This window comes from Lucilia sericata, unplaced genomic scaffold, assembly GCF_015586225.1.
Source record: "Lucilia sericata isolate MDLA Ls3-8-SP2 unplaced genomic scaffold, ASM1558622v1 Contig000380F_arrow, whole genome shotgun sequence".
Lineage (NCBI taxonomy): Eukaryota > Metazoa > Arthropoda > Insecta > Diptera > Calliphoridae > Lucilia > Lucilia sericata.
Genome location: NW_023994399.1, coordinates 167,541 through 239,629, shown reverse-complemented (window position 1 = coordinate 239,629; position 72,089 = coordinate 167,541). Strand labels below are relative to the sequence as shown.

Below are 72,089 nucleotides of genomic sequence, written 5' to 3'. Positions count from 1 at the left end.
GATTTTGTGAAATATGTTTCTATTCTGATGGCGTTTTAGAAATTTGCAAGATATTTTTACTTTTGTTTCTAGAAATCGTAGAAAAATGCCCTAAAAATCGAATGTTCAGTAATGTTCAAGATTTTGTGAAATATGTCTCTATTCAGTTGACTTTTAGAAATTTGCAAGATATTTCTACTTTTGTGAAATTTTTACTATTCAGTTGACGTTATAGAAATTTGCAAGATATTTCAACTTTTATAGTGATTTAGATAAATATTTGTATATTTTTAATTCGTAACTGAATGGTAAGATAAGATATATCTCTATTCAGACATTTCTACTTTTGTTTCTAAAAATCAACTGTTCAGAACATTGCAAGATTTTGTGAAATATTTCACTATTTGGTTGACTTTCTAGAAAATATAGTTAACAAACTTAAAAGATTTTGTGAAATATTTCACTATCCAGTTGAATTTTCATAAATTTCGCAAGATATTTCTACTTTTGTGAAATATTTTACTATTCAGTTGAGTTTTTAGAAATTGTTATAGAATTTTTGAGAAATCTTTGTTTTTTTTTTTTTTCATGAATGATAGATTTTGTGGTGAAATATTCCAGTATTTGGGTGACTTCTAGAAAAAATCGTATAGGAATGTCCTAAAATTGACTGCTCAGTAATTTTCAAAATTTTGTGAAATATTTCAATATTCTCTCTTTCTTTGTATTTTTAAAATTTGTACTGAATGTAAGACTGTTTCTAAAATATCAACTATTTAGTAAATTGGAAGATTTTGTGAAATGTTTCACTATTTGGGTGACTATGTAAAACAATCTTTGGCAAAATTCGAAGATTTTGTGAAATATGTCTCTATTCAGTTGACTTTTAGAAATTTGCAAGACATTTCTACTTTTGTGAAATATTTTACTATTCAGTTGACTTGTTGAAATTTGCAAGATATTTCAACTTTTTATAGAGATTTTGAGATATCTTTGCATTTTTTTAAATTTTGTATCTGAATGTAAGACAGTTTGTAGAATATCAATTATTAATTAAATTGCAAGATTTTGTGAAATATTTCCATATTTGGGTGACCTTCTATAATAAATCGCTGACAAAATTCGAAGATTTTGTGAAATATGTTTCTCTACTCATTTGAGTTTTTAGAAATTTGAAAGATATTTCTACTTTTTATAGAGATTTTGTGAAATCTTTGCATTTTTTTTAATTTGTATCTGAATGTAAGACTATTTCTAGAAAATCAGCTCTTCAGTAAGTTGTAAGATTTTGTGAAATATTTCACTATTTGGGTGACTTTATAGAAAAAATAGTTTACAAACATAGAAGATTTTATGAAATATATCTCTATTCAGTTGGCTTTTTATAAATTTGCAATATATTTATACATTTGTTTCTAAAAAATCAACTGTTTAGAACATTGCAAGATTTTGTGAAATATTTCACTATCCAGTTGACTTTTCATAAATTTCCCAAGATATTTCTACTTTTGTGAAATATTTTACTATTCAGTTGAGTTTTTAGAAATTGTTATAGAAATTTTGAGAAATCTTTGTTTTTTTTTAATTTTCATGAATGATAGATTTTGTGGTGAAATATTCCAGTATTTGGGTGACTTCTAGAAAAAATCGTATAGAAATGTCCTAAAATTGACTGCTCAGTAATGTTCTTGATTTTGTGAAATATTTCACTATTCTCTCTTTCTTTGTATTTTTAAAATTTGTAACTAAATGTAAGACTGTTTCTAAAATATCAACTATTCAGTAAATTGCAAGATTTTGTGAAATATTTCTCTATTTGGGTAACTTTGTAAAACAAAAACAAAAATTCGAAGATTATGTGAAATATGTATCTATTCAGTTGACTTTAAAAATTCGCAAGATATTTCTACTTTTGTGAAATATTTTACTATTCAGTTGACTCTTTGAAATTTGCAAGATATTTCAACTTTTTGAAGAGATTTTGAGAAATCTTTGAATTTTTTTAAATTTTGTATCTGAATGTAAGACAGTTTGAAGAATATCAATTATTCAGTAAATTGCAAAAGATTTTGTGAAATATTTCCATATTTGGGTGACTTTCAAAAATAAATCGCTGACAAAATTCGAAGATTTTGTGAAATATTTCTCTATTTGGGTAACTTTGTAAAACAAATCGTTGGCAAATTTCGAAGATTATGTGAAATATGGTCTATTCAGTTGACTTTTAGAAATTCGCAAGATATTTCTACTTTTGTGAAATATTTTACTATTCTGATGACGTTTTAGAAATTTGCAAGATATTTTTACTTTTGTTTCTAGAAATTCAACTGTTTCACTATTTGTGTGACTTTCTAGAAAAAATCGTAGAAAAATGTCCTAAAAATCGACCGTAAAAGATTTTGTTAAATATTTCACCATCCAGTTGACTTTTCATAAATTTCGCAAGATATTTCTACTTTTGTGAAATATTTTACTATTCAGTTGAGTTTTTAGAAATTTTGAGAAATCTTTGTTTTTTTAATTTTCATGTGAAATATTCCAGTATTTGGGTGACTTCTAGAAAAAATCGTATAGAAATGTCCTAATATTGACTGCTCAGTAATGTTCAAGATTTTGTGAAATATTTCACTATTATCTCTTTCTTTGTATTTTTAAAATTAGTAACTGAATGTAAGACTGTTTCTAAAATATCAACTATTCAGTAAATTGCAAGATTTTGTGAAATATTTCACTATTTGGGTGACTATGTAAAACAATCTTTGGCAAAATTCGAAGATTTTGTGAAATATGTCTCTATTCAGTTGACTTTTAGAAATTTGCAAGATATTTCAACTTTTTAAAGAGATTTTGAGAAATCTTTGCATTTTTTTACATTTTGTATCTGAATGTAAGACAGTTTGTAGAATATCAATTATTCAGTAAATTGCAAAAGATTTTGTGAAATATATTTATATTTGGGTGACCTTCTAAATAAATCGCTGACAAAATTCGAAGATTTTGTGAAATATGTTTCTATTCTGATGACGTTTTAGAAATTTGTAAGATATTTTTACTTTCGTTTCTAGAAATTCAACTGTGACTTTCTAGAAAAAAATCGTAGCAAAATATCCTAAAAATCGAATGTTCAGTAATGTTCAAGATTTTGTGAAATATTTCACTATTCAGTTGACCTTTTAGAAATTATCAAGATATTTCAACTTTTTGTAGATATTTTGAGAAATCTTTGTATTTTTAAAATTTGTTTCTAAAATATCAACTATTCAGTTGCAAGATTTTGTGAACTATTTCACTATTTGGGTAACTTTGTAAAACAAATCGTTGATAGATTTAGATAAATCTTTGTATTTTTTTAATTTGTAACTGAATGTTAAGATAAGATATATCTCTATTCAGTTGGCTTTTTAAAAATTTGCAATATATTTCTACTTTTGTTTCTAAAAATCAACTGTTCAGAACATTGCAAGATTTTTGAAATATTTCACTATTTGGTTGACTTTCTAGAAAATATTGTTAACAGACTTAAAAGATTTTGTGAAATATTTCACTATCCAGTTGACTTTTTGAAATTTCGCAAGATATTTCTACTTTTGTGAAATATTTTACTATACAGTTGAGTTTTTAGAAATTGTTATAGAAATTTTGAGAAATCTTTGTTTTTTTTTAATTTTCATGAATGGTAGATTTTGTGAAATATTCCAGTATTTGGGTGACTTCTAGAAAAAATCGTATAGGAATGTCCTAAAATTGACTGCTCAGTAATGTTCAAAATTTTGTGAAATATTTCAATATTCTCTCTTTCTTTATATTTTTAAAATTTGTAACTGAATGTAAGACTGTTTCTAAAATATCAACTATTCAGTAAATTGCAAGATTTTGTGAAATATTTCACTATTTGGGTGACTATATAAAACAATCTTTGGCAAAATTCGAAGATTTTGTGAAATATGTCTCTATTCAGTTGACTTTTAGAAATTCGCAAGATATTTCTACTTTTGTGAAATATTTCACTATTCAGTTGACATTTAGAAATTCGAAAGATATTTCTATCGTTAACAAACTTAAAAGATTTTGTTAAATATTTCACTATCCAGTTGACTTTTCATAAATTTCGCAAGATATTTCTACTTTTGTGAAACATTTTACTATTCAGTTGAGTTTTTAGAAATTGTTATTGAAATTTTGAGAAATCTTTGTTTTTTTTTTTTTAATTTTCATGAATGGTACATTTTGTGGTGAATATTCCAGTATTTGGGTGACTTCTAGAAAAAATCGTATAGAAATGTCATAAAATTGACTGCTCAGTAATGTTCAAGATTTTGTGAAATATTTCACTATTATTTCTTTCTTTCTTTGTATTTTTAAAATTTGTAACTGAATGTAAGACTGTTTCTAAAATATCAACTATTCATTAAATTGCAAGATTTTGTGAAATACTTCTCTATTTGGGTAACTTTGTAAAACAAATCGTTGGCAACATTCGAAGATTTTGTGAAATATGTCTCTATTCAGTTGACTTTTAGAAATTCGCAAGATATTTCTACTTTTGTGAAATATTTTACTATTCAGTTGACTTTTTGAAATTTGCAAGATAGTTCAACTTTTTGAAGAGATTTTGAGAAATCTTTGCATTTTTTTAAATTTTGTATCTGAATGTAAAACAGTTTGTAGAATATCAATTATTCAGTAAATTGCAAAAGATTTTGTGAAATATTTCCATATTTGGGTGACTTTCAAAAATAAATCGCTGACAAAATTCGAAGATTTTGTGAAATATGTTTCTATTCTGATGACGTTTTAGATATTTTTACTTCTGTTTCTAGAAATTCAACTGTTTCACCATTTGTGTGACTTTCTAGAAAAAATCGTTGAAAAATGTCCTAAAAATCGACTGTTCAGTAATGTTCAAGATATTGTGAAATATTTCACCATTCAGTTGACTTTTTAGAAATTGGCAAGATATTTCAACTTTTTATTTATATTTTGAGAAATCTTTGTATTTTTAAAATTTGTAACTGCATGTAAGAATGTTTCTAAAATATCAACTATTCAGTAAATTGCAAGATTTTGTGAAATATTTCACTATTTTGGTGAAAAACAAATCGTTGGCAAAATTCGAAGATTTTGTGATATATGTCTATATTCAGTTGACTTTTTAGAAATTTACAAGATATTCTACTTTTGTTTCAAGAAAATCAACTGCTCAGTACACTGCAAGATTTTGTGAAATATTTCACTATTCGGTTGACCTTCTAGAAAAAATCGTTGACAACATTAGAAGATTTTGAGAAATATATTACTATAAGTTGACTTTTTAGAAATTTGCAAGATATTTCAACTTTTTATAGAGATTTTGAGAAATCTTTGCATTTTTTTAACTTTGAAATTTCGCAAGATATATCTACTTTTGTGAAATATTTTACTATACAGTTGAGTTTTTAGAAATTGTTATAGAAATTTTGAGAAATCTTTGTTTTTTTTTAATTTTCATGAATGGTAGATTTTGTGAAATATTCCAGTATTTGGGTGACTTCTAGAAAAAATCGTATAGGAATGTCCTAAAATTGACTGCTCAGTAATGTTCAAAATATTCCAGTATTGGGTGACTTCTAGAAAAAATCGTATAGGAATGTCCTAAAATTGACTGCTCAGTAATATTCAAAATTTTGTGAAATATTTCAATATTCTCTCTTTCTTTGTATTTTTAAAATTTGTACTGAATGTAAGACTGTTTCTAAAATATCAACTATTTAGTAAATTGCAAGATTTTGTGAAATGTTTCACTATTTGGGTGACTATGTAAAACAATCTTTGGCAAAATTAGAAGATTTTGTGAAATATGTCTCTATTCAGTTGACTTTTAGAAATTTGCAAGACATTTCTACTTTTGTGAAATATTTTACTATTCAGTTGACTTTTTGAAATTTGCAAGATATTTCAACTTTTATAGAGATTTTGAGAAATCTTTCGCATTTTTAAATTTTGTATCTGAATGTAAGACAGTTTGTAGAATATCAATTATTAATTAAATTGCAAGATTTTGTGAAATATTTCCATATTTGGGTGACCTTCTATAAATAATCGCTGACAAAATTCGAAGATTTTGTGAAATATGTTTCTCTACTCATTTGAGTTTTTAGAAATTTGAAAGATATTTCTACTTTTTATAGAGATTTTGTGAAATCTTTGCATTTTTTTTAATTTGTATCTGAATGTAAGGCTATTTCTAGAAAATCAACTCTTCAGTAAGTTGTAAGATTTTGTGAAATATTTCACTATCCAGTTGACTTTTCATAAATTTCGCAAGATATTTCTACTTTTGTGAAATATTTTACTATTCAGTTGAGTTTTTAGAAATTTTTATAGAAATTTTGAGAAATCTTTGTTTTTTTTTTAATTTTCATGAATGATAGATTTTGTGGTGAAATATTCCAGTATTTGGGTGACTTCTAGAAAAAATCGTATAGAAATGTCCTAAAATTGACTGCTCAGTAATGTTCTTGATTTTGTGAAATATTTCACTATTCTCTCTTTCTTTGTATTTATAAAATGTGTAACTGAATGTAAGACTGTTTCTAAAATATCAACTATTCAGTAAATTGCAAGATTTTGTGAAATATTTCTCTATTTGGGTAACTTTGTAAAACAAATCGTTGGCAAAATTCGAAGATTATGTGAAATATGTCTCTATTCAGTTGACTTTTAGAAATTCGCAAGATATTTCTACTTTTGTGAAATATTTTACTATTCAGTTGACTTTTTGAAATTTGCAAGATATTTCAACTTTTTGAAGAGATTTTGAGAAATCTTTGAATTTTTTTAAATTTTGAATCTGAATGTAAGACAGTTTGTAGAATATCAATTATTCAGTAAATTGCAAAAGATTTTGTGAAATATTTCCATATTTGGGTTGCAAGATTTTGTGAAATATGTTTCTATTCAGTTGACTTTTTAGAAATTTGCAAGATATTTCTACTTTTGTTTCTAAAATAGCAACTATTCAGTAAATTGCAAGATTTTGTGAAATATTTCACTATTTGGGTGACTATGTAAAACAAATCGTTGGCAAAATTCGAAGATTTTGTGAAATATTTTTCTATTTCATTGAGTTTTTAGAAATTTGCAAGATATTTCTACTTTTGTGAAATATTTTACTACTCAGTTGAGTTTTTAGAAATTTGAAAGATATTTCTACTTTTTATAGAGATTTTGTGAAATCTTTGCTTTTTTTTTAAATTTTATATCTGAATGTAAGACTATTTCTAGAAAATCAACTCTTCAGTAAATTGTAAGATTTTGTGAAATATTACACACTTTCTAGAAAAAATCGTTGACAAACATAGAAGATTTTATGAAATATATCTCTATTCAGTTGGCTTTTTAAAAATTTGCAAGATATTTCTACAATTGTTTCTAAAAAATCAACTGTTTAGAACATTGCAATATTTTGTGAAATATTTCACTATTTGGTTGACTTTCTAGAAAAAATCGTTAACAAGCTTAAAAGATTTTGTTAAATATTTCACCATCCAGTTGACTTTTCGTAAATTTCGCAAGATATTTCTACTTTTGTGAAATATTTTACTATTCAGTTGAGTTTTTAGAAATTTTGAGAAATCTTTGTTTTTTAATTTTCATGAATGGTAGATTTTGTGAAATAATCCAGTATTTGGGTGACTTCTAGAAAAAATCGTATAGAAATGTCCTAAAATTGACTGCTCAGTAATGTTCAAGATTTTGTGAAATATTTCACTATTAGCTCTTTCTTTGTATTTTTAAAATTTGTAACTGAATGTAAGACTGTTTCTAAAATATCAACTATTCAGTAAATTGCAAGATTTCGTGAAATATTTCACTATTTGGGTGAAATATTTTTCTATTTCATTGAGTTTTTAGAAATTTGCAAGATATTTCTACTTTTGTGAAATATTTTACTTTTCAGTTGAGTTTTTAGAAATTTTGAGAAATCTTTGTTTTTTTAATTTTCATGAATGGTAGATTTTGTGAAATATTCCAGTATTTGGGTGACTTCTAGAAAAAATCGTATAGAAATGTCCTAAAATTGACTGCTCAGTAATGTTCAAGATTTTGTGAAATATTTCACTATTAGCTCTTTCTTTGTATTTTTAAAATTTGTAACTGAACGTAAGACTGTTTCTAAAATATCAACTATTCAGTAAATTGCAAGATTTTGTGAAATATTTCACTATTTGGGTGACTATGTAAAACAATCTTTGGCAAAATTCGAAGATTTTGTGAAATATGTCTCTATTCATTTGACTTTTAGAAATTTGCAAGATATTTCTACTTTTGTGAAATATTTTACTATTCAGTTGACTTTTTGAAATTTGCAAGATATTTGAACTTTTTAAAGAGACTTTGAGAAATCTTTGCATTTTTTAAATTTTGTATCTGAATGTAAGACAGTTTGTAGAATATCAATTATTCAGTAAATTGCAAAAGATTTTGTGAAATATTTTTATATTTGGGTGACCTTCTAAATAAATCGCTGACAAAATTCGAAGATTTTGTGAAATTTGTTTCTATTCTGATGACGTTTTAGAAATTTGTAAGATATTTTTACTTTCGTTTCTAGAAATTCAACTGTGACTTTCTAGAAAAAAATAGTAGCAAAATGTCCTAAAAATCGAATGTTCAGTAATGTTCAAGATTTTGTGAAATATTTAACTATTCAGTTGACCTTTTAGAAATTATCAAGATATTTCAACTTTTTGTAGATATTTTGAGAAATCTTTGTATTTTTAATTCAGTAAATTGCAAGATTTTGTGATAGTTTCACTATTTGGTTGACCTTCTACAAAAAATCGTTTACAAACATAGAAGATTTTATGATATATATCTCTATTCATATAAATTTGCAAGATATTTCTACTTTTATTTCTAAAAAATCAACTGTTCAGAACATTGCAAGATTTTGTGAAATATTTCACTATTTGGTTGACTTTCTAGAAAAAATCGTTAACAAACTTAAAAGATTTTTTGAATTATTTCACTATCAAGATTTTGTGAAATGTTTCACTATTTGGGTGACTATGTAAACAAATCGTTGGCAAAATTCGAAGATTTTGTGAAATATGTCTCCATTCAGTTGACGTTTTAGAAATTTGCAAGATATTTCTAGTTTTGTTTCTAAAATATCAACTATTCAGTAAATTGCAAGATTTTGTGAAAATTTCACTATTTGGTTGACCTTCTAGAAAAAATCGTTTACAAACTTAGGAGATTTTGTGAAATATTTCACTATCCAGATGACTTTTCATAAATTTGCAAATTTGTGAAATATTTAACTACTCAGTTGAGTTTTTAGAAATTGTTATAGACATTTTGAGAAATCTTTGTTTTTTTTAATTTTCATGAATAATAGATGTTGTGAAATATTCCAGTATTTGCGTGACTTCTAGAAAAAAATCGTATAGAAATGTATAAAATTGACAGCTCAGTAATGTTCAAGATTTTGTGAAAAATCGTATAGAAATGTTTAAAATTGACTGATCAGATCAGATTTTGTGAAAATATGTCACTATTCACACTTTCTTTGTATTTTTAAAATTTGTAGCTGAATGTAAGACTGTTTCTAAAATATCAACTATTCAGTAAATTGCAAGATTTTGTGAAATATTTCACTATTTGGGTGACTATGTAAAACAATCGTTGGCAAAATTCGAAGATGTTGTGAAATATGTCTCTATTCAGTTGACTTTTAAGAAATTTGCAAGTTATTTAAACTTTTTATAGAGATTTTGAGAAATCTTTGCATTTTTTTAAATTTTGTATCTGAATGTATGACAGTTTGTAGAATATCAACTATTCAGTAAATTGTAAGATTTTGTGAAAATTTCACTATTTGGTTGACCTTCTAGAAAAAATCGTTTACAAACTTAGAAGATTTTGTGAAATATTTCACCATCCAGATGACTTTTCATAAATTTGCAAGATATTTCTACTCTTGTGAATTTTTAGGAATTTGAAAGATATTTCTACTTTTTATAGAAATTTTGTGAAATGTTTGCATTTTTTTAATTTGTATCTGAATGTAAGACTATTTCTAGAAAATCAACTCTTCAGTAAATTGTAAGATTTTGTGAAATATTTCACTATTTGGGTGACTTTCTAGAAAAAATCGTTGACAAACATAGAAGATTTTATGAAATATTTCACTATCAAGATTTTGTGAAATGTTTCACTATTTGGGTGACTATGTAAACAAATCGTTGGCAAAATTCGAAGATTTTGTGAAATGTTTCACTATCCAGATGACTTTTCATAAATTTGCATGATATTTCTACTTTTGTGAAATATTTTACTACTCAGTTGAGTTTTTAGAAATTTGAAAGATATTTTTACTTTTTACAGAAATTTTGTGAAATCTTTGCATTTTTTTAATTTGTATCTGAATGTAAGACTATTTCTAGAAAATCAACTCTTCAGTAAATTGTAAGATTTTGTGAAATATTTCACTATTTGGGTGACTTTCTAGAAAAAATCGTTGACAAACATAGAAGATTTTATGAAATATGTTTCTATTCAATTGGCTTTTTATAAATTTGCAAGATATTTCTACTTTTGTTTCTAAAAAATCAACTGTTCAGAACATTGCAAGATTTTGTGAAATATTTCACTATTTGGTTGACTTTCTAGAAAAAATCGTTGACAAACTTAAAAGATTTTGTGAAATATTTCACTATCCATTTTACTTTTCTTAAATTTCGCAAGATATTTCTACTTTTGTGAAATATTTTACTATTCAGTTGAGTTTTTAGAAATTGTTATAGAAATTTTGAGAAATCTTTGTTTTTTTAATTTTCATGAAAGATAGATTTTGTGAAATATACCAGTATTTGGGTGACTATGTAAAACAATCGTTGGCAAAATTCGAAGATTTTGTGAAATATATTCAGTTGACTTTTTGAAATTTGCAAGATATTCAACTTTTTATTGATATTTTGAGAAATCTTTGCATTTTTTTAAATTTTGTATCTGAATGTAAGACAGTTTGTAGAATATCAACTATTCAGTAAATTGCAAGATTTTGTGAAAATTTCACTATTTGGTTAACCTTCTAGAAAAAATCGTTTACAAACTTAGAAGATTTTGTGAAATATTTCACTATCCAGATGACCTTTCACTATTTGGTTAACCTTCTAGAAAAAATCGTTGACAAACTTAGAAGATTTTGTGAAATATTTCACCATCCAGATGACTTTTCATAAATTTGCAAGATATTTCTACTCTTGTGAAATATTTTACTATTCAGTTGAATTTTTAGAAATTTGAAAGATATTTCTACTTTTTATAGAACTTTTGTGAAATCTTTGGATTTTTTTAATTTGTATCTGAATGTAAGACTATTTCTAGAAAATCAACTCTTCAGTAAATTGTAAGATTTTGTGAAATATTTCACTATTTGGGTGACATTCTAGAAAAAATCGTTGACAAACATAGAAGATTTTATGAAATATATCTCTATTCAGTTGGCTTTTTATAAATTTGCAAGATATTTCTACTTTTGTTTCTAAAAAATCAACTGTTCAGTACATTGCAAGATTTTGTGAAATATTTCACTATTTGGTTGACCTTCTAGAAAAAATAGTTTACAAAATTAGAAGATTTTGTGAAATATTTCACTATCAAGATGACTTTTCATAAATTTGCAAGATATTTCTACTTTTGTGAAATATTTTTAATTTTCATGAATGATTTTGTGAAATATTCCAGTATTTGGGTGAATTCTAGAAAAAATCGTAAAAAATGTCCTAAAAATCGACTGTTCAGTAATGTTCAAGGTTTTTGAGAAATCTTTGCATATTTTTAAATTTTGTATCTGAATGTAAGACAGTTTGTAGAATATCGATTATTCAGTAAATTGCAAGATTTTGTGAAATATTTCCATATTTGGGTGACTTTCTAAAATAAATCGCTAACAAAATTTGAAGATTTTGTGAAATATGTTTCTATTCTGATGGCGTTTTAGAAATTTGCAAGATATTTTTACTTTTGATTCTAGAAATTCAACTGTTTACCATTTGTGTGACTTTCTAGAAAAAATCGTAGAAAAATGTCCTAAAAATCGTTCAGTAATGTTCAAGATTTTGTGAAATATTTCACTATTCAGTTGACTTTTTAGAAATTAGCAAGATATTTCAACTTTTATTGATATTTTGAGAAATCTTTGTATTTTTTTAATTTGTAACTGACTGTGAAATGAAATATATCTCTTTTCAGTTGGCTTTTTATAAATTTGCAATATATTTATACTTTTGTTTCTAAAAAATCAACTGTTCAGAACATTGCAAGATTCTGTGAAATATTTCACTATTTTGTTGACTTTCTAGAAAAAATCGTTGACAAACTTCAAAGTTTTTGTGAAATATTTCACTATCCAGTTGACTTTTCATAAATTTCCCAAGATATTTCTACCTTTGTGAAATATTTTACTATTCAGTTGAGTTTTTAGAAATTGTTATAGAAATTTTGAGAAATCTTTGTTTTTTTTTTTAATTTTCATGAATGATAGATTTTGTGGTGAAATATTCCAGTATTTGGGTGACTTCTAGAAAAAATCGTATAGAAATGTCCTAAAATTGACCGCTCAGTAATGTTCTTGATTTTGTGAAATATTTCATTATTCTCTCTTTCTTTGTATTTTTAAAATTTGTAACTAAATGTAAGACTGTTTCTAAAATATCAACTATTCAGTAAATTGCAAGATTTTGTGAAATATTTCTCTATTTGGGTAACTTTGTAAAACAAAAACAAAAAATTCGAAGATTATGTGAAATATGTCTCTATTCAGTTGACTTTTAGAAATTCGCAAGATATTTCTACTTTTGTGAAATATTTTACTATTCAGTTGACTCTTTGAAATTTGCAAGATATTTCAACTTTTTGAAGAGATTTTGAGAAATCTTTGAATTTTTTAAATTTTGTATCTGAATGTAAGACAGTTTGAAGAATATCAATTATTCAGTAAATTGCAAAAGATTTTGTGAAATATTTCCATATTTGGGTGACTTTCAAAAATAAATCGCTGACAAAATTCGAAGATTTTGTGAAATATTTCTCTATTTGGGTAACTTTGTAAAACAAATCGTTGGCAAATTTCGAAGATTATGTGAAATATGGTCTATTCAGTTGACTTTTAGAAATTCGCAAGATATTTCTACTTTTGTGAAATATTTTACTATTCTGATGACGTTTTAGAAATTTGCAAGATATTTTTACTTTTGTTTCTAGAAATTCAACTGTTTCACTACTTGTGTGACTTTCTAGAAAAAATCGTAGAAAAACGTCCTAAAAATCGACTGTAAAAGATTTTGTTAAATATTTTACCATCCAGTTGACTTTTCATAAATTTCGCAAGATATTTCTACTTTTGTGAAATATTTTACTATTCAGTTGAGTTTTTAGAAATTTTGAGAAATCTTTGTTTTTTTAATTTTCATGTGAAATATTCCAGTATTTGGGTGACTTCTAGAAAAAATCGTATAGAAATGTCCTAATATTGACTGCTCAGTAATGTTCAAGATTTTGTGAAATATTTCACTATTATCTCTTTCTTTGTATTTTTAAAATTAGTAACTGAATGTAAGACTGTTTCTAAAATATCAACTATTCAGTAAATTGCAAGATTTTGTGAAATATTTCACTATTTGGGTGACTATGTAAAACAATCTTTGGCAAAATTCGAAGATTTTGTGAAATATGTCTCTATTCAGTTGACTTTTAGAAATTTGCAAGATATTTCAACTTTTTAAAGAGATTTTGAGAAATCTTTGCATTTTTTTACATTTTGTATCTGAATGTAAGACAGTTTGTAGAATATCAATTATTCAGTAAATTGCAAAAGATTTTGTGAAATATATTTATATTTGGGTGACCTTCTAAATAAATCGCTGACAAAATTCGAAGATTTTGTGAAATATGTTTCTATTCTGATGACGTTTTAGAAATTTGTAAGATATTTTTACTTTCGTTTCTAGAAATTCAACTGTGACTTTCTAGAAAAAAATCGTAGCAAAATATCCTAAAAATCGAATGTTCAGTAATGTTCAAGATTTTGTGAAATATTTCACTATTCAGTTGACCTTTTAGAAATTATCAAGATATTTCAACTTTTTGTAGATATTTTTAGAAATCTTTGTATTTTTAAAATTTGTTTCTAAAATATCAACTATTCAGTTGCAAGATTTTGTGAACTATTTCACTATTTGGGTAACTTTGTAAAACAAATCGTTGATAGATTTAGATAAATCTTTGTATTTTTTTAATTTGTAACTGAATGTTAAGATAAGATATATCTCTATTCAGTTGGCTTTTTAAAAATTTGCAATATATTTCTACTTTTGTTTCTAAAAATCAACGGTTCAGAACATTGCAAGATTTTTGAAATATTTCACTATTTGGTTGACTTTCTAGAAAATATTGTTAACAAACTTAAAAGATTTTGTGAAATATTTCACTATCCAGTTGACTTTTTGAAATTTCGCAAGATATTTCTACTTTTGTGAAATATTTTACTATACAGTTGAGTTTTTAGAAATTGTTATAGAAATTTTGAGAAATCTTTGTTTTTTTTTTAATTTTCATGAATGGTAGATTTTGTGAAATATTCCAGTATTTGGGTGACTTCTAGAAAAAATCGTATAGGAATGTCCTAAAATTGACTGCTCAGTAATGTTCAAAATTTTGTGAAATATTTCAATATTCTCTCTTTCTTTTTATTTTTAAAATTTGTAACTGAATGTAAGACTGTTTCTAAAATATCAACTATTCAGTAAATTGCAAGATTTTGTGAAATATTTCACTATTTGGGTGACTATGTAAAACAATCTTTGGCAAAATTCATCTTTCACCATTCAACCCAATTCAACTTTCACCATTTCACCATTTGTGTGACTTTCTAGAAAAAATCGTTGAAAAATGTCCTAAAAATCGACTGTTCAGTAATGTTCAAGATATTGTGAAATATTTCACCATTCAGTTGACTTTTTAGAAATTAGCAAGATATTTCAACTTTTTATTTATATTTTGAGAAATCTTTGTATTTTTAAAATTTGTAACTGCATGTAAGAATGTTTCTAAAATATCAACTATACAGTAAATTGCAAGATTTTGTGAAATATTTCACTATTTTGGTGAAAAACAAATCGTTGGCAAAATTCGAAGATTTTGTGATATATGTCTATATTCAGTTGACTTTTTAGAAATTTACAAGATATTCTACTTTTGTTTCAAGAAAATCAACTGCTCAGTACACTGCAAGATTTTGTGAAATATTTCACTATTCGGTTGACCTTCTAGAAAAAATCGTTGACAACATTAGAAGATTTTAGAAATATATTACTATAAGTTGACTTTTTAGAAATTTGCAAGATATTTCAACTTTTTATAGAGATTTTGAGAAATCTTTGCATTTTTTTAATTTTTTTAACTTTGAAATTTCGCAAGATATATCTACTTTTGTGAAATATTTTACTATACAGTTGAGTTTTTAGAAATTGTTATAGAAATTTTGAGAAATCTTTGTTTTTTTTTTAATTTTCATGAATGGTAGATTTTGTGAAATATTCCAGTATTTGGGTGACTTCTAGAAAAAATCGTATAGGAATGTCCTAAAATTGACTGCTCAGTAATGTTCAAAATTTGTGAAATATTTCAATATTCTCTCTTTCTTTGTATTTTTAAAATTTGTAACTGAATGTAAGAATGTTTCTGAAATATCAACTATTCAGTAAATTGCAAGATTTTGTGAAATATTTCACTATTTGGGTGACTATGTAAACAATCTTTGGCAAAATTCGAAGATTTTGTGAAATATGTCTCTATTCAGTTGACTTTTAGAAATTTGCAAGATATTTCTACTTTTGTGAAATATTTTACTATTCAGTTGACTTTTTGAAATTTGCAAGATATTTGAACTTTTTAAAGAGATTTTGAGAAATCTTTGCATTTTTTTAAATTTTGTATCTGAATGTAAGACAGTTTGTAGAATATCAATTATTCAGTAAATTGCAAAAGATTTTGTGAAATATTTTTATATTTGGGTGACCTTCTAAATAAATCGCTGACAAAATTCGAAGATTTTGTGAAATATGTTTCTATTCTGATGACGTTTTAGAAATTTGTAAGATATTTTTACTTTCGTTTCTAGAAATTCAACTGTGACTTTCTAGAAAAAAATCGTAGCAAAATGTCCTAAAAATCGAATATTCAGTAATGTTCAAGATTTTGTGAAATATTTCATTATTCAGTTGACCTTTTAGAAATTATCAAGATATTTCAACTTTTTGTAGATATTTTGAGATATCTTTGTATTTTTAAAATTTGTTTCTAAAATATCAACTATTCAGTTGCAAGATTTTGTGAACTATTTCACTATTTGGGTAACTTTGTAAAACAAATCGTTGGCAAAATATGTCTCTATTCAGTTGACTTTTTGAAATTTGCAAGATATTTGTACTTTTGTGAAATTTTTACTATTCAGTTGACGTTATAGAAATTTGCAAGATATTTCAACTTTTATAGAGATTTAGATAAATCTTTGTATTTTTTTAATTTGTAACTGAATGTTAAGATAAGACATATCTCTATTCAGTTGGGTTTTTAAAAATTTGCAAGATATTTCTACTTTTGTTTCTAAAAATCAACTGTTCAGAACATTGCAAGATTTTTGAAATATTTCACTATTTGGTTGACTTTCTAGAAAATATCATTAACAAACTTAAAAGATTTTGTGAAATATTTCACTATCCAGTTGACTTTTTGAAATTTCGCAAGATATTTCTACTTTTGTGAAATATTTTACTATACAGTTGAGTTTTTAGAAATTGTTATAGAAATTTTGAGAAATCTTTGTTTCTTTTTAATTTTCATGAATGGTAGATTTTGTGAAATATTCCAGTATTTGGGTGACTTCTAGAAAAAATCGTATAGGAATGTCCTAAAATTGACTGCTCAGTAATGTTCAAAATTTTGTGAAATATTTCAATATTCTCTCTTTCTTTGTATTTTTAAAATTTGTAACTGAATGTAAGACTGTTTCTAAAATATCAACTATTCAGTAAATTGCAAGATTTTGTGAAATATTTCACTATTTGGGTGACTATATAAAACAATCTTTGGCAAAATTCGAAGATTTTGTGAAATATGTCTCTATTCAGTTGACTTTTAGAAATTCGCAAGATATTTCTACTTTTGTGAAATATTTCACTATTCAGTTGACATTTATAAATTCGAAAGATATTTCTATCGTTAACAAACTTAAAAGATTTTGTTAAATATTTCACTATCCAGTTGACTTTTCATAAATTTCGCAAGATATTTCTACTTTTGTGAAACATTTTACTATTCAGTTGAGTTTTTAGAAATTATTATAGAAATTTTGAGAAATCTTTGTTTTTTTAATTTTCATGAATGATAGATTTTGTGAAATATACCAGTATTTGGGTGACTATGTAAAACATGGTAAAATTCGAAGATTTTGTGAAATATGTCTCTATTCAGTTGACTTTTTAGAAATTTGCAAAATAGTTCTACTTTTGTTTCTAAAATATGAACTATTCAGTAAATTGCAAGATTTTGTGAAATATTGCACTATTTGGGTGACTATGTAAAACAATCGTTGGCAAAATTCGAAGATTTTGTGAAATATTCAGTTGGCTTTTAGAAATTTGCAAGATATTTCTACTTTTTTGAAATATTTTACTATTTAGTTGACTTTTTGAAATTTGCAAGATATTTCAACTTTTTGAAGAGATTTTGAGAAATCTTTGCATTTTTTAAATTTTGTATCTGAATGTAAGACAGTTTGTAGAATATCAATTATTCAGTAAATTGCAAAAGATTTTGTGAAATATTTCCATATTTGGGTGACTTTCAAAATTAAATCGCTGACAAAATTCGAAGATTTTGTGAAATATGTTTCTATTCTGATGACGTTTTAGATATTTTTACTTTTGTTTCTAGAAATTCAACAGTTCCACTATTTGTGTGACTTTCTAGAAAAAATCGTTGAAAAATGTCCTAAAAATCGACTGTTCAGTAATGTTCAAGATATTGTGAAATATTTCACCATTCAGTTGAGTTTTTAGAAATTAGCAAGACATTTCAACTTTTTATTTATATTTTGAGAAATCTTTGTATTTTTAAAATTTGTTACTGAATGTAAGACTGTTTCTAAAATATCAACTTATACAGTAAATTGCAAGATTTTTTGAAATATTTCACTTATTTGGTGGAAAACAAATCGTTGGCAAAATTCGAAGATTTTGTGATATATGTCTATATTCAGTTGACTTTTTAGAAATTTACAAGATATTCTACTTTTGTTTCAAGAAAATCAACTGTACACTGCAAGATTTTGTGAAATATTTCACTATTCGGTTGACCTTCTAGAAAAAATCGTTGACAACATTAGAAGATTTTGAGAAATATATTACTATAAGTTGACTTTTTAGAAATTTGCAAGATATTTCAACTTTTTTTAGAGGTTTTGAGAAATCTTTGCATTTTTTTAAATTGTTTAACTTTGTATTTTTACAATTTGTAACTGAATGTAAAACTGTTTCTAAAATATCAAATATGCAGTAAATTGCAAGATTTTGTGAAATATTTCACTATATGGGTAACTTTGTAAAACAAATCGTTGGCAAAATTCGAAGATTTTGTGAAATATGGGTCTATTCAGTTGACTTTTTAGAAATTTGCAAGATATTTCTAGTTTTGTTTCTAAAATATCAACTATTCAGTAAAATGCAAGATTTTGTGAAATATTTCACTATTTGGGTGACTATGTAAAACAAATCGTTGGCAAAATTCGAAGATTTTGTGAAATATTTCTCTATTTAATTGACTTTTTAGATATTTCTACTTTTGTAAAATATTTTACTATTCAGTTGACTTTTCAGAAATTTGCAAGTTATTTAAACTTTTTATAGAGGTTTTGAGAAATCTTTGCATTTTTTTAAATTTTTTATCTGAATGTAAGACAGTTTGTAGAATATCAACTATTCAGTAAATTGCAAGATTTTGTGAAATATTTCACTATCCAGATGACTTTTCATAAATTTGCAAGATATTTCTACTTTTGTGAAATATTTTATTACTCAGTTGAGTTTTTAGAAATTTGAAAGATATTTCTACTTTTTAGAGATATTTTGTGAAATCTTTGCATTTTTTTAATTTGTATCTGAATGTGAGACTATTTCTAGAAAATCAATTCTTCAGTAAATTGTAAGATTTTGTGAAATATTTCACACTTTCTAGAAAAAATCGTTGACAAACATAGAATATTTTATGAAATATATCTCTATTCAGTTGGCTTTTTAAAAATTTGCAAGATATTTCTACTTTTGTTTCTAAAAAATCAACTGTTCAGAACATTGCAAGATTTTGTGAAATATTTCACTATTTGGTTGACTTTCTAGAAAAAATCGTTAACAAACTTAAAAGATTTTGTTAAAATTTCACTATCCAGTTGACTTTTCATAAATTTCGCAAGATATTTCTACTTTTGTGTAATATTTTACTATTCAGTTGAGTTTTTAGAAATTGTTATAGAAATTTTGAGAAATCTCTGTTTTTTTTTTAATTTTTAAAATTTGTTTCTGAAACTGTTTCTAAAATATCGACTATTCAGTTGCAAGATTTTGTGAACTATTTCACTATTTGGGTAACTTTGTAAAACAAATCGTTAGCAAAATTCGAAGATTTTGTGAAATATGTCTCTATTCAGTTGACTTTTTGAAATTTGCAAGATATTTCTACTTTGTGAAATTTTTACTATTCAGTTGACGTTATAGAAATTTGCAAGATATTTCAACTTTATAGAGATTTAGATAATCTTTGTATTTTTTTAATTTGTAACTTTTTAAAAATTTCCAAAATATTTCAACTTTTGTTTCTAAAAATCAACTGTTCAGAACATTGCAAGATTTTGTGAAATATTTCACTATTGGTTGACTTTCTAGAAAATATCGTTGACAAACATAGAAGATTTTATGAAATATGTTTCTATTCAGTTGGCTTTTTATAAACTTAAAAGATTTTGTGAAATATTTCACTATCCAGTTGACTTTTCATAAATTTCGCAAGATATTTCTACTTTTGTGAAATATTTTACTATTCAGTTGAGTTTTTAGAAATTGTTATAGAAATTTGAGAAATCTTTGTTTTTTTTTTTAATTTTCATGAATGGTAGATTTTGTGAAATATTCCAGTATTTGGGTGACTTCTAGAAAAAATCGTATAGGAATGTCCTAAAATTGTGAAATATTTCAATATTCTCTCTTTCTTTGTATTTTTAAAATTTGTAACTGAATGTAAGACTGTTTCTAAATTATAAACTATTCAGTAAATTGCAAGATTTTGTGAAATATTTCACTATTTGGGTGACTATGTAAAACAATCTTTGGCAAATTCGAAGATTTTGTGAAATATGTCTCTATTCAGTTGACGTATTAGAAATTTGCAAGATATTTCTACTTTTGTTAAATATTTCACTATTCAGTTGACTTTTTAGAAATTTGCAAGATATTTCTAGTTTTGTTTCTAAAATATCAACTATTCAGTAAATTGCAAGGTTTTGTGAAAATTTAACTATTTGGTTGACCTTCTAGAAAAAATTGTTTACAAACTTAGAAGATTTTGTGAAATATTTTCACTATCCAGATGACTTTTCATAAATTTGCAAGATATTTCTACTTGTGTGAAATATTTTACTACTCAGTTGAGTTTTTAGAAATTTTAATGATATTTCTACTTTTTATAGAAATTTTGTGAAATCTTTGCATTTTTTTAATTTGTATCTGAATGTAAGACTATTTCTAGAAAATCAACTCTTCAGTAAATTGTAAGATTTTGTGAAATGTTTCACTATTTGGGTGACTTTCTAGAAAAAATCGTTGACAAACATAGAAGATTTTATGAAATATGTTTCTATTCAGTTGGCTTTTTATAAAGTTGCAAGATATTTCTACTTTGTTTCTAAAAAATCAACTGTTTAGAACATTGCAAGATTTTGTGAAATATTTCACTATTTGGTTGACTTTCTTGAAAAAATCGTTGACAAACTTAAAAGATTTTGTGAAATATTTCACTATCCAGTTGACTTTTCTTAAATTTCGCAATATATTTCTACTTTTATGAAATATTTTACTATTCAGTTGAGTTTTTAGAAATTGTTATAGAAATATTGAGAAATCTTTGTTTTTTTTAATTTTCATGAATGATAGATTTTGTGAAATATTCCAGTATTTTGGGTGACTTCTACAAAAAAATCGTATAGAAATGTCCTAAAATTGACTGCTCAGTAATGTTCAAGATTTTGTGAAAAATCGTATAGAAATGTCTAAAATTGACTGCTCAGTAATGTTCAAGATTTTGTGAAAATATGTCACTATTCACACTTTCTTTGTATTTTTAAAATTTGTAACTGAATGTAAGTTTGTTTCTAAAATATCAACTATTCAGTAAATTTGCAAGATTTTGTGAAATATTTCACTATTTGGGTTACTATGTAAAACAATCGTTGGCAAAATTCGAAGATTTTGTGAAATATGTCTCTATTCAGTTGACTTTTTAGAAATTTGCTAGTTATTTAAACTTTTTATAGAGATTTTGAGAAATCTTTGCATATTTTTAAATTTTGTATCTGAATGTAAGACAGTTTGTAGAATATCAACTATTCAGTAAATTGTAAGATTTTGTGAAAATTTCACTATTTGGTTGACCTTCTAGAAAAAATCGTTTACAAACTTAGAAGATTTTGTGAAATATTTCACCATCCAGATGACTTTTCATAAATTTGCAAGATATTTCTACTCTTGTGAAATATTTTACTATTCAGTTGAATTTTTAGAAATTTGAAAGATATTTCTACTTTTATACAAATTTTGTAAAATCTTTGCATTTTTTTTTAATTTGTATCTGAATGTAAGACTATTTCTAGAAAATCAACTCTTCAGTAAATTGTAAGATTTTGTGAAATATTTCACTATTTTGGTGACTTTCTAGAAAAAATCGTTGACAAACATAGAAGATTTTGTTTTGTCTTTTTTAAAATTTGCAAGATATTTCTACTTTTGTTTCTAAAAAATCAACTGTTCAGAACATTGCAAGATTTTGTGAAATATTTCACTATTTGGTTGACCTTCTAGAAAAAATAGTTTACAAACTTAGAAGATTTTGTAAAATATTCACTATCCAGATGACTTATAATAAATTTGCAAGATATTTCTACTTTTATGAAATATTTCACTATCCACTTGACTTTTCATAAATTTCGCAAGATATTTATACTGTTGTGAAATATTTTACTACTCAGTTGAGTTTATAGAAATTGTTATAGACATTTTGAGAAATCTTTGTTTTTTTTTTTTCATGAATGATAGATGTGTGAAATATTCCAGTATTTGGGTGACTTCTACAAAAAATCGTATAGAAATGTCCTAAAATTGACTGCTCAGTAATGTTCAAGATTTTGTGAAAAATCGTATAGAAATGTCTAAAATTGACTGGTCAGTAATGTTCAAGATTTTGTGAAATATTTCACTATTATCTCTTTCTTTGTATTTTTAAAATTAGTAACTGAATGTAAGACTGTTTCTAAAATATCAACTATTCAGTAAATTGCAAGATTTTGTGAAATATTTCACTATTTGGGTGACTATGTAAAACAATCTTTGGCAAAATTCGAAGATTTTGTGAATATGTCTCTATTCAGTTGACTTTTAGAAATTTGCAAGATATTTCAACTTTTTGAAGAGATTTTGAGAAATCTTTGCATTTTTTTACATTTTGTATCTGAATGTAAGACAGTTTGTAGAATATCAATTATTCAGTAAATTGCAAAAGATTTTGTGAAATATATTTATATTTGGGTGACCTTCTAAATAAATCGCTGACAAAATTCGAAGATTTTGTGAAATATGTTTCTATTCTGATGACGTTTTAGAATTTGTAAGATATTTTTACTTTCGTTTCTAGAAATTCAACTGTGACTTTCTAGAAAAAAATCGTAGCAAAATATCCTAAAAATCGAATGTTCAGTAATGTTCAAGATTTTGTGAAATATTTCACTATTCAGTTGACCTTTTAGAAATTATCAAGATATTTCAACTTTTTGTAGATATTTTGAGAAATCTTGTATTTTTAAAATTTGTTTCTAAAATATCAACTATTCAGTTGCAAGATTTTGTGAACTATTTCACTATTTGGGTAACTTTGTAAACAAATCGTTGATAGATTTATATAAATCTTTGTATTTTTTTTAATTGTAACTGAATGTTAAGATAAGATATATCTCTATTCAGTTGGCTTTTTAAAATTTGCAAGATATTTCTACTTTTGTTTCTAAAAATCAACGGTTCAGAACATTGCAAGATTTTGGAAATATTTCACTATTTTGGTTGACTTTCTAGAAAATATTGTTAACAAACTTAAAAGATTTTGTGAAATATTTCACTATCCAGTTGACTTTTTGAAATTTCGCAAGATATTTCTACTTTGTGAAATATTTACTATACAGTTGAGTTTTTAGAAATTGTTATAGAAATTTTGAGAAAATCTTTGTTTTTTTTTAATTTTCATGAATGGTAGATTTTGTGAAATATTCCAGTATTTGGGTGACTTCTAGAAAAATCGTATAGGAATGTCCTAAAATTGACTGCTCAGTAATGTTCAAAATTTTGTGAAATATTTCAATATTCTCTCTTTCTTTTTATTTTTAAAATTTGTAACTGAATGTAAGACTGTTTCTAAATATCAACTATTCAGTAAATTGCAAGATTTGTGAAATATTTCACTATTTGGGTGACTATTAAAACAATCTTTGGCAAAATTCATCTTTCACCATTCAACCCAATTCAACTTTCACCATTTCACCATTTGTGTGACTTTCTAGAAAAAATCGTTGAAAAATGTCCTTAAAATCGACTGTTCAGTAATGTTCAAGATATTGTGAAATATTTCACCATTCAGTTGACTTTTTAGAAATTAGCAAGATATTTCAACTTTTATTTATATTTTGAGAAATCTTTGTATTTTTAAAATTTGTAACTGCATGTAAGAATGTTTCTAAAATATCAACTATACAGTAAATTGCAAGATTTTGTGAAATATTTCACTATTTGGTGAAAAACAAATCGTTTGCAAATTCGAAGATTTTGTGATATATGTCTATATTCAGTTTGACTTTTAGAAATTTACAAGATATTCTACTTTTGTTTCAAGAAAATCAACTGCTCAGTACACTGCAAGATTTTGTGAAATATTTCACTATTCGGTTGACCTTCTAGAAAAAATCGTTGACAACATTAGAAGATTTTTAGAAATATATTACTATAAGTTGACTTTTTAGAAATTTGCAAGATATTTCAACTTTTATAGAGATTTTGAGAAATCTTTGCATTTTTTTAATTTTTTAACTGTGAAATTTCGCAAGATATATCTACTTTTGTGAAATATTTTACTATACAGTTGAGTTTTTAGAAATTGTTATAGAAATTTGAGAAATCTTTGTTTTTTTTTTAATTTCATGAATGGTAGATTTTGTGAATATTCCAGTATTTGGGTGACTTCTAGAAAAAATGCGTATAGGAATGTCCTAAACTGACTGCTCAGTAATGTTCAAAATTTTGTGAAATATTTCAATATTCTCTCTTTCTTTGTATTTTTAAAATTTGTAACTGAATGTAAGAATGTTTCTGAAATATCAACTATTCAGTAAATTGCAAGATTTTGTGAAATATTTCACTATTTGGGTGACTATGTAAACAATCTTTGGCAAATTCGAAGATTTTGTGAAATATGTCTCTATTCAGTTGACTTTTAGAAATTTGCAAGATATTTCTACTTTTGTGAAATATTTTACTATTCAGTTGACTTTTTGAAATTTGCAAGAATTTCAACTTTTTAAAGAGATTTTGAGAAATCTTGCATTTTTTTAAATTTTGTATCTGAATGTAAGACAGTTTGTAGAATATCAATTATTCAGTAAATTGCAAAGATTTTGTGAAATATTTTTATATTTGGGTGACCTTCTAAATAAATCGCTGACAAAATTCGAAGATTTTGTGAAATATGTTTCTATTCTGATGACGTTTTAGAAATTTGTAAGATATTTTTACTTTCGTTTCTAGAAATTCAACTGTGACTTTCTAGAAAAAATCGTAGCAAAATGTCCTAAAAATCGAATATTCAGTAATGTTCAAGATTTTGTGAAATATTTCACTATCAGTTGACCTTTTAGAAATTATCAAGATATTTCAACTTTTGTAGATATTTGAGATATCTTTGTATTTTTAAAATTTGCTTCTAAAATATCAACTATTCAGTTGCAAGATTTTGTGAACTATTTCACTATTTGGGTAACTTTGTAAAACAAATCGTTGGCAAAATATGTCTCTATTCAGTTGACTTTTGAAATTTGCAAGATATTTGTACTTTTGTGGAATTTTTTACTATTCAGTTGACGTTATAGAAATTTGCAAGATATTTCAACTTTATAGAGATTTAGATAAATCTTTGTATTTTTTTAATTTGTAACTGAATGTTAAGATAAGACATATCTCTATTCAGTTGGGTTTTTAAAAATTTGCAAGATATTTCTACTTTTGTTTCTAAAAATCAACTGTTCAGAACATTGCAAGATTTTTGAAATATTTCACTATTTGGTTGACTTTCTAGAAAATATCATTAACAAACTTAAAAGATTTTGTGAAATATTTCACTATCCAGTTGACTTTTTGAAATTTCGCAAGATATTTCTACTTTTGTGAAATATTTTACTATACAGTTGAGTTTTTAGAAATTGTTATAGAAATTTTGAGAAATCTTTGTTTTTTTTTAATTTTCATGAATGGTAGATTTGTGAAATATTCCAGTATTTGGGTGACTTCTAGAAAAAATCGTATAGGAATGTCCTAAAATTGACTGCTCAGTAATGTCCAAAATTTTGTGAAATATTTCAATATTCTCTCTTTCTTTGTATTTTTAAAATTGTAACTGAATGTAAGACTGTTTCTAAAATATCAACTATTCAGTAAATGCAAGATTTTGTGAAATATTTCACTATTTGGGTGACTATATAAAACAATCTTTGGCAAAATTCATCTTTCACCATTAACCCAATTCAACTTTCACCATTTCACCATTTGTGTGACTTTCTAGAAAAAATCGTTGAAAAATGTCCTAAAAATCGACTGTTCAGTAATGTTCAAGATATTGTGAAATATTTCACCATTCAGTTGACTTTTTAGAAATTAGCAAGATATTTCAACTTTTGATTTATATTTTGAGAAATCTTTGTATTTTTAAAATTTGTAACTGCATGTAAGAATGTTTCTAAAATATCAACTATACAGTAAATTGCAAGATTTTGTGAAATATTTCACTATTTGGTGAAAAACAAATCGTTGGCAAAATTCGAAGATTTTGTGATATATGTCTATATTCAGTTGACTTTTTAGAAATTTACAAGATATTCTACTTTTGTTTCAAGAAAATCAACTGCTCAGTACACTGCAAGATTTTGTGAAATATTTCACTATTCGGTTGACCTTCTAGAAAAAATCGTTGACAACATTAGAAGATTTTTAGAAATATATTACTATAAGTTGACTTTTTAGAAATTTGCAAAATATTTCAACTTTTTATAGAGATTTTGAGAAATCTTTGCATTTTTTTAACTTTTTTAACTTTGAAATTTCGCAATATATATCTACTTTTGTGAAATATTTTACTATACAGTTGAGTTTTTAGAAATTGTTATAGAAATTTTGAGAAATCTTTGTTTTTTTTTTTAATTTTCATGAATGGTAGATTTTGTGAAATATTCCAGTATTTGGGTGACTTCTAGAAAAAATCGTATAGGAATGTCCTAAATTGACTGCTCAGTAATGTTAAAAATTTTGTGAAATATTTCAATATTCTCTCATTCTTTGTATTTTTAAAATTTGTAACTGAATGTAAGAATGTTTCTGAAATATCAACTATTCAGTAAATTGCAAGATTTTGTGAAATATTTCACTATTTGGGTGACTATGTAAACAATCTTTGGCAAAATTCGAAGATTTTGTGAAATATGTCTCTATTCAGTTGACTTTTAGAAATTTGCAAGATATTTCTACTTTTGTGAAATATTTTACTATTCAGTTGACTTTTTGAAATTTGCAAGATATTTCAACTTTTAAAGAGATTTTGAGAAATCTTTGCATTTTTTTAAATTTTGTATCTGAATGTAAGACAGTTTGTAGAATATCAATTATTCAGTAAATTGCAAAAGATTTTGTGAAATATTTTTATATTTGGGTGACCTTCTAAATAAATCGCTGACAAAATTCGAAGATTTTGTGAAATATGTTTCTATTCTGATGACGTTTTTAGAAATTTGTAAGATATTGTTACTTTCGTTTCTAGAAATTCAACTGTGACTTTCTAGAAAAAAATCGTAGCAAAATGTCCTAAAATCGAATATTCAGTAATGTTCAAGATTTTGTGAAATATTTCACTATTCAGTTGACCTTTTAGAAATTATCAAGATATTTCAACTTTTTGTAGATATTTTGAGATATCTTTGTATTTTTAAAATTTGTTTCTAAAATATCAACTATTCAGTTGCAAGATTTTGTGAACTATTTCACTATTTGGGTAACTTTGTAAAACAATCGTTGCAAAATATGTCTCTATTCAGTTGACTTTTTGAAATTTGCAAGATATTTGTACTTTTGTGAAATTTTTACTATTCAGTTGACGTTATAGAAATTTGCAAGATATTTCAACTTTTATAGAGATTTAGATAAATCTTTGTATTTTTTTAATTTGTAACTGAATGTTAAGATAAGACATATCTCTATTCAGTTGGGTTTTTAAAAATTTGCAAGATATTTCTACTTTTGTTTCTAAAAATCAACTGTTCAGAACATTGCAAGATTTTTGAAATTTTTCACTATTTGGTTGACTTTCTAGAAAATATTATTAACAAACTTAAAAGATTTTGTGAAATATTTCACTATCCAGTTGACTTTTGAAATTTCGCAAGATATTTCTACTTTTGTGAAATATATTTAGAAATTGTTATAGAAATTTTGAGAAATCTTTGTTTTTTTTTAATTTTCATGAATGGTAGATTTTGTGAAATATTCCAGTATTTGGGTGACTTCTAGAAAAAATCGTATAGGAATGTCCTAAAATTGACTGCTCAGTAATGTTCAAAATTTTGTGAAATATTTCAATATTCTCTCTTTCTTTGTATTTTTAAAATTTGTAACTGAATGTAAGACTGTTTCTAAAATATCAACTATTCAGTAAATTGCAAGATTTTGTGAAATATTTCACTATTTGGGTGACTATATAAAACAATCTTTGGCAAAATTCGAAGATTTTGTGAAATATGTCTCTATTCAGTTGACTTTTAGAAATTCGCAAGATATTTCTACTTTTGTGAAATATTTCACTATTCAGTTGACATTTATAAATTCGAAAGATATTTCTATCGTTAACAAACTTAAAAGATTTTTTTAAATATTTCACTATCCAGTTGACTTTTCATAAATTTCGCAAGATATTTCTACTTTTGTGAAACATTTTACTATTCAGTTGAGTTTTTAGAAATTATTATAGAAATTTTGAGAAATCTTTGTTTTTTTAATTTTCATGAATGATAGATTTTGTGAAATATACCAGTATTTGGGTGACTATGTAAAACAATCGTTGGTAAAATTCGAAGATTTTGTGAAATATGTCTCTATTCAGTTGACGTTTTAGAAATTTGCAAGATATTTCTCCTTTTTTGAAATATTTTACTATTCAGTTGACTTTTTAGAAATTTGCAAAATAGTTCTACTTTTGTTTCTAAAATATGAACTATTCAGTAAATTGCAAGATTTTGTGAAATATTTCACTATTTGGGTGACTATGTAAAACAATCGTTGGCAAAATTCGAAGATTTTGTGAAATATTCAGTTGGCTTTTAGAAATTTGCAAGATATTTCTACTTTTTTTAAATATTTTACTATTTAGTTGACTTTTGAAATTTGCAAGATATTTCAACTTTTTTTAGAGGTTTTGAGAAATCTTTGCATTTTTTTAAATTGTTTAACTTTGTATTTTTACAATTTGTAACTGAATGTAAAACTGTTTCTAAAATATCAAATATGCAGTAAATTGCAAGATTTTGTGAAATATTTCACTATATGGGTAACTTTGTAAAACAAATCGTTGGCAAAATTCGAAGATTTTGTGAAATATGGGTCTATTCAGTTGACTTTTTAGAAATTTGCAAGATATTTCTAGTTTTGTTTCTAAAATATCAACTATTCAGTAAAATGCAAGATTTTGTGAAATATTTCACTATTTGGGTGACTATGTAAAACAAATCGTTGGCAAAATTCGAAGATTTTGTGAAATATTTCTCTATTTAATTGACTTTTTAGATATTTCTACTTTTGTAAAATATTTTACTATTCAGTTGACTTTTCAGAAATTTGCAAGTTATTTAAACTTTTTATAGAGGTTTTGAGAAATCTTTGCATTTTTTTAAATTTTTTATCTGAATGTAAGACAGTTTGTAGAATATCAACTATTCAGTAAATTGCAAGATTTTGTGAAATATTTCACTATCCAGATGACTTTTCATAAATTTGCAAGATATTTCTACTTTTGTGAAATATTTTATTACTCAGTTGAGTTTTTAGAAATTTGAAAGATATTTCTACTTTTTAGAGATATTTTGTGAAATCTTTGCATTTTTTTAATTTGTATCTGAATGTGAGACTATTTCTAGAAAATCAATTCTTCAGTAAATTGTAAGATTTTGTGAAATATTTCACACTTTCTAGAAAAATCGTTGACAAACATAGAATATTTATGAAATATATCTCTATTCAGTTGGCTTTTTAAAAATTTGCAAGATATTTCTACTTTTGTTTCTAAAAAATCAACTGTTCAGCACATTGCAAGATTTTGTGAAGTATTTCACTATTTGGTTGACTTTCTAGAAAAAATCGTTAACAAACTTAAAAGATTTTGTTAAAATTTCACTATCCAGTTGACTTTTCATAAATTTCGCAAGATATTTCTACTTTTGTGTAATATTTTACTATTCAGTTGAGTTTTTAGAAATTGTTATAGAAATTTTGAGAAATCTCTGTTTTTTTTTAATTTTTAAAATTTGTTTCTGAAACTGTTTCTAAAATATCGACTATTCAGTTGCAAGATTTTGTGAACTATTTCACTATTTGGGTAACTTTGTAAAACAAATCGTTAGCAAAATTCGAAGATTTTGTGAAATATGTCTCTATTCAGTTGACTTTTTGAAATTTGCAAGATATTTCTACTTTTGTGAAATTTTTACTATTCAGTTGACGTTATAGAAATTTGCAAGATATTTCAACTTTTATAGAGATTTAGATAATCTTTGTATTTTTTTAATTTGTAACTTTTTAAAAATTTCCAAGATATTTCTACTTTTGTTTCTAAAAATCAACTGTTCAGAACATTGCAAGATTTTGTGAAATATTTCACTATTTGGTTGACTTTCTAGAAAATATCGTTGACAAACATAGAAGATTTTATGAAATATGTTTCTATTCAGTTGGCTTTTTATAAACTTAAAAGATTTTGTGAAATATTTCACTATCCAGTTGACTTTTCATAAATTTCGCAAGATATTTCTACTTTTGTGAAATATTTTACTATTCAGTTGAGTTTTTAGAAATTGTTATAGAAATTTTGAGAAATCTTTGTTTTTTTTTAATTTTCATGAATGGTAGATTTTGTGAAATATTCCAGTATTTGGGTGACTTCTAGAAAAAATCGTATTGGAATGTCCTAAAATTGTGAAATATTTCAATATTCTCTCTTTCTTTGTATTTTTAAAATTTGTAACTGAATGTAAGACTGTTTCTAAATTATAAACTATTCAGTAAATTGCAAGATTTTGTGAAATATTTCACTATTTGGTTGACTTTCTAGAAAATATCGTTGACAAACATAGAAGATTTTATGAAATATGTTTCTATTCAGTTGGCTTTTTATAAACTTAAAAGATTTTGTGAAATATTTCACTATCCAGTTGACTTTTTGAAATTTCGCAAGATATTTCTACTTTGTGAAATATATTACTATACAGTTGAGTTTTTAGAAATTGTTATAGAAATTTTGAGAAATCTTTGTTTTTTTTAATTTTCATGAATGGTAGATTTTGTGAAATATTCCAGTATTTGGGTGACTTCTAGAAAAAATCGTATAGGAATGTCCTAAAATTGACTGCTCAGTAATGTTCAAAATTTTGTGAAATATTTCAATATTCTCTCTTTCTTTGTATTTTTAAAATTTGTAACTGAATGTAAGACTGTTTCTAAAATATCAACTATTCAGTAAATTGCAAGATTTTGTGAAATATTTCACTATTTGGGTGACTATATAAAACAATCTTTGGCAAAATTCGAAGATTTTGTGAAATATGTCTTTATTCAGTTGACTTTTAGAAATTCGCAAGATATTTCTACTTTTGTGAAATATTTCACTATTCAGTTGACATTTATAAATTCGAAAGATATTTCTATCGTTAACAAACTTAAAAGATTTTTTTAAATATTTCACTATCCAGTTGACTTTCATAAATTTCGCAAGATATTTCTACTTTTGTGAAACATTTTACTATTCAGTTGAGTTTTTAGAAATTATTATAGAAATTTTGAGAAATCTTTGTTTTTTTAATTTTCATGAATGATAGATTTTGTGAAATATACCAGTATTTGGGTGACTATGTAAAACAATCGTTGGTAAAATTCGAAGATTTTGTGAAATATGTCTCTATTCAGTTGACGTTTTAGAAATTTGCAAGATTTTTCTCCTTTTTTGAAATATTTTACTATTCAGTTGACTTTTTAGAAATTTGCAAAATAGTTCTACTTTTGTTTCTAAAATATGAACTATTCAGTAAATTGCAAGATTTTGTGAAATATTTCACTATTTGGGTGACTATGTAAAACAATCGTTGGCAAAATTCGAAGATTTTGTGAAATATTCAGTTGGCTTTTAGAAATTTGCAAGATATTTCTACTTTTTTGAAATATTTTACTATTTAGTTGACTTTTTGAAATTTGCAAGATATTTCAACTTTTTTTAGAGGTTTTGAGAAATCTTTGCATTTTTTTAAATTGTTTAACTTTGTATTTTTACAATTTGTAACTGAATGTAAAACTGTTTCTAAAATATCAAATATGCAGTAAATTGCAAGATTTTGTGAAATATTTCACTATATGGGTAACTTTGTAAAACAAATCGTTGGCAAAATTCGAAGATTTTGTGAAATATGGGTCTATTCAGTTGACTTTTTAGAAATTTGCAAGATATTTCTAGTTTTGTTTCTAAAATATCAACTATTCAGTAAAATGCAAGATTTTGTGAAATATTTCACTATTTGGGTGACTATGTAAAACAAATCGTTGGCAAAATTCGAAGATTTTGTGAAATATTTCTCTATTTAATTGACTTTTTAGATATTTCTACTTTTGTAAAATATTTTACTATTCAGTTGACTTTTCAGAAATTTGCAAGTTATTTAAACTTTTTATAGAGGTTTTGAGAAATCTTTGCATTTTTTTAAATTTTTTATCTGAATGTAAGACAGTTTGTAGAATATCAACTATTCAGTAAATTGCAAGATTTTGTGAAATATTTCACTATCCAGATGACTTTTCATAAATTTGCAAGATATTTCTACTTTTGTGAAATATTTTATTACTCAGTTGAGTTTTTAGAAATTTGAAAGATATTTCTACTTTTTAGAGATATTTTGTGAAATCTTTGCATTTTTTTAATTTGTATCTGAATGTGAGACTATTTCTAGAAAATCAATTCTTCAGTAAATTGTAAGATTTTGTGAAATATTTCACACTTTCTAGAAAAAATCGTTGACAAACATAGAATATTTTATGAAATATATCTCTATTCAGTTGGCTTTTTAAAAATTTGCAAGATATTTCTACTTTTGTTTCTAAAAAATCAACTGTTCAGCACATTGCAAGATTTTGTGAAGTATTTCACTATTTGGTTGACTTTCTAGAAAAAATCGTTAACAAACTTAAAAGATTTTGTTAAAATTTCACTATCCAGTTGACTTTTCATAAATTTCGCAAGATATTTCTACTTTTGTGTAATATTTTACTATTCAGTTGAGTTTTTAGAAATTGTTATAGAAATTTTGAGAAATCTCTGTTTTTTTTTAATTTTTAAAATTTGTTTCTGAAACTGTTTCTAAAATATCGACTATTCAGTTGCAAGATTTTGTGAACTATTTCACTATTTGGGTAACTTTGTAAAACAAATCGTTAGCAAAATTCGAAGATTTTGTGAAATATGTCTCTATTCAGTTGACTTTTGAAATTTGCAAGATATTTCTACTTTTGTGAAATTTTTACTATTCAGTTGACGTTATAGAAATTTGCAAGATATTTCAACTTTTATAGAGATTTAGATAATCTTTGTATTTTTTTAATTTGTAACTTTTTAAAAATTTCCAAGATATTTCTACTTTTGTTTCTAAAAATCAACTGTTCAGAACATTGCAAGATTTTGTGAAATATTTCACTATTTGGTTGACTTTCTAGAAAATATCGTTGACAAACATAGAAGATTTTATGAAATATGTTTCTATTCAGTTGGCTTTTTATAAACTTAAAAGATTTTGTGAAATATTTCACTATCCAGTTGACTTTTCATAAATTTCGCAAGATATTTCTACTTTTGTGAAATATTTTACTATTCAGTTGAGTTTTTAGAAATTGTTATAGAAATTTTGAGAAATCTTTGTTTTTTTTAATTTTCATGAATGGTAGATTTTGTGAAATATTCCAGTATTTGGGTGACTTCTAGAAAAAATCGTATTGGAATGTCCTAAAATTGTGAAATATTTCAATATTCTCTCTTTCTTTGTATTTTTAAAATTTGTAACTGAATGTAAGACTGTTTCTAAATTATAAACTATTCAGTAAATTGCAAGATTTTGTGAAATATTTCACTATTTGGTTGACTTTCTAGAAAATATCGTTGACAAACATAGAAGATTTTATGAAATATGTTTCTATTCAGTTGGCTTTTTATAAACTTAAAAGATTTTGTGAAATATTTCACTATCCAGTTGACTTTTTGAAATTTCGCAAGATATTTCTACTTTTGTGAAATATATTACTATACAGTTGAGTTTTTAGAAATTGTTATAGAAATTTTGAGAAATCTTTGTTTTTTTTTAATTTTCATGAATGGTAGATTTTGTGAAATATTCCAGTATTTGGGTGACTTCTAGAAAAAATCGTATAGGAATGTCCTAAAATTGACTGCTCAGTAATGTTCAAAATTTTGTGAAATATTTCAATATTCTCTCTTTCTTTGTATTTTTAAAATTTGTAACTGAATGTAAGACTGTTTCTAAAATATCAACTATTCAGTAAATTGCAAGATTTTGTGAAATATTTCACTATTTGGGTGACTATATAAAACAATCTTTGGCAAAATTCGAAGATTTTGTGAAATATGTCTCTATTCAGTTGACTTTTAGAAATTCGCAAGATATTTCTACTTTTGTGAAATATTTCACTATTCAGTTGACATTTATAAATTCGAAAGATATTTCTATCGTTAACAAACTTAAAAGATTTTTTTAAATATTTCACTATCCAGTTGACTTTCATAAATTTCGCAAGATATTTCTACTTTTGTGAAACATTTTACTATTCAGTTGAGTTTTTAGAAATTATTATAGAAATTTTGAGAAATCTTTGTTTTTTTAATTTTCATGAATGATAGATTTTGTGAAATATACCAGTATTTGGGTGACTATGTAAAACAATCGTTGGTAAAATTCGAAGATTTTGTGAAATATGTCTCTATTCAGTTGACGTTTTAGAAATTTGCAAGATTTTTCTCCTTTTTTGAAATATTTTACTATTCAGTTGACTTTTTAGAAATTTGCAAAATAGTTCTACTTTTGTTTCTAAAATATGAACTATTCAGTAAATTGCAAGATTTTGTGAAATATTTCACTATTTGGGTGACTATGTAAAACAATCGTTGGCAAAATTCGAAGATTTTGTGAAATATTCAGTTGGCTTTTAGAAATTTGCAAGATATTTCTACTTTTTTGAAATATTTTACTATTTAGTTGACTTTTTGAAATTTGCAAGATATTTCAACTTTTTTTAGAGGTTTTGAGAAATCTTTGCATTTTTTTAAATTGTTTAACTTTGTATTTTTACAATTTGTAACTGAATGTAAAACTGTTTCTAAAATATCAAATATGCAGTAAATTGCAAGATTTTGTGAAATATTTCACTATATGGGTAACTTTGTAAAACAAATCGTTGGCAAAATTCGAAGATTTTGTGAAATATGGGTCTATTCAGTTGACTTTTTAGAAATTTGCAAGATATTTCTAGTTTTGTTTCTAAAATATCAACTATTCAGTAAAATGCAAGATTTTGTGAAATATTTCACTATTTGGGTGACTATGTAAAACAAATCGTTGGCAAAATTCGAAGATTTTGTGAAATATTTCTCTATTTAATTGACTTTTTAGATATTTCTACTTTTGTAAAATATTTTACTATTCAGTTGACTTTTCAGAAATTTGCAAGTTATTTAAACTTTTTATAGAGGTTTTGAGAAATCTTTGCATTTTTTTTAAATTTTTTATCTGAATGTAAGACAGTTTGTAGAATATCAACTATTCAGTAAATTGCAAGATTTTGTGAAATATTTCACTATCCAGATGACTTTTCATAAATTTGCAAGATATTTCTACTTTTGTGAAATATTTTATTACTCAGTTGAGTTTTTAGAAATTTGAAAGATATTTCTACTTTTTAGAGATATTTTGTGAAATCTTTGCATTTTTTTAATTTGTATCTGAATGTGAGACTATTTCTAGAAAATCAATTCTTCAGTAAATTGTAAGATTTTGTGAAATATTTCACACTTTCTAGAAAAAATCGTTGACAAACATAGAATATTTTATGAAATATATCTCTATTCAGTTGGCTTTTTAAAAATTTGCAAGATATTTCTACTTTTGTTTCTAAAAAATCAACTGTTCAGCACATTGCAAGATTTTGTGAAGTATTTCACTATTTGGTTGACTTTCTAGAAAAAATCGTTAACAAACTTAAAAGATTTTGTTAAAATTTCACTATCCAGTTGACTTTTCATAAATTTCGCAAGATATTTCTACTTTTGTGTAATATTTTACTATTCAGTTGAGTTTTTAGAAATTGTTATAGAAATTTTGAGAAATCTCTGTTTTTTTTTAATTTTTAAAATTTGTTTCTGAAACTGTTTCTAAAATATCGACTATTCAGTTGCAAGATTTTGTGAACTATTTCACTATTTGGGTAACTTTGTAAAACAAATCGTTAGCAAAATTCGAAGATTTTGTGAAATATGTCTCTATTCAGTTGACTTTTTGAAATTTGCAAGATATTTCTACTTTTGTGAAATTTTTACTATTCAGTTGACGTTATAGAAATTTGCAAGATATTTCAACTTTTATAGAGATTTAGATAATCTTTGTATTTTTTTAATTTGTAACTTTTTAAAAATTTCCAAGATATTTCTACTTTTGTTTCTAAAAATCAACTGTTCAGAACATTGCAAGATTTTGTGAAATATTTCACTATTTGGTTGACTTTCTAGAAAATATCGTTGACAAACATAGAAGATTTTATGAAATATGTTTCTATTCAGTTGGCTTTTTATAAACTTAAAGATTTTGTGAAATATTTCACTATCCAGTTGACTTTTCATAAATTTCGCAAGATATTTCTACTTTTGTGAAATATTTTACTATTCAGTTGAGTTTTTAGAAATTGTTATAGAAATTTTGAGAAATCTTTGTTTTTTTTTAATTTTCATGAATGGTAGATTTTGTGAAATATTCCAGTATTTGGGTGACTTCTAGAAAAAATCGTATTGGAATGTCCTAAAATTGTGAAATATTTCAATATTCTCTCTTTCTTTGTATTTTTAAAATTTGTAACTGAATGTAAGACTGTTTCTAAATTATAAACTATTCAGTAAATTGCAAGATTTTGTGAAATATTTCACTACTTGGGTGACTATGTAAAACAATCTTTGGCAAATTCGAAGATTTTGTGAAATATGTCTCTATTCAGTTGACGTATTAGAAATTTGCAAGATATTTCTACTTTTGTTAAATATTTCACTATTCAGTTGACTTTTTAGAAATTTGCAAGATATTTCTAGTTTTGTTTCTAAAATATCAACTATTCAGTAAATTGCAAGATTTTGTGAAAATTTAACTATTTGGTTGACCTTCTAGAAAAAATTGTTTACAAACTTAGAAGATTTTGTGAAATATTTTCACTATCCAGATGACTTTTCATAAATTTGCAAGATATTTCTACTTGTGTGAAATATTTTACTACTCAGTTGAGTTTTTAGAAATTTTAATGATATTTCTACTTTTTATAGAAATTTTGTGAAATCTTTGCATTTTTTTAATTTGTATCTGAATGTAAGACTATTTCTAGAAAATCAACTCTTCAGTAAATTGTAAGATTTTGTGAAATGTTTCACTATTTGGGTGACTTTCTAGAAAAAATCGTTGACAAACATAGAAGATTTTATGAAATATGTTTCTATTCAGTTGGCTTTTTATAAAGTTGCAAGATATTTCTACTTTTGTTTCTAAAAAATCAACTGTTTAGAACATTGCAAGATTTTGTGAAATATTTCACTATTTGGTTGACTTTCTTGAAAAAATCGTTGACAAACTTAAAAGATTTTGTGAAATATTTCACTATCCAGTTGACTTTTCTTAAATTTCGCAATATATTTCTACTTTTATGAAATATTTTACTATTCAGTTGAGTTTTTAGAAATTGTTATAGAAATATTGAGAAATCTTTGTTTTTTTTAATTTTCATGAATGATAGATTTTGTGAAATATACCAGTATTTGGGTGACTTCTAGAAAAAATCGTATAGAAATGTCCTAAAATTTACTGCAAGATTTGTAAGATATTTCTACTTTTGTTTCTAAAAAATCAACTGTTCAGAACATTGCACGTTTTTGTGAAATATTTCACTATGTGGTTGACTTTCTAGAAAAAATCGTTGACAAACTTAAAAGATTTTGTGAAATATTTCACTATCCAGTTGACTTTTCATAAATTTCGCAAGATATTTATACTGTTGTGAAATATTTTACTACTCAGTTGAGTTTATAGAAATTGTTATAGACATTTTGAGAAATCTTTGTTTTTTTTAATTTTCATGAATGATAGATGTTGTGAAATATTCCAGTATTTGGGTGACTTCTACAAAAAATCGTATAGAAATGTCCTAAAATTGACTGCTCAGTAATGTTCAAGATTTTGTGAAAAATCGTATAGAAATGTCTAAAATTGACTGCTCAGTAATGTTCAAGATTTTGTGAAAATATGTCACTATTCACACTTTCTTTGTATTTTTAAAATTTGTAACTGAATGTAAGTTTGTTTCTAAAATATCAACTATTCAGTAAATTGCAAGATTTTGTGAAATATTTCACTATTTGGGTTACTATGTAAAACAATCGTTGGCAAAATTCGAAGATTTTGTGAAATATGTCTCTATTCAGTTGACTTTTTAGAAATTTGCTAGTTATTTAAACTTTTTATAGAGATTTTGAGAAATCTTTGCATATTTTTAAATTTTGTATCTGAATGTAAGACAGTTTGTAGAATATCAACTATTCAGTAAATTGTAAGATTTTGTGAAAATTTCACTATTTGGTTGACCTTCTAGAAAAAATCGTTTACAAACTTAGAAGATTTTGTGAAATATTTCACCATCCAGATGACTTTTCATAAATTTGCAAGATATTTCTACTCTTGTGAAATATTTTACTATTCAGTTGAATTTTTAGAAATTTGAAAGATATTTCTACTTTTATACAAATTTTGTAAAATCTTTGCATTTCTTTTAATTTGTATCTGAATGTAAGACTATTTCTAGAAAATCAACTCTTCAGTAAATTGTAAGATTTTGTGAAATATTTCACTATTTTGGTGACTTTCTAGAAAAAATCGTTGACAAACATAGAAGATTTTGTTTTGTCTTTTTTAAAATTTGCAAGATATTTCTACTTTTGTTTCTAAAAAATCAACTGTTCAGAACATTGCAAGATTTTGTGAAATATTTCACTATTTGGTTGACCTTCTAGAAAAAATAGTTTACAAACTTAGAAGATTTTGTAAAATATTTCACTATCCAGATGACTTTTCATAAATTTGCAAGATATTTCTACTTTTGTGAAATATTTTACTACTCAGTTGAGTTTTTAGAAATTTGAATGATATTTCTACTTTTTATAGAAATTTTGTGAAATCTTTGCATTTTTTTTAATTTGTAACTGAATGTAAGACTATTTCTAGAAAATCAGCTCTTCAGTAAATTGTAAGATTTTGTGAAATATTTCACTATTTGGGTGACTTTCTAGAATAAATATCTCTATTTAGTTGGCTTTTTATAAATTTGCAAGATATTTCTACTTTTGTTTCTAAAAAATCAACTGATCAGCACATTGCAAGATTTTGTGAAATATTTCACTATTTGGTTGACTTTCTAGAAAAAATCGTTGATAAACTTAAAAGGTTTTCTGAAATATTTCACTATCCAGTTGACTTTTCATAAATTTCGAAAGATATTTCTACTTTTGTGAAATATTTTACTATTCAGTTGAGTTTTTAGAAATTGTTATAGAAATTTTGAGAAATCTTTGTATTTTGTTTAAATTTTCATGAATGATAGGTTTTGTGGAATATTCCAGTATTTGGGTGACTTCTAGAAAAAATCGTATAGAAATGTCATAAAATTAACTGCTCAGTAATTTTCAAGATTTTTTGAAATATTTCACTATTCTCTCTTTCTTTGTATTTTTAAAATTTGTAACTGAATGTAAGAATGTTTCTAAAATATCAACTATTCAGTAAATTGCAAGATCTTGTGAAATATTTTACTATTTGGGTGACTATGTAAAAAAATTCGAAGATTTTGTGAAATATGTCTCTATTCAGTTGACTTTTAGAAATTTGCAAGATATTTCTACTTTTGTGAAATATTTTACTATTCAGTTGACTTTTTGAAATTTGCAAGATATTTCAACTTTTTATTGATATTTTGAGAAATCTTTTCGTTTTTTAAATTTTGTATCTGAATGTAAGACAGTTTGTAGAATATCAATTATTCAGTAAATTGCAAAAGATTTTGTGAAATATTTTTATATTTGGGTGACCTTCTAAATAAATCGCTGACAAAATTCGAAGATTTTGTGAAATATGTTTCTATTCTGATGACGTTTTAGAAATTTGTAAGATATTTTTACTTTCGTTTCTAGAAATTCAACTGTGACTTTCTAGAAAAAAATCGTAGCAAAATGTCCTAAAAATCGAATGTTCAGTAATGTTCAAGATTTTGTGAAATATTTCACTATTCTGTTGACCTTTTAGAAATTATCAAGATATTTCAACTTTTTGTAGATATTTTGAGATATCTTTGTATTTTTAAAATTTGTTTCTAAAATATCAACTATTCAGTTGCAAGATTTTGTGAACTATTTCACTATTTGGGTAACTTTGTAAAACAAATCGTTGGCAAAACATGTCTCTATTCAGTTGACTTTTTGAAATTTGCAAGATATTTGTACTTTTGTGAAATTTTTACTATTCAGTTGACGTTATAGAAATTTGCAAGATATTTCAACTTTTATAGAGATTTAGATAAATCTTTGTATTTTTTTAATTTGTAACTGAATGCTAAGATAAGATATATCTCTATTCAGTTGGCTTTTTAAAAATTTGCAAGATATTTCTACTTTTGTTTCTAAAAATCAACTGTTCAGAACATTGCAAGATTTTTGAAATATTTCACTATTTGGTTGACTTTCTAGAAAATATCGTTAACAAACTTAAAAAATTTTGTGAAATATTTCACTATCCAGTTGACTTTTTGAAATTTCGCAAGATATTTCTACTTTTGTGAAATATTTTACTATACAGTTGAGTTTTTAGAAATTGTTATAGAAATTTTGAGAAATCTTTGTTTTTTTTTTTTAATTTTCATGAATGGTAGATTTTGTGAAATATTCCAGTATTTGGGTGACTTCTAGAAAAAATCGTATAGGAATGTCGTAAAATTTACTGCTCAGTAATGTTCAAAATTTTGTGAAATATTTCAAAATTCTCTCTTTCTTTGTATTTTTAAAATTTGTAACTGAATGTAAGACTGTTTCTAAAATATCAACTATTCAGTAAATTGCAAGATTTTGTGAAATATTTCACTATTTGGGTGACTATATAAAACAATCTTTGGCAAAATTCGAAGATTTTGTGAAATATGTCTCTATTCAGTTGACTTTTAGAAATTCGCAAGATATTTCTACTTTTGTGAAATATTTCACTATTCAGTTGACATTTAGAAATTCGAAAGATATTTCTATCGTTAACAAACTTAAAAGATTTTGTTAAATATTTCACTATCCAGTTGACAATTCATAAATTTCGCAAGATATTTCTTGTGAAACATTTTACTATTCAGTTGAGTTTTTAGAAATTATTATAGAAATTTTGAGAAATCTTTTTTTTTTAATTTTCATGTATGATAGATTTTGTGAAATATACCAGTATTTGGGTGACTATGTAAAACAATCGTTGGCAAAATTCGAAGATTTTGTGAAATATGTCTCTATTCTGTTGACGTTTTAGAAATTTGCAAGATATTTCTCCTTTTGTGAAATATTTTACTATTCAGTTGACTTTTTAGAAATTTGCAAGATATTTCTAGTTTTGTTTCTAAAATATCAACTATTCAGTAAATTGCAAGATTTTGTGAAAATTTAACTATTTGGTTGACCTTCTAGAAAAAATTGTTTACAAACTTAGAAGATTTTGTGAAATATTTTCACTATCCAGATGACTTTTCATAAATTTGCAAGATATTTCTAGTTTTGTTTCTAAAATATCAACTATTCAGTAAATTGCAAGATTTTGTGAAATATTTCACTATTTGGGTGACTATGTAAAACAAATCGTTGGCAAAATTCGAAGATTTTGTGAAATATGTCTCTATTCAGTTGACTTTTTAGAAATTTGCAAAATATTTCTACTTTTGTTTCTAAAATATGAACTATTCAGTAAATTGCAAGATTTTGTGAAATATTTCACTATTTGGGTGACTATGTAAAACAATCGTTGGCAAAATTCGAAGATTTTGTGAAATATTCAGTTGGCTTTTAGAAATTTGCGAGATATTTCTACTTTTTTGAAATATTTTACTATTTAGTTGACTTTTTGAAATTTGCAAGATATTTCAACTTTTTGAAGAGATTTTGAGAAATCTTTGCATTTTTTTAAATTTTGTATCTGAATGTAAGACAGTTTGTAGAATATCAATTATTCAGTAAATTGCAAAAGATTTTGTGAAATATTTCCATATTTGGGTGACTTTCAAAAATAAATCGCTGACAAAATTCGAAGATTTTGTGAAATATGTTTCTATTCTGATGACGTTTTAGATATTTTTACTTTTGTTTCTAGAAATTCAACTGTTTCACTATTTGTGTGACTTTCTAGAAAAAATCGTTGAAAAATGTCCTAAAAATCGACTGTTCAGTAATGTTCAAGATATTGTGAAATATTTCACCATTCAGTTGACTTTTTAGAAATTAGCAAGATATTTCAACTTTTTATTTATATTTTGAGAAATCTTTGTATTTTTAAAATTTGTTACTGAATGTAAGACTGTTTCTAAAATATCAACTATACAGTAAATTGGAAGATTTTGTGAAATATTTCACTATTTTGGTGAAAAACAAATCGTTGGCAAAATTCGAAGATTTTGTGATATATGTCTATATTCAGTTGACTTTTTAGAAATTTACAAGATATTCTACTTTTGTTTCAAGAAAATCAACTGTTCAGTACACTGCAAGATTTTGTGAAATATTTCACTATTCGGTTGACCTTCTAGAAAAAATCGTTGACAACATTAGAAGATTTTGAGAAATATATTACTATAAGTTGACTTTTTATTTCAACTTTTTATAGAGGTTTTGAGAAATCTTTGCATTTTTTAAAATTTTTTAACTTTGTATTTTTACAATTTGTAACTGAATGTAAAACTGTTTCTAAAATATCAACTATTCAGTAAATTGCAAGATTTTGTGAAATATTTCACTATATGGGTAACTTTGTAAAACAAATCGTTGGCAAAATTCGAAGATTTTGTGAAATATGTCTATTCAGTTGACTTTTTAGAAATTTGCAAGATATTTCTAGTTTTGTTTCTAAAATATCAACTATTCAGTAAAATGCAAGATTTTGTGAAATATTTCACTATTTGGGTGACTATGTAAAACAAATCGTTGGCAAAATTCGAAGATTTTGTGAAATATTTCTCTATTTAATTGACTTTTTAGATATTTGCAAGATATTTCTACTTTTGTAAAATATTTTACTATTCAGTTGACTTTTCAGAAATTTGCAAGTTATTTAAACTTTTTATAGAGATTTTGAGAAATCTTTGCATTTTTTTAAATTTTTTATCTGAATGTAAGACAGTTTGTAGAATATCAACTATTCAGTAAATTGCAAGATTTTGTGAAAATATCACTATTTGGTTGACCTTCTAGAAAAAATCGTTTACAAACTTAGAAGATTTTGTGAAATATTTCACTATCCAGATGACTTTTCATAAATTTGCAAGATATTTCTACTTTTGTGAAATATTTTATTACTCAGTTGAGTTTTTAGAAATTTGAAAGATATTTCTACTTTTTAGAGATATTTTGTGAAATCTTTGCATTTTTTTAATTTGTATCTGAATGTAAGACTATTTCTAGAAAATCAATTCTTCAGTAAATTGTAAGATTTTGTGAAATATTTCACACTTTCTAGAAAAAATCGTTGACAAACATAGAATATTTTATGAAATATATCTCTATTCAGTTGGCTTTTTAAAAATTTGCAAGATATTTCTACTTTTGTTTCTAAAAAATCAACTGTTCAGAACATTGCAAGATTTTGTGAAATATTTCACTATTTGGTTGACTTTCTAGAAAAAATCGTTAACAAACTTTAAAGATTTTGTTAAAATTTCATTATCCAGTTGACTTTTCATAAATTTCGCAAGATATTTCTACTTTTGTGTAATATTTTACTATTCAGTTGAGTTTTTAGAAATTGTTATAGAAATTTTGAGAAATCTCTGTTTTTTTTTTAATTTTTAAAATTTGTTTCTGAAACTGTTTCTAAAATATCGACTATTCAGTTGCAAGATTTTGTGAACTATTTCACTATTTGGGTAACTTTGTAAAACAAATCGTTAGCAAAATTCGAAGATTTTGTGAAATATGTCTCTATTCAGTTGACTTTTTGAAATTTGCAAGATATTTCTACTTTTGTGAAATTTTTACTATTCAGTTGACGTTATAGAAATTTGCAAGATATTTCAACTTTTATAGAGATTTAGATAATCTTTATATTTTTATAATTTGTAACTTTTTAAAAATTTCCAAGATATTTCTACTTTTGTTTCTAAAAATCAACTGTTCAGAACATTGCAAGATTTTGTGAAATATTTCACTATTTGGTTGACTTTCTAGAAAATATCGTTGACAAACATAGAAGATTTTATGAAATATGTTTCTATTCAGTTGGCTTTTTATAAACTTAAAAGATTTTGTGAAATATTTCACTATCCAGTTGACTTTTCATAAATTTCGCAAGATATTTCTACTTTTGTGAAATATTTTACTATTCAGTTGAGTTTTTAGAAATTGTTATAGAAATTTTGAGAAATCTTTATTTTTTTTAATTTTCATGAATGGTAGATTTTGTGAAATATTCCAGTATTTGGGTGACTTCTAGAAAAAATCGTATAGGAATGTCCTAAAATTGTGAAATATTTCAATATTCTCTCTTTCTTTGTATTTTTAAAATTTGTAACTGAATGTAAGGCTGTTTCTAAATTATAAACTATTCAGTAAATTGCAAGATTTTGTGAAATATTTCACTATTTGGGTGACTATCTAAAACAATCTTTGGCAAAATTCGAAGATTTTGTGAAATATGTCTCTATTCAGTTGACGTATTAGAAATTTGCAAGATATTTCTACTTTTGTGAAATATTTTACTATTCAGTTGACTTTTTAGAAATTTGCAAGATATTTCTAGTTTTGTTTCTAAAATATCAACTATTCAGTAAATTGCAAGATTTTGTGAAAATTTAACTATTTGGTTGACCTTCTAGAAAAAATTGTTTACAAACTTAGAAGATTTTGTGAAATATTTTCACTATCCAGATGACTTTTCATAAATTTGCAAGATATTTCTACTTGTGTGAAATATTTTACTACTCAGTTGAGTTTTTAGAAATTTTAATGATATTTCTACTTTTTATAGAAATTTTGTGAAATCTTTGCATTTTTTTAATATGTATCTGAATGTAAGACTATTTCTAGAAAATCAACTCTTCAGTAAATTGTAAGATTTTGTGAAATGTTTCACTATTTGGGTGACTTTCTAGAAAAAATCGTTGACAAACATAGAAGATTTTATGAAATATGTTTCTATTCAGTTGGCTTTTTATAAAGTTGCAAGATATTTCTACTTTTGTTTCTAAAAAATCAACTGTTTAGAACATTGCAAGATTTTGTGAAATATTTCACTATTTCTTGAAAAAAAGTTGACAAACTTAAAAGATTTTGTGAAATATTTCACTATCCAGTTGACTTTTCACTATTTGGTTGACCTTCTAGAAAAAATCGTTTACAAACTTAGAAGATTTTGTGAAATATTTCACCATCCAGATGACTTTTCATAAATTTGCAAGATATTTCTACTTGTGCGAAATATTTTACTACTCAGTTGAGTTTTTAGAAATTTTAATGATATTTCTACTTTTTATAGAAATTTTGTGAAATCTTTGCATTTTTTTAATTTGTATCTGAATGTAAGACTATTTCTAGAAAATCAACTCTTCAGTAAATTGTAAGATTTTGTGAAATGTTTCACTATTTGGGTGACTTTCTAGAAAAAATCGTTGACAAACATAGAAGATTTTATGAAATATGTTTCTATTCAGTTGGCTTTTTATAAAGTTGCAAGATATTTCTACTTTTGTTTCTAAAAAATCAACTGTTTAGAACATTGCAAGATTTTGTGAAATATTTCACTATTTGGTTGACTTTCTTGAAAAAATCGTTGACAAACTTAAAAGATTTTGTGAAATATTTCACTATCCAGTTGACTTTTCTTAAATTTCGCAATATATTTCTACTTTTATGAAATATTTTACTATTCAGTTGAGTTTTTAGAAATTGTTATAGAAATATTGAGAAATCTTTGTTTTTTTTAATTTTCATGAATGATAGATTTTGTGAAATATACCAGTATTTGGGTGACTTCTAGAAAAAATCGTATAGAAATGTCCTAAAATTTACTGCAAGATTTGTAAGATATTTCTACTTTTGTTTCTAAAAAATCAACTGTTCAGAACATTGCACGTTTTTGTGAAATATTTCACTATGTGGTTGACTTTCTAGAAAAAATCGTTGACAAACTTAAAAGATTTTGTGAAATATTTCACTATCCAGTTTACTTTTCATAAATTTCGCAAGATATTTATACTGTTGTGAAATATTTTACTACTCAGTTGAGTTTATAGAAATTGTTATAGACATTTTGAGAAATCTTTGTTTTTTTTAATTTTCATGAATGATAGCTGTTGTGAAATATTCCAGTATTTGGGTGACTTCTACAAAAAATCGTATAGAAATGTCCTAAAATTGACTGCTCAGTAATGTTCAAGATTTTGTGAAAATATGTCACTATTCACACTTTCTTTGTATTTTTAAAATTTGTAACTGAATGTAAGTTTGTTTCTAAAATATCAACTATTCAGTAAATTGCAAGATTTTGTGAAATATTTCACTATTTGGGTTACTATGTAAAACAATCGTTGGCAAAATTCGAAGATTTTGTGAAATATGTCTCTATTCAGTTGACTTTTTAGAAATTTGCTAGTTTATTATTTATTTATTTATTTATTAGCTTATAATATGAAATTATAAGATAATTTTAATTATAAGAGCTATAACTGCTAAGGCCTTTAGCTCAGTGTATGTTAAGTTTAAACAATTTTTAGTAACTATCGATATATATTAATTAGTACATTTATGTATATTTTATATGAAGTTATAAGTATGTGTTGCTTTTAAGAAGTTAATAATTTTTGTGATATTGTCAGGTGATGGATTAAATAAGGCTCTAACTGGGTCAGAATTTCCAAAAATGTTATGTCTTATATTTGTAAATCGAGTACAATGTTGTAAGATATGTGAAGGATTTGAAACGGGAGATGGGCAGTTACAAATTTGCGATGTAGGAAGATTCATTAGGTGTCCATGTGTTAATTTAGAATGTCCAAGCCTTAAGCGCTCGAATTTTATAATATCTATTCTATTGAAATTAGTTGACAAGTTTTGTAAAAGGGAGCGAGCATCAGTCATTTCAAGATTCAAATTCCTGTACCAAAATGAGGTGCTATTAATAAGATTCTCCTTGTATTCCTGGACTAGTCTTAATAGAATAAAACTTTCCCAGTCTTTGTTATTGTAATTAGGAAATGTAAGGAGTGGGGAATTAGAGGCCGACCTTGCGACTTTGTCCGCGAACTCGTTACCTTTTATACCGCAATGTCCAGGTACCCATATTAATTTTATGTCCGGTTGTCTTTGAATTAAAATGTTTCTTATTTCGGATATATAATGTTGGTTATTATTCAAATTACCAATCGATACTAGAGTGGAAAGAGAATCAGTACATGTTGCGTATTTTCCCTTGTCATGCCATACACTTTTAACCGCCTCATAAACCGCTATAAAAATGTGGAACGCTTCACGATTTTGCGTATCATCCTTGCGCAGGGGCCATGCTAATCTTCTCTGTATCGTTCCAATTTTAGTATATGTTCTGCCGAAGCAAGAACAAATTTGCTAGTTATTTAAACTTTTTATAGAGATTTTGAGAAATCTTTGCATATTTTTAAATTTTGTATCTGAATGTAAGACAGTTTGTAGAATATCAACTATTCAGTAAATTGTAAGATTTTGTGAAAATTTCACTATTTTCTAGAAAAAAATCGTTTACAAACTTAGAAGATTTTGTGAAATATTTCACCATCCAGATGACTTTTCATAAATTTGCAAGATATTTCTACTCTTGTGAAATATTTTACTATTCAGTTGAATTTTTAGAAATTTGAAAGATATTTCTACTTTTATACAAATTTTGTAAAATCTTTGCATTTTTTTTTAATTTGTATCTGAATGTAAGACTATTTCTAGAAAATCAACTCTTCAGTAAATTGTAAGATTTTGTGAAATATTTCACTATTTTGGTGACTTTCTAGAAAAAATCGTTGACAAACATAGAAGATTTTGTTTTGTCTTTTTTAAAATTTGCAAGATATTTCTACTTTTGTTTCTAAAAAATCAACTGTTCAGAACATTGCAAGATTTTGTGAAATATTTCACTATTTGGTTGACCTTCTAGAAAAAATAGTTTACAAACTTAGAAGATTTTGTAAAATATTTCACTATCCAGATGACTTTTCATAAATTTGCAAGATATTTCTACTTTTGTGAAATATTTTACTACTCAGTTGAGTTTTTAGAAATTTGAATGATATTTCTACTTTTTATAGAAATTTTGTGAAATCTTTGCATTTTTTTTAATTTGTAACTGAATGTAAGACTATTTCTAGAAAATCAGCTCTTCAGTAAATTGTAAGATTTTGTGAAATATTTCACTATTTGGGAGACTTTCTAGAATAAATATCTCTATTTAGTTGGCTTTTTATAAATTTGCAAGATATTTCTACTTTTGTTTCTAAAAAATCAACTGATCAGCACATTGCAAGATTTTGTGAAATATTTCACTATTTGGTTGACTTTCTAGAAAAAATCGTTGATAAACTTAAAAGGTTTTCTGAAATATTTCACTATCCAGTTGACTTTTCATAAATTTCGAAAGATATTTCTACTTTTGTGAAATATTTTACTATTCAGTTGAGTTTTTAGAAATTGTTATAGAAATTTTGAGAAATCTTTGTATTTTGTTTAAATTTTCATGAATGATAGGTTTTGTGGAATATTCCAGTATTTGGGTGACTTCTAGAAAAAATCGTATAGAAATGTCATAAAATTGACTGCTCAGTAATTTTCAAGATTTTTTGAAATATTTCACTATTCTCTCTTTCTTTGTATTTTTAAAATTTGTAACTGAATGTAAGAATGTTTCTAAAATATCAACTATTCAGTAAATTGCAAGATCTTGTGAAATATTTTACTATTTGGGTGACTATGTAAAAAATTCGAAGATTTTGTGAAATATGTCTCTATTCAGTTGACTTTTAGAAATTTGCAAGATATTTCTACTTTTGTGAAATATTTTACTATTCAGTTGACTTTTTGAAATTTGCAAGATATTTCAACTTTTTATTGATATTTTGAGAAATCTTTTCGTTTTTTAAATTTTGTATCTGAATGTAAGACAGTTTGTAGAATATCAATTATTCAGTAAATTGCAAAAGATTTTGTGAAATATTTTATATTTGGGTGACCTTCTAAATAAATCGCTGACAAAATTCGAAGATTTTGTGAAATATGTTTCTATTCTGCTGACGTTTTAGAAATTTGTAAGATATTTTTACTTTCGTTTCTAGAAATTCAACTGTGACTTTCTAGAAAAAAATCGTAGCAAAATGTCCTAAAAATCGAATGTTCAGTAATGTTCAAGATTTTGTGAAATATTTCACTATTCTGTTGACCTTTTAGAAATTATCAAGATATTTCAACTTTTTGTAGATATTTTGAGATATCTTTGTATTTTTAAAATTTGTTTCTAAAATATCAGCTATTCAGTTGCAAGATTTTGTGAACTATTTCACTATTTGGGTAACTTTGTAAAACAAATCGTTGGCAAAATATGTCTCTATTCAGTTGACTTTTTGAAATTTGCAAGATATTTGTACTTTTGTGAAATTTTTACTATTCAGTTGACGTTATAGAAATTTGCAAGATATTTCAACTTTTATAGAGATTTAGATAAATCTTTGTATTTTTTTAATTTGTAACTGAATGCTAAGATAAGATATATCTCTATTCAGTTGGCTTTTTAAAAATTTGCAAGATATTTCTACTTTTGTTTCTAAAAATCAACTGTTCAGAACATTGCAAGATTTTTGAAATATTTCATTATTTGGTTGACTTTCTAGAAAATATCGTTAACAAACTTAAAAAATTTTGTGAAATATTTCACTATCCAGTTGACTTTTTGAAATTTCGCAAGATATTTCTACTTTGTGAAATATTTTACTATACAGTTGAGTTTTTAGAAATTGTTATAGAAATTTTGAGAAATCTTTGTTTTTTTTTTTAATTTTCATGAATGGTAGATTTTGTGAAATATTCCAGTATTTGGGTGACTTCTAGAAAAAATCGTATAGGAATGTCGTAAAATTTACTGCTCAGTAATGTTCAAAATTTTGTGAAATATTTCAAAATTCTCTCTTTCTTGTATTTTTAAAATTTGTAACTGAATGTAAGACTGTTTTCTAAAATATCAACTATTCAGTAAATTGCAAGATTTTGTGAAATATTTTACTATTTGGGTGACTATATAAAACAATCTTTGGCAAAATTCGAAGATTTTGTGAAATATGTCTCTATTCAGTTGACTTTTAGAAATTCGCAAGATATTTCTACTTTTGTGAAATATTTCACTATTCAGTTGACATTTAGAAATTCGAAAGATGGACCGCAATGTCCAGGTACCCATATTAATTTTATGTCCGGTTGTCTTTGAATTTAAATGTTTCTTATTTCGGATATATAATGTTGGTTATTATTCAAATTACCAATCGATACTAGAGTGGAAAGAGAATCAGTACATGTTGCGTATTTTCCCTTGTCATGCCATACACTTTTAACCGCCTCATAAACCGCTATAAAAATGTGGAACGCTTCACGATTTTGCGTATCATCCTTGCGCAGGGGCCATGCTAATCTTCTCTGTATCGTTCCAATTTTAGTATATGTTCTGCCGAAGCAAGAACAAATTTGCTAGTTATTTAAACTTTTTATAGAGATTTTGAGAAATCTTTGCATATTTTTAAATTTTGTATCTGAATGTAAGACAGTTTGTAGAATATCAACTATTCAGTAAATTGTAAGATTTTGTGAAAATTTCACTATTTTGCTCTAGAAAAAAATCGTTTACAAACTTAGAAGATTTTGTGAAATATTTCACCATCCAGATGACTTTTCATAAATTTGCAAGATATTTCTACTCTGTGAAATATTTTACTATTCAGTTGAATTTTTAGAAATTTGAAAGATATTTCTACTTTTATACAAATTTTGTAAAATCTTTGCATTTTTTTTTAATTTGTATCTGAATGTAAGACTATTTCTAGAAATCAACTCTTCAGTAAATTGTAAGATTTTGTGAAATATTTCACTATTTTGGTGACTTTCTAGAAAAAATCGTTGACAAACATAGAAGATTTTGTTTTGTCTTTTTTTAAAATTTGCAAGATATTTCTACTTTTGTTTCTAAAAAATCAACTGTTCAGAACATTGCAAGATTTTGTGAAATATTTCACTATTTGGTTGACCTTCAAGAAAAAATAGTTTACAAACTTAGAAGATTTTGTAAAATATTTCACTATCCAGATGACTTTTCATAAATTTGCAAGATATTTCTACTTTTGTGAAATATTTTACTACTCAGTTGAGTTTTTAGAAATTTGAATGATATTTCTACTTTTTATAGAAATTTTGTGAAATCTTTGCATTTTTTTTAATTTGTAACTGAATGTAAGACTATTTCTAGAAAATCAGCTCTTCAGTAAATTGTAAGATTTTGTGAAATATTTCACTATTTGGGAGACTTTCTAGAATAAATATCTCTATTTAGTTGGCTTTTTATAAATTTGCAAGATATTTCTACTTTGTTTCTAAAAAATCAACTGATCAGCACATTGCAAGATTTTGTGAAATATTTCACTATTTGGTTGACTTTCTAGAAAAAATCGTTGATAAACTAAAAGGTTTTCTGAAATATTTCACTATCCAGTTGACTTTTCATAATTTCGAAAGATATTTCTACTTTTGTGAAATATTTTACTATTCAGTTGAGTTTTTAGAAATTGTTATAGAAATTTTGAGAAATCTTTGTATTTTGTTTAAATTTTCATGAATGATAGGTTTTGTGGAATATTCCAGTATTTGGGTGACTTCTAGAAAAAATCGTATAGAAATGTCATAAAATTGACTGCTCAGTAATTTTCAAGATTTTTTGAAATATTTCACTATTCTCTCTTTCTTTGTATTTTTAAAATTTGTAACTGAATGTAAGAATGTTTCTAAAATATCAACTATTCAGTAAATTGCAAGATCTTGTGAAATATTTTACTATTTGGGTGACTATGTAAAAAATTCGAAGATTTTGTGAAATATGTCTCTATTCAGTTGACTTTTAGAAATTTGCAAGATATTTCTACTTTTGTGAAATATTTTACTATTCAGTTGACTTTTTGAAATTTGCAAGATATTTCAACTTTTTATTGATATTTTGAGAATCTTTTCGTTTTTTAAATTTTGTATCTGAATGTAAGACAGTTTGTAGAATATCAATTATTCAGTAAATTGCAAAAGATTTTGTGAAATATTTTTATATTTGGGTGACCTTCTAAATAAATCGCTGACAAAATTCGAAGATTTTGTGAAATATGTTTCTATTCTGATGACGTTTTAGAAATTTGTAAGATATTTTTACTTTCGTTTCTAGAAATTCAACTGTGACTTTCTAGAAAAAAATCGTAGCAAAATGTCCTAAAAATCGAATGTTCAGTAATGTTCAAGATTTTGTGAAATATTTCACTATTCTGTTGACCTTTTAGAAATTATCAAGATATTTCAACTTTTGTAGATATTTTGAGATATCTTTGTATTTTTAAAATTTGTTTCTAAAATATCAACTATTCAGTTGCAAGATTTTGTGAACTATTTCACTATTTGGGTAACTTTGTAAACAAATCGTTGGCAAAATATGTCTCTATTCAGTTGACTTTTTGAAATTTGCAAGATATTTGTACTTTTGTGAAATTTTTACTATTCAGTTGACGTTATAGAAATTTGCAAGATATTTCAACTTTTATAGAGATTTAGATAAATCTTTGTATTTTTTTAATTTGTAACTGAATGCTAAGATAAGATATATCTCTATTCAGTGGCTTTTTAAAAATTTGCAAGATATTTCTACTTTTGTTTCTAAAAATCAACTGTTCAGAACATTGCAAGATTTTTGAATATTTCATTATTTGGTTGACTTTCTAGAAAATATCGTTAACAACTTAAAAAATTTTGTGAAATATTTCACTATCCAGTTGACTTTTTGAAATTTCGCAAGATATTTCTACTTTTGTGAAATATTTTACTATACAGTTGAGTTTTTAGAAATTGTTATAGAAATTTTGAGAAATCTTTGTTTTTTTTTTTTAATTTTCATGAATGGTAGATTTTGTGAAATATTCCAGTATTTGGGTGACTTCTAGAAAAAATCGTATAGGAATGTCGTAAAATTTACTGCTCAGTAATGTTCAAATTTTGTGAAATATTTCAAAATTCTCTCTTTCTTTGTATTTTAAAATTTGTAACTGAATGTAAGACTGTTTCTAAAATATCAACTATTCAGTAAATTGCAAGATTTTGTGAAATATTTCACTATTTGGGTGACTATATAAAACAATCTTTGGCAAAATTCGAAGATTTTGTGAAATATGTCTCTATTCAGTTGACTTTTAGAAATTCGCAAGATATTTCTACTTTTGTGAAATATTTCACTATTCAGTTGACATTTAGAAATTCGAAAGATATTTCTATCGTTAACACACTTAAAAGATTTTGTTAAATATTTCACTATCCAGTTGACTTTTCATAAATTTCGCAAGATATTTCTTGTGAAACATTTTACTATTCAGTTGAGTTTTTAGAAATTATTATAGAAATTTTTGAGAAATCTTTTTTTTTTTAATTTCATGTATGATAGATTTTGTGAAATATACCAGTATTGGGTGACTATGTAAAACAATCGTTGGCAAAATTCGAAGATTTTGTGAAATATGTCTCTATTCAGTTGACGTTTTAGAAATTTGCAAGATATTTCTCCTTTTGTGAAATATTTACTATTCAGTTGACTTTTTAGAAATTTGCAAGATATTTCTAGTTTTGTTTCTAAAATATCAACTGTTCAGTAAATTGCAAGATTTTGTGAAATATTTCACTATTTGGGTGACTATGTAAACAAATCGTTGGCAAAATTCGAAGATTTGTGAAATATGTCTCTATTCAGTTGACTTTTTAGAAATTTGCAAAATATTTCTACTTTTGTTTCTAAATATGAACTATTCAGTAAATTGCAAGATTTTGTGAAATATTTCACTATTTGGGTGACTATGTAAAACAATCGTTGGCAAAATTCGAAGATTTTGTGAAATATTCAGTTGGCTTTTACAATTGCGAGATATTTCTACTTTTTTGAAATATTTTACTATTTACTTGACTTTTTGAAATTTGCAAGATATTTCAGCTTTTTGAAGAGATTTTGAGAAATCTTTGCATTTTTTTAAATTTTGTATCTGAATGTAAGACAGTTTGTAGACTATCAATTATTCAGTAAATTGCAAAAGATTTTGTGAAATATTTCCATATTGGGTGACTTTCAAAAATAAATCGCTGACAAAATTCGAAGATTTTGTGAAATATGTTTCTATTCTGATGACGTTTTAGATATTTTTACTTTTGTTTCTAGAAATTCAACTGTTTCACTATTTGTGTGACTTTCTAGAAAAAATCGTTGAAAAATGTCCTAAAATCGACTGTTCAGTAATGTTCAAGATATGTGAAATATTTCACCATTCAGTTGACTTTTTAGAATTAGCAAGATATTTTCACTTTTTATTTATATTTTGAGAATCTTTGTATTTTAAAATTGTTACTGAATGTAAGACTGTTTCTAAAATATCAACTATACAGTAAATTGGAAGATTTTGTGAAATATTTCACTATTTTGGTGAAAAACAAATCGTTGGCAAAATTCGACAGATTTTGTGATATATGTCTATATTCAGTTGACTTTTTTAGAAATTTACAAGATATCTACTTTTGTTCAAGAAAATCAACTGTTCAGTACACTGCAAGATTTTGTGAAATATTTCACTATTCGGTTGACCTTCTAGAAAAAATCGTTGACAACATTAGAAGATTTTGAGAAATATATTACTATAAGTTGACTTTTTATTTCAACTTTTTATAGAGGTTTTGAGAAATCTTTGCATTTTTTAAATTTTTTAACTTTGTATTTTTACAATTTGTAACTGAATGTAAAACTGTTTCTAAAATATCAACTATTCAGTAAATTGCAAGATTTTGTGAAATATTTCACTATATGGGTAACTTTGTAAAACAAATCGTTGGCAAAATTCGAAGATTTTGTGAATATGTCTATTCAGTTGACTTTTTAGAAATTTGCAAGATATTTCTAGTTTGTTTCTAAATATCAACTATTCAGTAAAATGCAAGATTTTGTGAAATATTTCACTATTTGGGTGACTATGTAAAACAAATCGTTGGCAAAATTCGAAGATTTTGTGAAATATTTCTCTATTTAATTGACTTTTTAGATATTTGCAAGATATTTCTACTTTTGTAAAATATTTTACTATTCAGTTGACTTTTCAGAAATTTGCAAGTTTTTTAACTTTTTATAGAGATTTGAGAAATCTTTGTATTTTTTTAAATTTTTTATCTGAATGTAAGACAGTTTGTAGAATATCAACTATTCAGTAAATTGCAAGATTTTGTGAAAATATCACTATTTGGTTAACCTTCTAGAAAAAATCGTTTACAAACTTAGAAGATTTGTGAAATATTTCACTATCCAGATGACTTTTCATAAATTTGCAAGATATTTCTACTTTTGTGAATATTTTATTACCTCAGTTGAGTTTTTAGAATTTGAAAGATATTTCTACTTTTTAGAGATATTTTGTGAAATCTTTGCATTTTTTTAATTTGTATCTGAATGTAAGACTATTTCTAGAAAATCAATTCTCAGTAAATTGTAAGATTTTGTGAAATATTTCACACTTTCTAGAAAAAATCGTTGACAAACATAGAATATTTTATGAAATATATCTCTATTCAGTTGGCTTTTTAAAAATTTGCAAGATATTTCTACTTTGTTTCTAAAAAATCAACTGTTCAGAACATTGCAAGATTTTGTGAAATATTTCACTATTTGGTTGACTTTCTAGAAAAAATCGTTAACAAACTTTAAAGATTTTGTTAAAATTTCATTATCCAGTTGACTTTTCATAAATTTCGCAAGATATTTCTACTTTTGTGTAATATTTTACTATTCAGTTGAGTTTTTAGAAATTGTTATAGAAATTTTGAGAAATCTCTGTTTTTTTTTTAATTTTTAAAATTTGTTTCTGAAACTGTTTCTAAAATATCGACTATTCAGTTGCAAGATTTTGTGAACTATTTCACTATTTGGGTAACTTTGTAAAACAAATCGTTAGCAAAATTCGAAGATTTTGTGAAATAGTCTCTATTCAGTTGACTTTTTGAAATTTGCAAGATATTTCTACTTTTGTGAAATTTTTACTATTCAGTTGACGTTATAGAAATTTGCAAGATATTTCAACTTTTATAGAGATTTAGATAATCTTTATATTTTTATAATTTGTAACTTTTTAAAAATTTCCAAGATATTTCTACTTTTGTTTCTAAAAATCAACTGTTCAGAACATTGCAAGATTTTGTGAAATATTTCACTATTTGGTTGACTTTCTAGAAAATATCGTTGACAAACATAGAAGATTTTATGAAATATGTTTCTATTCAGTTGGCTTTTTATAAACTTAAAAGATTTTGTGAAATATTTCACTATCCAGTTGACTTTTCATAAATTTCGCAAGATATTTCTACTTTTGTGAAATATTTTACTATTCAGTTGAGTTTTTAGAAATTGTTATAGAAATTTTGAGAAATCTTTTTTTTTTTAATTTTCATGAATGGTAGATTTTGTGAATATTCCAGTATTTGGGTGACTTCTAGAAAAATCGTATAGGAATGTCCTAAAATTGTGAAATATTTCAATATTCTCTCTTTCTTTGTATTTTTAAAATTTGTAACTGAATGTAAGGCTGTTTCTAAATTATAAACTATTCAGTAAATTGCAAGATTTTGTGAAATATTTCACTATTTGGGTGACTATCTAAAACAATCTTGGCAAAATTCGAAGATTTTGTGAAATATGTCTCTATTCAGTTGACGTATTAGAAATTTGCAAGATATTTCTACTTTTGTGAAATATTTTACTATTCAGTTGACTTTTTAGAAATTTGCAAGATTTCTAGTTTTGTTTCTAAAATATCAACTATTCAGTAAATTGCAAGATTTTGTGAAAATTTAACTATTTGGTTGACCTTCTAGAAAAAATTGTTTACAAACTTAGAAGATTTTGTGAAATATTTTCACTATCCAGATGACTTGTTCATAAATTGCAAGATATTTCTACTTGTGTGAAATATTTTTACTACTCAGTGAGTTTTAGAAATTTTAATGATATTTCTATTTTTTATAGAAATTTTGTGAAATCTTTGCATTTTTTTAATATGTACTGAATGTAAGACTATTTCTAGAAATCAATCTTCAGTAAATTGTAGATTTTGTGAATGTTTCACTATTTGGGTGACTTTCTAGAAAAAATCTTTGACAAACATAGAAGATTTTATGAAATAGGTTCTATTCAGTTGGCTTTTTATAAAGTGCAAGATATTTCTACTTTTGTTCTAAAAAATCAACTGTTTAGAACATTGCAAGATTTTGTGAAATATTTCACTATTTCTTGAAAAAACGTTGACAAACTTAAAAGATTTTGTGAAATATTGCACTATCCAGTTGACTTTTCACTATTTGGTTGACCTTCTAGAAAAAATCGTTTACAAACTTAGAAGATTTGTGAAATATTTCACCATCCAGATGACTTTTCATAACTTTGCAAGATATATTAAATTTGAAAGATATTTTCTACTTTTTACAGTAATTTTGTGAAATCTTTGCATTTTTTTTAATTTGTATCTGAATGTAAGACTATTTCTAGAAAATCAACTCTTTAGTAAATTGTAAGATTTCTAGAAAAATCGTTGACAAACATAGAAGATTTTATGAAATATATCTCATTCAGTTGGCTTTTTATAAACTTGCAAGATATTTATACTTTTGTTTCTAAAAAATCAACTGTTCAGAACATTGCAAAAAAATCAACTGTTCAGAACATGCAAGATTTGATGAAATATAAGATTTTGTGAAATATTTCACTATTTGGGTGACATTCTAGAAAAAATTCGTTGACAAACATAGAAGATTTTATGAAATATATCTCTATTCAGTTGGCTTTTTATAAATTTGCAAGATATTTCTACTTTTGTTTCTAAAAAATCAACTGTTCAGTACATTGCAAGATTTTTGTGAAATATTTCACTATTTGGTTGACCTTCTAGAAAAAATCGTTTACAAACTTAGAAGATTTTGTGAAATATTTCACCATCCAGATGACTTTTCATAAATTTGCAAGATATTTCTACTTGTGTTAAATATTTTACTACTCAGTTGAGTTTTTAGAATTTGAAAGATATTTCTACTTTTTATAGAAATTTTGTGAAATCTTTGCATTTTTTTTTAATTTGTATCTGAATGTAAGACTAGTTCTAGAAAATCAACTCTCAGTAAATTGTAAGATTTCTATCGTTGACAAACATAGAAGATTTATGAAATATATCTCATTCAGTTGGCTTTTTATAACTTGCAAGATATTATACGTTTGTTTCTAAAAAATCACTGTTCAGAACATTGCAAAAAAAATCATGTTCAGAACATTGCAAGATTTTGTGAAATATTTCACTATTTGGTTGACCTTCTAGGAAAAATCGTTTACAAACTTAGAAGATTTGTGAAATATTTCACTATCAAGATGACTTTCATAAATTTGCAAGATATTTCTACTTTTGTGAAATATTTTACTACTCAGTTGAGTTTTAGAAATTTGAAAGATATTTCTACTTTTTATAGAAATTTTGTTGAAATCTTGCATTTTTTTTAATTTGTATCTGAATGTAAGACTATTTCTAGAAATCAACTCTTCAGTAAATTGTAAGTTTTTGTGAAATATTTCACTATTTGGGTGACTTTCTAGAAAAAAATCGTTGACAAACATAGACGATTTTATTGAAATATATCTCTATTTAGTTGGCTTTTTATAAATTTGCAAGATATTTCTACTTTTGTTTCTAAAAATCAACTGTTCAGAACATTGCAAGATTTTGTGAATATTTCCATTATTTGGTTGACTTTCTAGAAAAATCGTTGACAAACTTAAAAGGTTTTTCTTGAAATATTTCACTATTACAGTTGACTTTTCATAAATTTCGAAAGATATTCTACTTTTGTGAATATTTTAATATTCCGTTGAGTTTTTAGAATTGTTATAGAAATTTTGAGAAATCTTTGTATTTTTTTAAATTTTCATGAATGATAGATTTTGTGAAATATTTTGTTCTAAAAAATCAACTGTCAGAAACATTGCAAGATTTTGTGAAATATTTCATTATTTGGTTGACTAGAAAAAATCGTTGACAAACTTAAAAGGTTTTCTGAAATATTCACTATCCAGTGACTTTTCATAAATTTCGAAAGATATTTCTACTTTTGTGAAAATATTTTAATATTCAGTTGAGTTTTTGTAGAAATTGTTATAGAAATCTTTGTATTTTGTTTAAATTTTCATGAATGATAGATTTTGTGAAATATCCAGTATTTTGGTGACTTCTAGAAAAATCGTATAGAAATGTCCATAAAATGGACTGCTCAGTAATAGTCAAGATTTTGTGAATATTTCACTATTCTCTCTTTCTTTGAGTTTTTAAAATTTGTTAACTGAATGGTAAGACTGTTTCTAAAATATCAACTATTCAGTAAATTGCAAGATCTTGTGAAATATTTCACTATTTGGGTGACTATGTAAAACAATCTTTGGCAAATTCGAAGATTTTGTGAATATGTCTCTATTCAGTTGACTTTTTGAAAATTTGCAAGATATTTCAACTTCTTATTGATATTTTTGAGAAATCTTTGCATTTTTTTAAATTTTGTATTCTGAATGTAAGACAGTTGTAGAATATCAACTATTCAGTAAATTGCAAGATTTTGTGAAATATTTCACTATTCTCTTCTTTCTTTTGTATCTTTAAAATTTGTAACTGAATGTAAGACTGTTTTCTAAAATATCAACTATACAGTAAATTGCAAGATTTTGTGAAATATTTCACTATTCTGGTGAAAAAACAAATCGTGGCAAAATTCGAAGATTTTGTGATATATGTCCTATTCAGTTGACTTTTTAGAAATATTCTACTTTCGTTTCAAGAAATCAACTGTTCAGTACACTGCAAGATTTTGTGAAATATTCACTATTCGGTTGGCCTTCTAGAAAAAATCGTTGACAACATTAGAAGATTTTTAGAAATATATCACTATAAGTTGACTTTTTAGAAATTTGCTATATATTTTAACTTTTTATAGAGATTTTAAGGAAATCTTTGCATTTTTTAAATTTTTTATCTTTGTATTTTTTACATTTGTACTGAATGTAAAACTGTTTCTAAAATATCAACTATTCAGTAAATTGCAAGATTTTTGTGAAATATTTCACTATATGGGAACTTTGTAAAACAAATCGTTTGCAAAATTCGAAGATTTTGTGAAATTATGTCTCTATTCAGTTGACTTTTTAGAAATTTGCAAGTTTTTAAACTTTTTATACAGATTTTGAGAATCCTTTTGCATTTTTTTTAAATTTTTTTATCTGAATGTAAGACAGTTTGTAGAATATCAACTATTCAGTAATTGCAAGATTTTGTGAAAATTTCACTATTTGTTAACCTTCTAGAAAAATCGTTTACAAACTTAGAAGATTTTGTGAAATATTTCACCATCCAGATGACTTTTCATAAATTTGCAAGATATTTCTACTCTTGTGAAATATTTTACTATTCGGTTGAATTTTTAGAAATTTGAAAGATATTTTCTACTTTTTATAGTAATTTTGTGAAATCTTTGCATTTTTTAATTTGTATCTGAATGTAAGACTATTTCTAGAAAATCAACTCTTAGTAAATGTAAGATTCTGGAAAAAATCGTTGACAAACATAGAAGATTTTATGAAATATAATCTCATTCAGTTGGCTTTTTATAAACTTGCAAGATATTTATACTTTTGTTTCTAAAAAATCAACTGTTCAGAAACATTGCAAAAAAATCACTGTTCAGAACATTGCAAGATTTGATGAAATATAAGATTTTGTGAAATATTTCACTATTTGGGTGACATTCTAGAAAAAATCGTTGACAACATAGAAGATTTTATGAAATATATCTCTATTCAGTTGGCTTTTTATAAATTTGCAAGATATTTCTACTTTTGTTTCTAAAAAATCAACTGTTCAGTACATTGCAAGATTTTGTGAAATATTTCACTATTTGGTTGACCTTCTAGAAAAAATCGTTTACAAACTTAGAAGATTTTGTGAAAATTTCACCATCCAGATGACTTTCATAAATTTGCAAAGATATTTCTACTTGTGTTAAATATTTTACTACTCAGTTGAGTTTTTAGAAATTTGAAAGATATTTCTACTTTTTATAGAAATTTTGTGAAATCTTTGCATTTTTTTTTAATTTGTATCTGAATGTAAGACTATTTCTAGAAAATCAACTCTTCAGTAAATTGTAAGATTTCTATCGTTGACAAACATAGAAGATTTTATGAAATATATCTCATTCAGTTGGCTTTTTATAAACTTGCAAGATATTTATACTTTTGTTTTCTAAAAAAATCAAACTGTTCAGAACATTGCAAAAAAAAAATCAACTGTTCAGAACATTGCAAGATTTTGTGAAATATTTCACTATTTGGTTGACCTTCTAGGAAAAATCGTTTACAAACTTAGAAGATTTGTGAAATATTTCACTATCAAGATGACTTTCATAAAATTTGCAAGATATTTCTACTTTTGTGAAATATTTTACTACTCAGTTGAGTTTTTAGAAATTTGAAAGATATTTCTACTTTTTAGAGAAATTTTGTGAAATCTTTGCATTTTTTTAATTTGTATCTGAATGTAAGACTATTTCTAGAAAATCAACTCTTCAGTAAATTGTAAGTTTTTGTGAAATATTTCACTATTTGGGTGACTTTCTAGAAAAAAATCGTTGACAAACATAGACGATTTTATGAAATATATCTCTATTTAGTTGGCTTTTTATAAATTTGCAAGATATTTCTACTTTTGTTTCTAAAAAATCAACTGTTCAGAACATTGCAAGATTTTGTGAAATATTTCATTATTTGGTTGACTTTCTAGAAAAATCGTTGACAAACTTAAAAGGTTTTCTGAAATATTTCACTATACAGTTGACTTTTCATAAATTTCGAAAGATATTTCTACTTTTGTGAAATATTTTAATATTCAGTTGAGTTTTTAGAAATTGTTATAGAAATTTTTGAGAAATCTTTGTATTTTTTTAAATTTTCATGAATGATAGATTTTGTGAAATATTTTGTTTCTAAAAAATCAACTGTTCAGAACATTGCAAGATTTTGTGAAATATTTAATTATTTGGTTGACTAGAAAAAATCGTTGACAAACTTAAAAGGTTTTCTGAAATATTTCACTATCCAGTTGACTTTTCATAAATTCGAAAGATATTTCTACTTTGTGAAATATTTTAATATTCAGTTGAGTTTTTTAGAAATTGTTATAGAAATCTTTGTATTTTGTTTAAATTTTCATGAATGATAGATTTTGTGAAATATTCCAGTATTTTGGTGACTTCTAGAAATAATCGTATAGAAATGTCATAAAATTGACTGCTCAGTAATATTCAAGATTTTGTGAAATATTTCACTATTCTCTCTTTCTTTGTATTTTAAAAATTTGTAACTGAATGTAAGACTGTTTTCTAAAATATCAACTATTCAGTAAATTGCAAGATCTTGTGAAATATTTCACTATTTGGGTGACTATGTAAAACAATCTTTGGCAAAATTCGAAGATTTTGTGAAATATGTCTCTATTCAGTTGACTTTTTGAAATTTGCAAGATATTTCAACTTCTTATTGATATTTTGAGAAATCTTTGCATTTTTTTAAATTTTGTATCTGAATGTAAGACAGTTTGTAGAATATCAACTATTCAGTAAATTGCAAGATTTTGTGAAATATTTCACTATTCTCTCTTTCTTTGTATCTTTAAATTTGTAACTGAATGTAAGACTGTTTCTAAAATATCAACTATACAGTAAATTGCAAGATTTTGTGAAATATTTCACTATTCTGGTGAAAAACAAATCGTTGGCAAAATTCGAAGATTTTGTGATATATGTCTCTATTTAGTTGACTTTTTAGAAATATTTCTACTTTCGTTTCAAGAAAATCAACTGTTCAGTACACTGCAAGATTTTGTGAAATATTTCACTATTCGGTTGGCCTTCTAGAAAAAATCGTTGACAACATTAGAAGATTTTAGAAATATATCACTATAAGTTGACTTTTTAGAAATTTGCTATATATTTTAACTTTTTATAGAGATTTTAAGAAATCTTTGCATTTTTTAAATTTTTTATCTTTGTATTTTTACAATTTGTAACTGAATGTAAAACTGTTTCTAAAATATCAACTATTCAGTAAATTGCAAGATTTTGTGAAATATTTCACTATATGGGTAACTTTGTAAAACAAATCGTTTGCAAAATTCGAAGATTTTGTGAAATATGTCTCTATTCAGTTGACTTTTAGAAATTTGCAAGTTTTTAAACTTTTTATACAGATTTTGAGAAATCTTTGCATTTTTTTAAATTTTTTATCTGAATGTAAGACAGTTTGTAGAATATCAACTATTCAGTAAATTGCAAGATTTTGTGAAAATTTCACTATTGGTTAACCTTCTAGAAAAAATCGTTTACAAACTTAGAAGATTTTGTGAAATATTTCACCATCCAGATGACTTTTCATAAATTTGCAAGATATTTCTACTCTTGTGAAATATTTTACTATTCGGTTGAATTTTTAGAAATTTGAAAGATATTTCTACTTTTATAGTAATTTTGTGAAATCTTTGCATTTTTTTAGTTTGTATCTGAATGTAAGACTATTTCTAGAAAATCAACTCTTTAGTAAATTGTAAGATTTCTAGAAAAAATCGTTGACAAACATAGAAGATTTTATGAAATATATCTCATTCAGTTGGCTTTTATAAACTTGCAAGATATTTATACTTTTGTTTCTAAAAAATCAACTGTTCAGAACATTGCAAAAAAATCAACTGTTCAGAACATTGCAAGATTTGATGAAATATAAGATTTTGTGAAATATTTCACTATTTGGGTGACATTCTAGAAAAAATCGTTGACAAACATAGAAGATTTTATGAAATATATCTCTATTCAGTTGGCTTTTTATAAATTTGCAAGATATTTCTACTTTTGTTTCTAAAAAATCAACTGTTCAGTACATTGCAAGATTTTGTGAAATATTTCACTATTTGGTTGACTTTCTAGAAAAAATCGTTTACAAACTTAGAAGATTTTGTGAAATATTTCACCATCCAGATGACTTTTCATAAATTTGCAAGATATTTCTACTTGTGTTAAATATTTTACTACTCAGTTGAGTTTTTAGAAATTTGAAAGATATTTCTACTTTTTATAGAAATTTTGTGAAATCTTTGCATTTTTTTTTAATTTGTATCTGAATGTAAGACTATTTCTAGAAAATCAACTCTTCAGTAAATTGTAAGATTTCTATCGTTGACAAACATAGAAGATTTTATGAAATATATCTCATTCAGTTGGCTTTTTATAAACTTGCAAGATATTTATACTTTTGTTTCTAAAAAATCAACTGTTCAGAACATTGCAAAAAAAATCAACTGTTCAGAACATTGCAAGATTTTGTGAAATATTTCACTATTTGGTTGACCTTCTAGGAAAAATCGTTTACAAACTTAGAAGATTTTGTGAAATATTTCACTATCAAGATGACTTTCATAAATTTGCAAGATATTCTACTTTTGTGAAATATTTTACTACTCAGTTTGAGTTTTTAGAAATTTGAAAGATATTTCTACTTTTTATAGAAATTTTGTGAAATCTTTGCATTTTTTTAATTTGTATCTGAATGTAAGACTATTTCTAGAAATCAACTCTTCAGTAAATTGTAAGTTTTTGTGAAATATTTCACTATTTGGGTGACTTTCTAGAAAAAAATCGTTGACAAACATAGACGATTTTATGAAATATATCTCTATTTAGTTGGCTTTTTATAAATTTGCAAGATATTTCTACTTTTGTTTCTAAAAAATCAACTGTTCAGAACATTGCAAGATTTTGTGAAATATTTCATTATTTGGTTGACTTTCTAGAAAAATCGTTGACAAACTTAAAGGTTTTCTGAAATATTTCACTATACAGTTGACTTTTCATAAATTTCGAAAGATATTTCTACTTTTGTGAAATATTTTAATATTCAGTTGAGTTTTTAGAAATTGTTATAGAAATTTTGAGAAATCTTTGTATTTTTTTAAATTTTCATGAATGATAGATTTTGTGAAATATTTTGTTTCTAAAAAATCAACTGTTCAGAACATTGCAAGATTTTGTGAAATATTTCATTATTTGGTTGACTAGAAAAAATCGTTGACAAACTTAAAAGGTTTTCTGAAATATTTCACTATCCAGTTGACTTTTCATAAATTTCGAAAGATATTTCTACTTTTGTGAAATATTTTAATATTCAGTTGAGTTTTTAGAAATTGTTATAGAAATCTTTGTATTTTGTTTTAAATTTTCATGAATGATAGATTTTGTGAAATATTCCAGTATTTGGGTGACTTCTAGAAATAATCGTATAGAAATGTCATAAAATTGACTGCTCAGTAATATTCAAGATTTTGTGAAATATTTCACTATTCTCTCTTTCTTTGTATTTTAAAATTTGTAACTGAATGTAAGACTGTTTCTAAAATATCAACTATTCAGTAAATTGCAAGATCTTGTGAAATATTTCACTATTTGGGTGACTATGTAAAACAATCTTTGGCAAAATTCGAAGATTTTGTGATATATGTCTCTATTCAGTTGACTTTTTAGAAATTTGCAAGTTATTTAAACTTTTTATAGAGATTTTGAGAAATCTTAGCATTTTTTTAAATTTTTTATCTGAATGTAAGACAGTTTGTAGAATATCAACTATTCAGTCAATTGCAAGATTTTGTGAAAATTCCACTATTTGGTAACCTTCTAGAAAAAATCGTTACAAACTTAGAAGATTTTGTGAAATATTTCACTATCCAGATGACTTTTCACTATTTGGTTGACCTTCTAGAAAAAATTCGTTTACAAACTTAGAAGATTTTGTGAAATATTTCACCATCCAGATGACTTTTCATAAATTTGCAAGATATTTCTACTCTTGTGAAATATTTTACTATTCAGTTGAATTTTTAGAAATTTGAAAGATATTTCTACTTTTTATAGTAATTTTGTGAAATCTTTGCATTTTTTTAATTTGTATCTGAATGTAAGACTATTTCTAGAAAATCAACTCTTCAGTAAATTGTAAGATTTCTATCGTTGACAAACATAGAAGATTTTATGAAATATATCTCATTCAGTTGGCTTTTTATAAACTTGCAAGATATTTATACTTTTGTTTCTAAAAAATCAACTGTTCAGAACATTGCAAAAAAAATCAACTGTTCAGAACATTGCAAGATTTTGTGAAATATTTCACTATTTGGTTGACCTTCTAGGAAAAATCGTTTACAAAATTAGAAGATTTTGTGAATATTTCACTATCAAGATGACTTTTCATAAATTGCAAGATATTTCTACTTTTGTGAAATATTTTACTACTCAGTTGAGTTTTTAGAAATTTGAAAGATATTTCTACTTTTTATAGAAATTTTGTGAAATCTTTGCATTTTTTTTAATTTGTATCTGAATGTAAGACTATTTCTAGAAAATCAACTCTTCAGTAAATTGTAAGTTTTTGTGAAATATTTCACTATTTGGGTGACTTTCTAGAAAAAAATCGTTGGCAAACAGAGACGATTTTATGAAATATATCTCTATTTAGTTGGCTTTTTATAAATTTGCAAGATATTTCTACTTTTGTTTCTAAAAAATCAACTGTTCAGAACATTGCAAGATTTTGTGAAATATTTCATTATTTGGTTGACTTTCTAGAAAATTCGTTGACAAACTTAAAAGGTTTTCTGAAATATTTCACTATACAGTTGACTTTTCATAAATTTCGAAAGATATTTCTACTTTTGTGAAATATTTTAATATTCAGTTGAGTTTTTAGAAATTGTTATAGAAATTTTGAGAAATCTTTGTATTTTTTTAAATTTTCATGAATGATAGATTTTGTGAAATATTTTGTTTCTAAAAAATCAACTGTTCAGAACATTGCAAGATTTTGTGAAATATTTCATTATTTGGTTGACTAGAAAAAATCGTTGACAAACTTAAAAGGTTTTCTGAAATATTTCACTATACAGTTGACTTTTCATAAATTTCGAAAGATATTTCTACTTTTGTGAAATATTTAATATTCAGTTGAGTTTTTAGAAATTGTTATAGAAATCTTTGTATTTTGTTTAAATTTTCATGAATGATAGATTTTGTGAAATATTCCAGTATTTGGGTGACTTCTAGAAATAATCGTATAGAAATGTCATAAAATTGACTGCTCAGTAATATTCAAGATTTTGTGAAATATTTCACTATTCTCTCTTTCTTTGTATTTTTAAAATTTGTAACTGAATGTAAGACTGTTTCTAAAATATCAACTATTCAGTAAATTGCAAGATCTTGTGAAATATTTCACTATTTGGGTGACTATGTAAAACAATCTTTGGCAAAATTCGAAGATTTTGTGAAATATGTCTCTATTCAGTTGACTTTTTGAAATTTGCAATATATTTCAACTTCTTATTGATATTTTGAGAAATCTTTGCATTTTTTTAAATTTTGTATCTGAATATAAGACAGTTTGTAGAATATCAACTATTCAGTAAATTGCAAGACTTTGTGAAATATTTCACTATTCTCTCTTTCTTTGTATTTTTAAAATTTGTAACTGAATGTAAGACTGTTTCTAAAATATCAACTACACAGTAAATTGCAAGATTTTGTGAAATATTTCACTATTCTGGTGAAAAACAAATCGTTGGCAAAATTCGAAGATTTTGTGATATATGTCTCTATTCAGTTGACTTTTTAGAAATATTTCTACTTTCGTTCAAGAAAATCAACTGTTCAGTACACTGCAAGATTTTGTGAAATATTTCACTATTCGGTTGGCCTTCTAGAAAAAATCGTTGACAACATTAGAAGATTTTTAGAAATATATCACTATAAGTTGACTTTTTAGAAATTTGCTATATATTTTAACTTTTTATAGAGATTTTAAGAAATCTTTGCATTTTTTAAATTTTTTATCTTTGTATTTTTACAATTTGTAACTGAATGTAAAACTGTTTCTAAAATATCAACTATCCAGTAAATTGCAAGATTTTGTGAAATATTTCACTATATGGGTAACTTTGTAAAACAAATCGTTTGCAAAATTCGAAGATTTTGTGAAATATGTCTCTATTCAGTTGACTTTTTAGAAATTTGCAAGTTTTTAAACTTGTTATAGAGATTTTGAGAAATCTTTGCATTTTTTAAATTTTTTATCTGAATGTAAGACAGTTTGTAGAATATCAACTATTCAGTAAATTGCAAGATTTTGTGAAAATTTCACTATTTGGTTAACGTTCTAGAAAAAATCGTTTACAAACTTAGAAGATTTTGTGAAATATTTCACCATCCAGATGACTTTTCATAAATTTGCAAGATATTTCTACTCTTGTGAAATATTTTACTATTCGGTTGAATTTTTAGAAATTTGAAAGATATTTCTACTTTTTATAGTAATTTTGTGAAATCTTTGCATTTTTTTAATTTGTATCTGAATGTAAGACTATTTCTAGAAAATCAACTCTTTAGTAAATTGTAAGATTTCTAGAAAAAATCGTTGACAAACATAGAAGATTTTATGAAATATATCTCATTCAGTTGGCTTTTTATAAACTTGCAAGATATTTATACTTTTGTTTCTAAAAAATCAACTGTTCAGAACATTGCAAAAAAATCAACTGTTCAGAACATTGCAAGATTTGATGAAATATAAGATTTTGTGAAATATTTCACTATTTGGGTGACATTCTAGAAAAAATCGTTGACAAACATAGAAGATTTTATGAAATATATCTCTATTCAGTTGGCTTTTTATAAATTTGCAAGATATTTCTACTTTTGTTTCTAAAAAATCAACTGTTCAGTACATTGCAAGATTTTGTGAAATATTTCACTATTTGGTTGACCTTCTAGAAAAAATCGTTTACAAACTTAGAAGATTTTGTGAAATATTTCACCATCCAGATGACTTTTCATAAATTTGCAAGATATTTCTACTTGTGTTAAATATTTTACTACTCAGTTGAGTTTTTAGAAATTTGAAAGATATTTCTACTTTTTATAGAAATTTTGTGAAATCTTTGAATTTTTTTTAAATTTATATCTGAATGTAAGACTATTTCTAGAAAATCAACTCTTTCTAGAAAAAATCGTTGACAAACATAGAAGATTTTATGAAATATATCTCATTCAGTTGGCTTTTTATAAACTTGCAAGATATTTATACTTTTGTTTCTAAAAAATCAACTGTTCAGAACATTGCAAAAAAAATCAACTGTTCAGAACATTGCAAGATTTTGTGAAATATTTCACTATTTGGTTGACCTTCTAGGAAAAATCGTTTACAAAATTAGAATATTTTGTGAAATATTTCACTATCAAGATGACTTTTCATAAATTTGCAAGATATTTCTACTTTTGTGAAATATTTTACTACTCAGTTGAGTTTTTAGAAATTTGAAAGATATTTCTACTTTTTATAGAAATTTTGTGAAATCTTTGCATTTTTTTAATTTGTATCTGAATGTAAGACTATTTCTAGAAAATCAACTCTTCAGTAAATTGTAAGTTTTTGTGAAATATTTCACTATTTGGGTGACTTTCTAGAAAAAAATCGTTGACAAACATAGACGATTTTATGAAATATATCTCTATTTAGTTGGCTTTTTATAAATTTGCAAGATATTTCTACTTTTGTTTCTAAAAAATCAACTGTTCAGAACATAGCAAGATTTTGTGAAATATTTCATTATTTGGTTGACTTTCTGGAAAAATCGTTGACAAACTTAAAAGGTTTTCTGAAATATTTCACTATACAGTTGACTTTTCATAAATTTCGAAAGATATTTCTACTTTTGTGAAATATTTTAATATTCAGTTGAGTTTTTAGAAATTGTTATAGAAATCTTTGTATTTTGTTTAAATTTTCATGAATGATAGATTTTGTGAAATATTCCAGTATTTGGGTGACTTCTAGAAATAATCGTATAGAAATGTCATAAAATTGACTGCTCAGTAATATTCAAGATCTTGTGAAATATTTCACTATTTGGGTGACTATGTAAAACAATCTTTGGCAAAATTCGAAGATTTTGTGAAATATGTCTCTATTCAGTTGACTTTTTGAAATTTGCAAGATATTTCAACTTCTTATTGATATTTTGAGAAATCTTTGCATTTTTTTAAATTTTGTATCTGAATGTAAGACAGTTTGTAGAATATCAACTATTCAGTAAATTGCAAGATTTTGTGAAATATTTCACTATTCTCTCTTTCTTTGTATTTAAAATTTGTAACTGAATGTAAGACTGTTTCTAAAATATCAACTATACAGTAAATTGCAAGATTTTGTGAAATATTTCACTATTCTGGTGAAAAACAAATCGTTGGCAAAATTCGAAGTTTTTGTGATATATGTCTCTAATCAGTTGACTTTTTAGAAATATTTCTACTTTCGTTTCAAGAAAATCAACTGTTCAGTACACTGCAAGATTTTGTGAAATATTTCACTATTCGGTTGGCCTTCTAGAAAAAATCGTTGACAACATTAGAAGATTTTTAGAAATATATCACTATAAGTTGACATTTTAGAAATTTGCTAGATATTTCAACTTTTTATAGAGATTTTGAGAAATCTTTGCATTTTTTAAATTTTTTATCTTTGTATTTTTACAATTTGTAACTGAATGTAAAACTGTTTCTAAAATATCAACTATTCAGTAAATTGCAAGATTTTGTGAAATATTTCACTATATGGGTAACTTTGTAAAACAAATCATTGGCAAAATTCGAAGATTTTGTGATATATGTCTCTATTCAGTTGACTTTTTAGAAATTTGCAAGATATTTCTACTTTTGTTTCAAGAAAATCAACTGTTCAGTACATTGCAAGATTTTGTGAAATATTTCACTATTCGGTTGACCTTCTAGAAAAAATCGTTGACAACATTAGAAGATATTTAGAAATATATCACTATAAGTTGACTTTTTAGAAATTTGCCAGATATTTCAACTTTTTATAGAGATTTTAAGAAATCTTTGCATTTTTTAAATTTTTTATCTTTGTATTTTTAAAATTAGTAACTGAATGTAAGACTGTTTCTAAAATATCAACTATTCAGTAAATTGCAAGATTTTGTGAAATATTTCACTATTTGGGTGACTATGTAAAACAATCTTTGGCAAAATTCGAAGATTTTGTGAAATATGTCTCTATTCAGTTGACTTTTTAGAAATTTGCAAGTTATTTAAACTTTTTATACAGATTTTGAGAAATCTTTGCATTTTTTTAAATTTTTTATCTGAATGTAAGACAGTTTGTA

The 72,089-nt window shown here is 24.9% G+C and overlaps 2 non-coding genes across 2 annotated transcripts; both read right to left on the bottom strand.

Annotated features, from left to right (window-relative positions):
- Positions 1–47,931: 47,931 nt before the first annotated feature.
- Positions 47,932–48,038, bottom strand: LOC119604297. The gene has a single exon (XR_005231506.1). It is a non-coding gene; the product is annotated as a U6 spliceosomal RNA (small nuclear RNA).
- A 3,022-nt stretch (positions 48,039–51,060) lies between these two features.
- Positions 51,061–51,167, bottom strand: LOC119604296. The gene has a single exon (XR_005231505.1). It is a non-coding gene; the product is annotated as a U6 spliceosomal RNA (small nuclear RNA).
- Positions 51,168–72,089: the final 20,922 nt, after the last annotated feature.